At 42.1% G+C, this 60,948-nt stretch overlaps 1 protein-coding gene and 1 pseudogene across 1 annotated transcript; one reads left to right on the forward strand and one right to left on the reverse strand.

Moving 5' to 3' along the window:
- Nucleotides 1–41,385: 41,385 nt before the first annotated feature.
- LOC115679852 (uncharacterized) lies at nucleotides 41,386–45,388 on the reverse strand. The gene is made up of 2 exons (XM_030603565.2): nucleotides 44,856–45,388; nucleotides 41,386–42,380 (listed from the first exon to the last, which is right to left on the reverse strand). The coding sequence occupies exons 1-2, from the start codon at nucleotides 45,279–45,281 to the stop codon at nucleotides 41,853–41,855; spliced, it is 954 nt and encodes a 317-aa protein (XP_030459425.1). The 5' UTR covers nucleotides 45,282–45,388; the 3' UTR covers nucleotides 41,386–41,852.
- Nucleotides 45,389–56,283: 10,895 nt separating this feature from the next.
- On the forward strand, nucleotides 56,284–60,592 carry LOC115679818 (uncharacterized; annotated as a pseudogene).
- The last annotated feature ends 356 nt before the right edge of the window (nucleotides 60,593–60,948 follow it).

A 60,948-nucleotide genomic window follows, 5' to 3' on the forward strand; every position in this document is an offset into this window, starting at 1 on the left:
TTGCCATGTGTGATTGGTTGGGCCATGTGGTGGCTGATTTGGGTATTGAATTATGCTTGAATATGCAATGCCATGTTGAGTGCTAGTGTGATCGAGAATTGAAGGGCATGGCGGGCCATGAGTGTGCTCAATTATATTGATTAATCGTATGAATTCGGGTGCCAAATATGTGTTGTGGCTATTTTGAATTCATTGATTCATTGGGTGCGCTAAGAGGTGAATTAAGCATGTCGTGGCATAAATTGAGCTTGTGGTTAATTTAAATTGAGTGCCCGAGTGTGATTGTTATGGCCATGAGTGTGCATATTGAGCATTGGCATAACATGTGCATTATGTAAGTATGCACGATTGGCATGAGCATGTGATCGCCTAAATCGCCCTGAGGCGTCATTTACGCGGGGTTCAGATAATAATTAGTAGATTGTGCTCGTGTGATCACATAAACCCTGATGCATCGTTTACGTGGGGTAATGAACCAGTCCGAGGCGTTTAATGCGGGACGATGCCCTGATTACCGGAAGATGGCCAACCTGAGGCATCCCACACGCGGGTTGTGTCATGAGCCTGATGCTTTTAATGCGAGCCGGAGATTGATCAAAAAGTGATAGACCTGATGCGTGTTACGCGGGTCGGACCTGATGCGTTTAACGCGGGTCGGTGAATAAATGGAAAGTTGGCACGTGTGCAAGTGTGCAAGTGTGCATTGAATTGTGCAAGCATAAGCATGACATTGGCAAGTGTGCGAAGAGTGCATAAACGAGTGCAAACATGTGTGCGGCATGTAACAGTGACCAATTGACATGTGTATGTGCATTGCTGGGCATAGTATTATTATTATTATGTGTCTAATCTGCAGGGTCACTATATGCTTTATTTGGGCCCGAGGGCCTAAGTCGTGTGATTGAACAACTGTGTATTTAGTTGATGCTTGTCCGGAAGGTGCATGTTAGCCTTGTTTCGGTTTAGGGGGCCTACTCGCTGAGATTTATTCTCATTGTTGTTTAAACCCCACTTTTCAGACCCCCGACCTTGGGATGGTGGATGCGCCAATCCGTTTTGGGATCCCGTATAGCATAGAGCGGTTGGTGACGGTACACCACGTAGGGAACGGGGAGTCTTATATTAGATATTTCATTGTAGTTTGGGTCGACGAGGGCGGGCCGCATTTCCGGGCCCATCCTTACTTCGCTTGGTGTTTCCGGGACCAGTTTGGTACTCATGGGCCTCTTAGGACCTTCGACATCCCGTTCGACATATATGACCAGCCGGATCCGCAGGCCGCTGATGGAGAAGTCGTGAGTCCCGCTGCCACGTCCGAGGAGGATTCTGGCGCCTGACCAGTCATCATCGAGATGGATACCGAGTCTGAGGGAGAGGAGCCGATGGACTCGGAGTCCGACATCGAGCCGGAGCTGGAGCCTATGGAGCAGGAGCTAGAGCCGGAGGATGATTCCGGGGGAGAGTCAGTGGACGTCGAGTCTGAGCCGGATTCGATGGATTCTGAGCCTGAGTCGTCTGATGACTCGACTGAGTCCTCAGGATCCGACTCGGACTGGTTGCCCTAGGATTTATCCTCGACCAGAGTAGGGTAGGGCCGACACTTTTTGGATAGGTGCCCTTCTTAGGTTTAGTACCCTGACTTCGAGCCACATACCCCTTTTTGATGTTAGTGGCTGTTGGCCCATTTTGGTTTATATGTGTAGTTCTTTTGTAATGAATATTGTAAATCCCTGTTGTTAATGCAAGTATGTATTTATGATGGCTGTTGTTCGATGGCTATCCTTGGTCATGTGTTTTATTGTTCGGGTGATATGTTGCTTCCGCTTGTGCATTGTTCTCTGTTTGGGTTTTGGGTCGGCGACGCATCCTGGGACAAGGCGCCAAGGGTGAATTCGACCCACTTTCGTGATCAATGAAATAGATGTTTATTTCTCATTTCATTTTAGTAAGTCTCGCCTGGAACGGATCCCTCTCGGGATACTGACCATTATGGAATGGCTAACTAAGAAAACGGTACGTGGACCTAAGAACTCGATCGCGAATCGAGGCCCGATTCTGAGAAACGACGAGGGAATATTTTGTGCCAATGTGGGCCGATCCAAGGAGGGTGACGGATTTGGTTTAGCCAACGACGTACGATCGGAACGCGGGTGATTCCGCACGACAGAGAGTGCGTGTGGCAAACAATCCCGAACTTATTCCGAACGATCGCGACCCCTCGGAACTAGCGATAATCCTCGCGTTTTCTTGGAAATCGAGACCGTCACGACTCGAGTGATCCTAAGTCGATACGCATAAATCCTAAACGGCCGCCCGTTAGTGAGAGACGCTAAAATCGCATTTGAGCGAAATTGATCGTGGAATTGAGTCCGAACTTGAGTGTCGAATTTCATGGACGTACGCGACTATTTTGCAAGGACAACGTTGTATTTAGGTGGCCAATTATATTTGGGATCGGTATAGTCGAAAAATGGAATTTCGGATCAAGAATGGAAAATTACCGTTTTGCCCCTAAGCCTATGAATGGGTTCCGAATTTTAGAGGTTTTCATTGGTTTTATTTAGTTCTTTAGTGGCCAAAAATATTGGACATTGATGCCCCCATCATTCTTGCTTAATTCCCTAAGTGCCCGTAGATATTTTGTGTAAGAATGAATTGTGGCCCTTGGATCTAGCTTGCCCAACAAGACCAATTGTGAGCCCTTGATTACACTTGATTGATATGTTGATTTTGGTCTCTCTCTCTCTCTCTCTCTCTCTCTCTCTCTCTCTCTTCTCCTCCTCCCCCACGTCGCCGCTGCCCACGCCGCTGACTTCCTCCTCTTTCCCCGCCGATCACCCCACGTTTGTTGACCTTCACGTGCTGCTTCCCTCCCTGCTGTTTCTGCTGCTGCTGACTTCTGCTTTCTTCTGCGTTGCTGACTACTTCTGCTTCTGGTTGACTGTTGCCCGTGCCTTTGCTGCTGCTGCTGCCCATAACGTTGATGACCAGTCCCACCAACTCCACCAGCCATCATCATTGACTCCCCCATGCTACTGATTTTTCCTTCCACGTTGGCTGATAAACCCTCCACCAACTTCACCCTTTTCTTCTTCTTTTCCTATGCTTCGCTGCTTCTGTTTTGCTGCATTTTCCTCGCTGGTTCTTGCTTCTTGTTGCTGCACGCCCAACCAGCAGCTTCGCCCGCCTCTACCAGCCAACCACCTCAGCCATCCGGCAACCGCTCGCCGTCGTCTAGGTCGCTGGAAATCACCGAGCCACCCATCCGACCAGCTCACCTCACCACCATCCTGACCGCCTCTCTCTCTCTCTCTCTCTCTCTCTCTCTCTCTCTTCCTCCTCATTTCGGCACCATCACCACCACCATCATCCCCCTTTGCCGCCCAGCTCAGCCGGAGCACCACCTTCCGCCGTTCACCGCCGAGTGCCGCCGTGAGGACGCCGGAGCACCGCCGCTGAACCGAATTAATCCAGCTGCTGGTCGGCCCGTTTCTCTCCTTGTTCAGCCCACTTTTAAAGCCTTAAACCTTGTGAGTGGAAACTCTAACCCTTAATTAGGCTTATGTGCACTTTAGACAAGTTTTAGGGGTTATTAGGGTATTTTAGGGGTTAATTAGTGTGGGCTGATTAGGGCTGATTTTGTGGCTGTTTTGATGGATTAGTGTGATGATTTAAATGTAGTTTGGTGGCCTAGAAAGGGCTGGTTGATGGCTGTCCAATGTGGACTTGATTTGGGTTAATATGTGGATTAATTTGGATTCAAAGTGTGGGCTGAGCATTAGCTGTTTTGTGGTGATTTTAATAGCCTAAGGTGATGATTGGGAAGTGGTTTAGTGGCCAAGGGTGGACTGATTAAGTGGCTGTCCATTGAGGATTTAATCGGGCCTTGTACGGCTAATATGTGGTTTGTTCATAAATTGCCATGTGTGATTGGTTGGGCCATGTGGTGGCTGATTTGGGTATTGAATTATGCTTGAATATGCAATGCCATGTTGAGTGCTAGTGTGATCGAGAATTGAGGGGCATGGCGGGCCATGAGTGTGCTCAATTATATTGATTAATCGTATGAATTCGGGTGCCAAATATGTGTTGTGGCTATTTTGAATTCATTGATTCATTGGGTGCGCTAAGAGGTGAATTAAGCATGTCGTGGCATAAATTGAGCTTGTGGCTAATTTAAATTGAGTGCCCGAGTGTGATTGTTATGGCCATGAGTGTGTATATTGAGCATTAGCATAACATGTGCATTATGTGAGTATGCACGATTGGCATGAGCATGTGATCGCCTAAATCGCCCTGAGGCGTCGTTTACGTGGGGTTCAGATAATAATTGGTGGATTGCGCTCGTGTGATCACATAAACCCTAAGGCGTCGTTTACGTGGGGTAATGAACCCGTCCTGAGGCGTTTAACGCGGGACGATGCCCGGATTACCGGAAGATGGCCAACCTGAGGCGTCCCACACGTGGGTTGTGTCATGAGCCTGATGCGTTTAACGCGGGCCGGAGATCGATCGAAAAGTGATAGACCTAATGCGTGTTATGCGGGTCGGACCTGATGCGTTTTACGCGGGTCGGTGAATAAATGGAAAGTTGGCACGTGTGCAAGTGTGCAAGTGTGCATTGAATTGTGCAAGCATAAGCATAAGCATGACATTGGCAAGTGTGCGAAGAGTGCATAAACGAGTGCAAACATGTGTGCGGCATGTGACAGTGACCAATTGACATGCGTATGTGCATTGCTGGGCATAGTATTATTATTATTATGTGCCTAACCTGTAGGGTCACTATATGCTTGATTTGAGCCCGAGGGCCTAAGTCGTGTGATTGAACAACTGTATGTTTAGTTGATGCCTGTCCGGGAGGTGCATGTTAGCCTAGTTTCGGTTTAGGGGGCCTACTCGCTGAGATTTATTCTCATTGTTGTTTAAACCCCACTTTTCAGACCCCCGACCTTGAGATGGTGGATGCGCCACTCCGTTTTGGGATCCCGTATCGCATAGAAGGATCGGTGACGGTACACTCCGTAGGGAACGGGGAGTCTTATATTAGGTATTTCATTGTAGTTTGGGTCGACGAGGGCGGGCCGCATTTCCGGGCCCATCCTTACCTTGCTTGGTGTTTCCGGGACCAGTTCGGTACTCATGGGCCTCTTAGGACCTTCGACATCCCGTTCGACATATATGGCCAGCCGGATCCGCAGGCCGCTGATGGAGAAGTCGTGAGTCCTGCTGCCACGTCCGAGGAGGATTTCGGCGCTCGACTAATCATTATCGAGATGGATACTGAGTCCGAGGGAGCGGAGCAGATGGACTGAGAATCCGACATCGAACCGGTGCCGGAGCCCATGGAGCAGGAGCTAGAGCCGGAGGATGATTCCGGGGGAGAGTCAGTGGACGCCGAGTCTGAGCCGGATTCGATGGATTCTGAGCCTGAGTCGTCTGATGACTCGACTGAGTCCTTAGGATGCGACTCGGACTGGTTGCCCTAGGATTTATCCTCGACGAAAGTAGGGTAGGGCTGACACTTTTTGGATAGGTGCCCTTCTTAGGTTTAGTACCCTGACTCCGAGCCACATACCCCTTTTTGATGTTAGTGGCTGTTGACTCATTTTGGTTTATATGTGTAGTTCTTTTGCAATGGATATTGTAAATCTCTGTTGTTAATGCAAGTATGTATTTATGATGGTTGTTGTTCGATGGCTATCCTTGGTCATGTGTTTTATTGTTCGGGTGATATGTTGTTTCTACTTGTGCATTGTTCTCTGTTTGGGTTTTGGGTCAGCGACGCGTCCTTGGACGTCGCACTGAATAGACCTCGGTTGGATTGTCGCGCGCTCGTAGGGTTCGGGGCGTGACATCTACTCTTCATTGAAATGATCAATATGCCATTCACATTGCTAGCAATCAGGTGTTTCGTGAGTGAATGAAGTATATAGAAGTAGATTGTCATTTTGTTCGGGAAAAGGAGAATTATGGTGATATACCGTTGTTGAGGAGCAGCTAGCAGACATTTTCATGAAGCCTTTTCGACGTGGACAAGTTTCATACATTTACCACAAGTTAGGCCTTTTTGATATATACACCCCAATTTGAGGGGGAGTGTCGGGTTTATTACTTATTATTCTATAGTTTAGCAAGTTGGGGTTATTTATATAATTGTACAAGGCTTAACCCTAAGCCTATTTCGTCCAAAAAAAAAACCTTAAGCTTATAAATACTTATTTTAATCTATATATATAACCCTATTCTAATTTGAATAATAGAAAAGCATTTCTTTAACCATGAATATGAGCATAAAAGGGGTACTAATGGAGAAGGGAATTGCAGTTGACAGTGGAGTTGGAAATGCTATGAACAGAAGAGTTTGTGCTGAATTATCCGCTTCTGGAAGAGACGTACACTTTGATCAAAGTGCACACTCCTGCTCATCTAGTCATGCTTAGTTCCAGTGGGATAACAATAACGGCCCTCCATCCAGCGGACGATAGTAAATGAAGATAGGAAGATTGAATCTGCAGCCCCTGACTGTGAGAACAGTAAGATGTCGAATTTGGACACTGAGAGGCATTCATGTTCTTAAAAGATCATGATAAGCTGGAACAAAGGCATTGACATGAAGTTTAAAAAGCGTACTACGCAGTGGTGATCTAAGCGTCTCCACCCAAAATTCATGAGGAATTCCACAATCAGATACAAAAATTCTGTCCAGTCCAGCACAGAGCTCATCCCAGGACCATACTTTTCAAGGTGTGTTAAGGTAACAAAAAGTCATCTAATGCCATTGTTAGTCATATTGATTTTCAACTTAACCATGCCGCATCAACCACCACAGTATATCTGAAATATTCGAAAGTACGCTACAAGACCTAGTGGGAGTATTGCATCGCCTGACGAACTGAATTCACAAGAAGTTCAGTTGCGTAAAAGTAGTCGTAAAAGTATTCCCCGTTATCGTTTTGAGATTGAAGGGGAAGCTTTTATGATTGCTCCACAAGACGATGCGGAGCCTAAGACAGTTCAAGAGGCTCTCTCATCCCTTGACAAGGAAGAATGGAAAAAAGCTTTGGAAGACGAAATGGAGTCTACGAGGACAAACCCCGTCTGGGACTTGGTTGATTTGCCACCCGATCGCAAGGCTATTGGAAACAAATGGATTTTCAAGATTAAGCGAAGGGTGGATGGATCCATTGAAAAGTATAAGGCTCGCCTTGTGGCAAAAGGCTATACTCAACAAGAGGGTGTAGACTATGAGGAAACTTTTTCACCAGTTGTAAGGTTTGCCTCCATACGCCTTATCCTAGCCATTGTTGCACATTTGGACCTAGAATTACATCAAATGGATGTAAAGACAGCATTTCTCAATGGAGAACTAGATGAAGAAATCTATATGAAGCAATCGATAGGTTTCATTGCTGAAGGTCAAGAGCGTAAAGTTTGCAAACTTCATCGCTCAATTTATGGCCTTAAGCAATCGTCTAGACAGTGGTATTTTCGTTTTTATCGAGCCATAACTTCTTTTGGGCTCACGATGATCAAAGAGGATCACTGTATGTATATCAAACGGTCCGAGGATAAATTTATGATTTTATCTCTTTATGTGGACGGTATTCTGTTAGCTGGGAATAACAAGGGTTTGGTTATAACCATAAAAGAATGGTTGTCTTCTAATTTTGAAATGAAGGACATAAGAGAAGCTGTATATATATTGGGAGTTAAGATTGAAAAAGATCGATCAAAGAAACTCCTTGCTATGTCACAAGAGTCTTATATAACGAAGATTCTTGGACGCTTCAATATGCAGCACTGTAATCCCATTGATACCCCTATCATGCAAGGCGAAGGCCTGAGTACTAAAATATGTCCTGAGACTTCAGAAGAAAAGAAAGAAATGGTAACTGTTCCTTACGCTAGTGCTGTCGGAAGTTTGATGTATGCTATGATGTGTACTCGACCTAACATATGTCATGTTGTGGGGTTAGTGAGCCGATATCAATCAAATCCTGGTCCAGCACACTGGAAAGCAGTTAAAAGAATCCTGAGATACTTGAAAGGCACTATGGACTATCGACTTTGCTATCAAGGGAGTGATATACGCTTATTAAGATACTCTGATGCTGATTGGGGATGAGACCTAGATGAGCGTAAATCGACGTCTGGATATGCATTCTTGCTTAATGATGGTGTAATTTCTTGGAATAGCAAGAAACAGACATGCATAGCTTTATCTACGATGGAGGCAGAATTTATTGCATGTTCTGCTGCAGTGCAAGAAGCAGTATGGCTAAAACGTTTCTTGGAAAATTTAGCCATTGTCACTGATGTCCCAAGACTAGCGACAGTATATTGCAATAGTCAAGCAGCCATTGCCTATGTGAAAGATCCCAAGTACCATGGTAGGATGAAGCACGTTGACATAAAGAATAACTTCATCAGAGATATAATAGCGTAGAAGGAAGTAGTCCTGCAATATATTTCAACCAACCGGATGGTTGCTAATCCATTTACGAAAGTTGTTCCAAGAGACGTGTTCTTGACCCACACGATGTCTCTAGGATTACGTAGAATGTGATTATGATATGTAATATTGTTGAGGATCACTTGATTATGTGTATATATGTATTGTACTTGTTTGTTAATGAATTGATGTTTTATCAATTAGTACAATGTTATGAGACTAGCACAAACACACATATATTGTTGAAAGGTATGTCACTAGGCAATGATTGGCTCACTCACACGAGCAATCACCTCAAACGCTATAGTAAGCGGGTTGAGATGAGACGATATGTACTATAAATGCTGGAAGAGCAGTTTAGTACATAAAACGATTTAATGTCGCCTTGATCGGAATCAAGATGAGGTCTGTTATTCGTATGTGATAAGACCGAACATGATAGTCCCACATTCATGTATGCTTAAAGGTAGCCAGATGTGAGTACTAAATTGGGCGCTGTGAAAAGCGAGCTGATATAGCGCTCGGGCTAAACATGAGTACGTGAGAAACATGTGACTATGTTTAGGCTAAGATTTGTATAGTGGATATGATTAATAAATGACATACGCTCTTATAGAAAGAGAAATCCACTATAGCATGTAATTCATACTACATGTGCTTTATTTGACCAATAAGGGAGATTAGTACAATTATCCCTATTTATTCATCGTGTGAGTCCTTAAGGTAATTTATAATTTACCTTACTTTGTGCCCTATGTTACTTCTGACTATGTTCTCAAAATAGAAGATCAATGTTGCTACTTTAGCATGTTACCGGCGGTCATGAATAGATATGGCTTTATGGGACGTGTCTAGGAAAGCAGTTGTTCCGAAATGGAGAGAGACATGAGTGCGAAGGAAGACTATTGTTGTTTTACATCGATCACATGTGTTTACTGGTCGACCAATTATTTCGCCTTCAATGACTTTCGGAAATAATTGTAAATACATGGTGTTTTTGAGAAAAGTCAAGTATAGCCTTTAAGGGATAGGTATACTTGGACTTATGTAACAAAATATGTCTGGGGCACTATGAGACATCAATTGTTTATTTATTTTTGGGGTTGTAGTCATTATGTTGTCCCTAACAGGTGCATAATTAGAGCTCCCAAGTGCAGGTGTACTCACTGGTCGCACGGCTTTCTTGCCAGTATGAATTTTTTCTAAGGTAGATGAATGTTGAATGCCTCATGTTCTTGATAGAGCATCATCAAGCCCATCATGTGCGAGTGGGAGATGTTATATTTCGTCTGTCCGTCCATGATGTGTGTGTCCAAGGGACACCATTTGCTCTAATAAGAGGTGTGTCTAAGAGACACATTTTGAAGAGGTGCGAGGAGAGTTTCTTAATGGAAGTTAAGATAACTTCTTCGGTAGATGAATAATTTACAAGAGAAAATTCAGAACTGTCTCTCGACGAATTAGGATTCCGTATCTACTTTGAGAAGGCAATCGGCATTAACGCTGTGGAATGAGAATACTTTCCTTGTGATTGTATTCGGACCAACGTGTAGTAAATTCGTTTATCGTTTGCTGGTAATTCAATGTACGATCCTGGAAATTTTGTTTGGAGTGCATCGAACAGGTTAGTCGATTCTCCCAACAATCGCTTTCAACATCCCGCAACAACCAAACCGCCGGTGGTTCCTACGACTCCAGCAACAACCGCACTACCGGCATCCACAACGTCTACAACTTCCGCGACTCTTGCGACACCATTCTGGTGTCAATTCACCAAATCAACACCTCGTTACCGTCGCCCAATGTCACTTAGCCTTGTTAACCAAACCCAGCATCGTATAGCCCTTTTTTACGTTGCCCAGCCTTGCCTAGCTCAAGTCCGGCATCACTGGGCCTTGCCGAACTCAGATTTAGCGATGTTCCACCAAGTTATGAAGCTGTGAGTTTGAGTTCGAAGCCAATGATGAACCTCAGAGCACGAGGTGAGTGGAGCCACGAGGTGAGTGAGAGGAGAGTGAAGGGAGCTCGTCCTCAAAGGCCAATGAGCATCGCTGGTTTAGCGGGTAGAAGGAAATATAGAGAATGAGATTGTTGATTTTTGGTGATTCATACTATTGCTCACTGATAGATGCCTTGTCATTATATGTTATGGCATTACATATCAATTAAATGATTTTATGAAGTTTCGGTGAACTGCTGCGATTTGTGATGATTAGATTGAGCCCTATTCTCTTCAGGAATTACCATGTGGTTGATTGAATTATTGGATTTAAGTGTTGGTTACCGTGGCGATCATTTTTTGAGCTTGATCACATTCTTTATTCACTTATGGTGTCTAGATCAACTTCTGGGTCTTCATTTTGTCATTTTAAATTAATCTCTGTCAAGTTGGATGGAACTAATTATCCGTCTTGGTCTAAAACGGTTAATGTATGCTTTACTACTACCAAGCAACTTGACTATCTTACATCTACTGTACCATCTTACTAGAATAAAGATGCCGATTAGATTGCAAGAGACGTGATGATTCGGACTCTTTTATGGAATAGTAAGGACCCTAAGGTCAGTCCCCACTTTATTCAATGTGACTCTGCTAAGACAGTTTGGGAGAAACGTGTATTGCTATATTCTAGGTAGAATAATATGACGTGGGTGTGTGACACGTGGGAAGCGTTATTTGATATTCAGCATAGAGATCAATCATTATCTGATCATTATGTTCGGTTCACGAGCCTATGCTAGTGATTAGATACTTATCTTCCTGCTTTGGATGATCTAGCTGTTTTGGCCAAACGCCAAGAAGATTTGTAGGTGATATTATATCTTAAATCATTGGGGCCTGAGTATTCACCTCTTTGTCAACATATTACATCTCATAGCTCCATTCCTACCGTGGATGAAGTCTTCTCTCAGGCTCGCCGTATTACAATCACTGAGAAGATTTCTTCCACACCGGCTTTGGAGATGAGCGCTATGCTTTCCCATGGTCCTAGTGGACATGGAGGTCGAGGTCGTGGTTATCGAGGCCGTCGACGCAGTTTTGTTCATAGTGGAGGCCATGATGGAAGGGTTGGTACTTGTGGTGCCATTAGTTCTTGGTATGCTTGTGGCTCACATTATTGCCATAATTGTGAAAGAGCCGGACATACAGAAGCCTATTGCTATGCTCTTCACCTAGAACTCAGACAGACTCTTGCTGCCTATGCAGAAGTTGAGAATTCTCTTGCTCCTCCCTCACCGGTTCCACCAAGTTCGACTACTGTGCAGAATACAGGCGATTTAGTTTCATCGACACGTGCCGAGTATGATACATTGGTTCACTCTCAACATGTGATAGAATCTTCAACTCCAACTACAACTTTGGCACAAACCTCGAAAAGTAGTTCATCTTGTTTGTTTTCTACAACATCTGACTCTTGGGTTATAGACTAAAGAGCTACCAATCACATGACCAGTAACTCTAACCTCCTATCTTCGTTTCACTCTCCATCTCTTTTATTGCCAAACTTAGTCACATTAGCGACTGGCTCACAATCTCAGGTTACTAGTACATGAGTTGCTCATTTGAGTCATTCTCTTTCTTTGTCATATTTCCTTCACCTGTCTAAATCTCCCTATAATTTAGCTCGTTAAATAAAGAAATGAATTGTCCTGTAACCTTTTCCTCTTTTCGCTGTGCCTTTTAGGATTTGAGGACTGGATAGATGATTGGCGAGGAACATGAATCAAATGGCCTGTACTATCTTGACAAAAAGGTGTTAGCTGCTACAGCTATGAAACATACATCCACCGATGTATAACGGATGCATTGTCGTGCTGATCACCTACCACCGAACATACTTCAGCGTTTATTTCTTGAGTCTGAGTTTGTGAGTTCCTTTCAGGGTAAAGCTTGTCATTTTGGTAAACATCATAGAGCCTTTTTTACTTCCGACATTCAGGGTCGTGTCTCTAGTCCATTTGAGCTGGTTCACTCATATGTATGAGGTCCGTGTCAAGTCTAATGTCTCTAGATTCAGATATTTTGTTACATTCGTGGATGATTTTTCCCGAATGACTTGGTTATTCTTAATAAAAGACCATACAGAGATTTTTCATTGCTTTCAATTGTTCTATTTTGAAGTGTTGAATTAATATAATATCTCTGTCAAATATTAACGGTTCGATAATTTTAGAGAATATCTTGCTACAACTTCTGGTTTCCAGCCATTTCTTGATTATCATGGTATTATTCATCAAACTTCCTGCTCATACACTCCACAGCAAAATGGCATAGCAGAATATAAAAATCAGCATCTTCATGATATTGCCCGTCGCCTCATGTTTCACATGCATCTACCTAAAAAAATTTGGGGTCATGCTATTCTTACAGCATGTTATTTAATTAATAAGTTTCCAACTTTTGTTCTTCAGGGGGAGACACCGTTTTATATTTTACATCCAAATCGTCTTCTCTTTTCCTTACCTTTTCGAGTCTTGGGGTGTGTCTATTTCGTATATTGTCTTACTCCAGGTCATGATAAATTGGATCCTCGTGCTGAAAAATGTGTCTTTGTTATTGGGTGCTCTTGGCTTAGAAGGGATATAAATACTACAGTCCTACTCACCATTGTATGTTCATGTCCTCAAATGTGACGTTCTTTAAAGACCGGCCATATTTTACTTCTTTGGTGGTTCCAACGGTGTCTGGTGATGGTTATGGTGATGGCTGTGTTATATCGATGCTTCCACTTCCTTCACCTTCTCCAGCTACGATTGCAGGATTTTAGTTTGCTTACCGCACTTATCATCGACGTAGTAGAGTCCCTACTATGACAGTACCGTCTTTACCAGCACCTGATTCCTCTATTCCCCCATCAGTTATAGTACCAGGGTTGGATCCTGATATGTCCATGGCTTCTCGAAAAGGTACACACTCCTGTGCTGGTTGTCTTGTTGGTCATTGTGCTCCTTATTCCATTCTTTCTGATTGTGTTTATACGCGTCATTCTATTTCTAACTTTTTATCATATGATCATTTATCCCCTACCTTCTCTGTCTTTGTCTCATCGTTGTCTTTTGTCTTTGTGCCTAGCAATATTACTGAGGCTCTTGCTCATCCGGGATGGCGTTGTGCCATGGAGGATGAAATGCAGGCACTAATTGAGAATCGAACTTGCTAGCTTACATACTTACCTACTAGTAAGAAACATGTTGGTCGTTGGATTTTCAATATTAAGGTTCACCCAGATGGCACTCTTGACCGGTTGAAAGCACGGTTGGTTGCTAAGGGATATACTCAGACTTATGATGTTGACTATGATGACACCTTCTCTTTGGTGGCCAAAATTCCATATGTTCGTGTATTTATTTCATTGGTTGCACGCTTTGGCTGACTACTTCACTAGCTAGATGTGAAAAATCCCTTTTTACATGGTGATCTAGCTGATGAAGTTTATATGGAGCAACCACTTGTTGCTTATGAGGAGAATATGGTATGTCATTTACATAAGATTTTGTATACACTTAAATAATCTCCTCGTGCTTGGTTTGGTAGATTTAGTTATGCAATTACTACATATAGAATTTAGGACTAAAGATCTAGGACGTCTTCGATATTCTCTTGGTATGGAAGTAGCCTACTCACATGCCGGTACCACTTTGTAGCAACGGAAGTATGTACTTGACATTCTTGATGAGGTTGGATTTCTTGGAGTAAAGCCAGTCGATACTCCTATAGATCCCAATGTAAAACTTGATGTAAAATATGGAAAATTATTACATCATCCAGCGAAGTATCGGAGATTAGTTGGTAAGTTAAACTATCTTATAGTCACAAGACCTAATATATCTTTTGCCATTAGTGTAATAAGCCACTTCATGAGTTTTCCTCATACTACTCATTGGGATGCTTTACTTCAAATCGTCAAATATTTGAAGGGAGTACCAGGTAAAGAACTACTGCTTAAGATTTATAGTCATCTAAACACTACAGGCTCCTCTAATGATGATTGGGCTAGATGCCATATGGATAGGAGATCCATTTCAGGCTATTGTGTGTATCTTGGAGGTAATTTAGTTGCATGAAAGAGCAAGAAACAACATGTTGTTTTCCAATCAAGCGCTAAAGCTGAATATCGAGCATGGCACATGTGACAGGTGAATTACTATGGTCGAGGACGTTACTATCTGAGATTGGAATGTCACCATCAGATCCATCAGTGTTATCTTGTGATAATCAGCACTCTATTCATCCCAAATTGAGGGGAGTGTTAGCAAGTATTGTTAGTAACAAGTTATAGAGTGAGTTTTTTATGTAACATATTGGGATTATTTAATATTTACATCCCAAATTGAGGGGAGTGTTAGCAAGTATTGTTAGTAATAAGGGTCGAATAGATGTTTCTAGCAAGGTTAAACGAGCGCATGCACACACATATATTATCGGGTTTATTAGTTATTATTCTATAGTTTAGCATATTGGGGTTATTTATGTAATGGGATAAGTGCATTAGAAGTCCTAAAACTTGTCACGAAAGTGCAATTGAGTCCTAAAACTTCCAAAAAGTGCAATCAAGTCCTAAAACTTGTCATCAAAATACAATCAAGTTTTAAATCTTTCAAAAAATGCAATCGAATCCTAAAACTTTTAAAAAGTGCAATTAAAAGGAGAACTTAATTGGACTAACTTGACAAGTTTTAGGATTTCATTGCACTTTTTGAAAGTTTTAGGACTCAATTGCACTTTGTGACGAGTTTTAGGACTTAATTGCACTTTTTGAAAGTTTTAGGACTCAATTGCACTTTGATGATAAGTTTTAGGACTTTCAATGCACTTATCCCTTTATGTAATTGTACAAATTTTAACCCTAAGCCTATAAATACTTCTTGTAATCTCAATAAAAAAAAAATTCTCTCTTTTACCAACAATATGGTATTAGAGCTTAACATTCCTATGTGAGAGAAGACAACAAGCTTCGGTTTTCCTAGTCAGCCGCCCCAAGGCATCGTTTCTGCTACTTGCTATCCAAGGCATTGTTTTGCTTCTACTGCTAATCCGACAATGCCTCCAGTTAAGCAGCCTTGCTTCTACTGTTGCACCACAACAACTTGCTTATCTGCCTTTGTTCCACCATTGGCAATGTTACGGCTAGTGCTATCACTTAGAGGAGGGTGAATAGGTGATTTTATAAAATTGTATGATTTAAACGTGCGGAATAAATATATTTAAGGTCAACAACTCGTATCATCAATATCTAATGGATGCGTATGACAAACTTATATATAAGTTGTCGTCAGATGATTCTGTCTAATGACTAAGATGATATTCTAACGAACTTGTTTGACAGATATGTATGCAGTATAATGTCAGCAATAATAAATAAAAGTTTAGGGATAAAGAATATTGCATACAGATCTTTATAGTGATTCGGCTTTATCAAGCCTACGTCTACTTTCCACATTGGCAGCCTGTTGGCTGTGTTTCACTATTGAATCATCAAGAGATTACAAGAGCAGTGCTTCTCAGATGATAGATTGTACTATCACGTACACTCTTCACTCAAGTAATTTTTTTTCTAGAGTCACAATGTGGAATACAGTAATCACAAGTGTATAAGATCGAAATTTTATTCAGACTTTGGAATTCTTAATTCTGGTTTCCTCTTTGTACGACGTTTGCACTCCTTTCATACTCATCCATTTCCAATCTATCCATTGGATAATCTTCAGAGGACTGATCTCCAAATCAAACCGTTGGAGAAAACTTCCCAAAAGAAATGCATAGCCCTTAGAAGAAGAACCATTTATCTCCAGGTGATTTGATCGCCCATACAATCAAATCAAGGCTTCAATAAGGGCAAAAGGACACCAAAAGTGCCATCAGTTCTGTACGGAGGTCACTTTGGTGCCATAACTTTTTTTCGGATCACTTTGGTGCCAAAATCGGAGGAAAATAGATCACTTTAGTGACTCCGGCCAAAAAGCTGATGTGGCATTTATATTTTTAAAAAAATTGTCTGACTTGTACACGTGGAAATTATATGGTTTTTTTTTAAATTTTTTAATCTTTTTTTTTCCTAACTTTTTCCTGGTCACCGGTCCGGCGACCGGCGACCGGCCAAAGGGGAGGGCCGGCGAGGCCGACCTCACTAGCCTTTGGCGAAGCTCGCCCTACCGGCCACCGGCAAGGGCAAGCCTCGCCGGCCCCTGGCTGGGGGAGGCGAGACCTCGCCGTCGCGACCCAGGTGACTGCGAGGTCGGCCTTGCTAGATCTGGCGAAGCTTGCCTCGCCGGCCACCGGCGAGCTTCGCCAGATCCGACGAGGCCGACCTCGCCGTCGCGACCCAAGCGACGGCGAGGTCGACCTCGCCTTTGCTGGGTGACGCGACCTCGCCCAGCCAGGGGCCGACGAGGCTTACCCTCGTCGGTGGCCGGCAGGGCGAGCTTCGCTAGAGGCCGGCGAGGTCGGCCTCGCCGGCCCTTCCCTTTGGCCGGTCGTCGGACCGGTGACCGGGAAAAAGTTAGGAAAAAAAAAGATTAAAAAGATTAAAAAATTCGAAAAAAATAATTTCCACGTGTACAAGTCAGACCATTTTTTTAAATATAAATGCCACATCATCTTTTTGGCCGGAATTTTGGCCGGAGTCACTAAAGTGATCTACTTTCCTCCGATTTGGCACCAAAGTGATTCGAAAAAAAGTTATGACACCAAAGTGACCTCCGTACACAACTTATGGCACTTCTGGTGTCCTTTTGCCCTTCCATAAGTGTAGTTCTTCGTGTTAAGGAACGATCTTGTGATTGCCAGTTAGAATATCTTGGGATATCAATTTGATTATCCTGCATAAACTTGCCAAAAATAACACTTATTGAATCTAACGAGTAATTTTGAGTCTGATGACAAAGTCCTTTCATCAACTAAGTCTGATGACTCAGTATTTACCTACATCAAATAACTTAAGTATAATTCTGATCAGTAAAAGATTGTTTTGTCATTCTTCAAAACTAATTAGGGATTTTTCTCAACATTCTCCCCCTTTTTGATGATGACAAAACTATCCATATTCGTTAGAAATATTCATGTAAACAAAATATTCTATTCAGAGGATACAACATTTAAGGCATATAAAACATTGTTAAGTTCTGAAATCAAATTATATCAATTCTCATTCTGCCGCTCCCATACTTGTATTCACATCAATTATAATACTTCTCCCCTTTTTTGACATCATCGAAAAAGATTAGCAGCAATAGCATAATTAATAAGAATATAATAAGAGTTCAATATAAGATTTTAACAACCAGTGGCGAATCATAAGTCAATATCCAGAGTTCACACCAAGTCAAACACATAACAAAAACCAATATTGCAAGCTAAAACGAATAACACAGAAACTAATATATGATCAGATTGGCGGATTTGCTGGAGGAGCTGAGGGTTCATAAGAAGAAGTTCCAAAAGATGCAGATAGGAAAGGCACTTGGACAAGATTGAAGCTAAAAAGTTGGTTCGATCGTTGCTCAATATGTGAGGAGAGCTGATGAATATGTCCTTAAATATTTACAGTGTGAATTGCTGCAATTTGTACATCAGTTCTGACTTGTATTTTCATATTGTTGATTCTTGCTTCCATCAAGTCCTTGATCTCCTGGATTCCTTCTCTAAGTTCAATGCGAAGTTCCCTGACTTCATTCCAAACTGCAGCTTGTCTCCATTTTAGATAAGTAATAGCTGTATGATCTAACATAGATGAGAAAATATTGTATCCAGAATGAGTGTGTGTGGTTTGAATGTCAACAGATTCTGCTTCCCTCTCTTTTCCTCTCTGTTGAGCTTCGGATGGAACATTTTCATGATCATCTGCTTCAAGAGGAAAATCTGCAGACGTTGCTTCTGAAGGAGCTGCCTCTTGTGTATTCTGATTTTGTTCCTCCTGTATGTCAGCCAGATCAAAGCTATTGTTCTCAACATCTTGAGCATTATCTTGCTCATATTCCTTCTGCATTTCAGCTTCTATGACATGTTCATGCTCAGGCTCCCCCCGTCTCCTAGATGGTCCTTCCTCAGTTTCTTTCTATGCAGTAGCCATGTGTTCTTGCTGATTCTCCATCACTATTTTGTTGATGAGGTCACTAAGGGATTGTAGCAAGCTTTCATCCTCGTCTCTAAGTCTTTGAATTTCGAGCTGAGTTGCAGCATGCCTGTCTACATGAGCTTTATGCTTGGCTTCTTGATGAAGTAGCCACTGCACAAACCTTGTTTCCTCAAGGCTTTTGTCATCAGCATGAGATTGTTCATCAGATTGTTCATCGGATATCTCCATCTCATTAGAATCACTGGCCACAGCTAGTTTTCTTTTGGCTGGTCTGTCTATTCTTGAGGCTGTCATCTGCACTTTTTGCTTTCTCACTAAAGGTTCGATTGATTCCTCTTCATCAGATTCATGAAGTATATTAACAGAGCCTTTGTTCTGTTCACTCATCAGCTCGACTAGAATAATCTTACCCTTCTTATCCTTCCAATTTTCTCCATCAACCTATATCCTATCTTAGTCATCATAAGTTCCCTTACCGTCATGGTTTGAAGAGGTTTACCTTTGAGTTTCTCAGGAATAGGAATTTTTAAGAACTCAAGAATGGCAGTGATCAGAGCTTCATAAGGAAGTTGACCTTTACTCTTCTTGACAGATTTGTACATTTGTAGTAGGATCAAATGGGATAAAGAAATAGGAAAGGTATTTTGAATTGCCCAAATCAGCTTTGCCTCATATCTTGAAACATCAGTTTTGGAAGATCCTTTGGGTCTGAGACAGTTTATGATGATTTTGTGCAAGACAATGGAGTTGAGAGGAAAAAGAGTGTGAGCTACATGAGATGTGGAACCTCTGACGAATGATGAGTTACCAGACAAAGATCGGTATGCCGAATCAGAAGTGGTAGGAATGAAAGAAAATTCAGTATGCTTCACTTCTAGAATTGTAAAGAGATTAAAGGCTGATAACTTGTAATCTTATTAAAACACAGAGAATTCAATCTCAGCAGGAGAATTGAAAGACATATTGGAATAAAAGTATACTGTGAGTTTAGGGTAAATCTTGTGAGAGATTCTGAATCAGATTCTGAATCTTGATATTGAAGTTCTCAAAGAAATTGAAGTCTACAACTCTATTATTCATGATTCCTCTGGCTAGGAGAGAGTTGTAAACAACCTGATGAGTTTTGTTTCTAAACAAACTGTCGCTTTTCTTGTCATCAGGGGGAATTCCAGAAATGGGCACAAACTCAGTATATAGTTTCTGATCATTATCCTCCTTCCCAGAGTCAATGTTCTTGCTTTTCTTTACAATATGAGGTTCCTCCTCACCAACAGATTTATCTCCATCAACATTCGACTGTTTCCCTACTTTCTCTTTTCCTTTTCAAGAAATCCCTTTCTTCTTTGTCATAAGGGTTTCCTTAATATTAGATGTCTCTTTAAGAATTATGCCTTTTCAACACAGGTGTTCTTCCCATCCTCATACCCCTTTCATATTCCTCCACAACTTCTCGTTCAGATAGAAAACCTAATGTCTTACACACCGCATTTATAGTACTCTAATCACTCCGATTTTCTCGAAGTACTTTGATGGTTTATATCAGTTGTCTTGCCATAACAAAACGATCACGTTCATGGACAGGGATTCTTTGAGATTTATTACCTTCAGATGACTCCTTGTTAGAGCCCATGTCAGAAATATCGATATTCTCTAGTTCTCCACCTTTTTCTGCCCTGGTGAACATTCTCGCAATACGGTTGGATCTTCTGGAGCCCTTGATTCCTTTCTTTGATTCAGTGGTTGATTTAGGCGCCATTGAAGAAATTTTTGGGTTTCGGAAGAGAAAGATGAGATCTTTAGAGTAAATCGTGTGTTCGGAGAACTTTAGGGTTTTGGAGAGTAGATTGTGTGTTCGGAGAGAGTGATAGCGAGAGAGAAGAAGAAAAAGAGTTTGAACCAAGAACTGCAATATATCAGTTTTTACAAAACTCTTTTTGAAAACTGTCAATTGACAGTTAAGGAAAGTTTCGGAAATTATATTCCGAAAAATTTGGGATTTTAATTTCCAAATGGTATCAATTAAGACAACTTATTTCAAACAAACATATCATACAAAATATATGAGATATACATACCTTTTATAAGATGAGTTGCGTGCCAAAACTAGACACTTTAAATATGTGCTTCATCAAATAAGTCATCAGATGCAATGTCAGTTCATACTTCACAACTTAATGAAGTGGGTTAATAATGTTTAGTTTGTCTCTAATAAGCTCAAAATTTTTCTTTTCTAGAGGTTTTGTAAAAATGTCAGCTAATTGCAGTTTAGTGTCTATAAATTGAACATTAACATCTCCTTTTAAAACAAGATCATGGATAAAATGATGCTTAATATCAATATGCTTAGCTCTTGAATGCAGAATAGGATTTTTGGTCAGATTGATGGCGCTGGTATTGTCACACTTGATCTCCACAGTTGAGTATTTGACGTTGAAGTCTCTCAATTGTTGTTTCATCCAAAGGATTTGAGCACATCAACTACCAAGTGAGACAAATTCTGCTTTTGTCGTTGAAAGAGCTACAGTTTGTTGCTTCTTTGAATACCATGAAATAAGCATGTGTCCTAACAATTGACACGTTCCTGAAGTGCTCTTCCTGTCTATCTTGCAACCAACATAATCAGAGCATCAGAATAGTTAATGAGAGTAAAATTTGATCCCTTTGGATACCATAACCCAAGCGTAGGATTGGTGCCAACATATTTAATAATTCATTTGACTGCAGTAAGATGAGATTCCTTTGGTTCTGACTGAAATCTTGCACACAAATAAACACTAAACAGAATATCTGGTCTTGAAGCAGTTAAATATAAAAGCGAGCCAATCATGCTTCTATATAATTTTTTATCTACTGGTTTTCCTTTTTCATCCTTGTCTAGTTTAATAGAATATGACATTGAAGTTTCTATCTTTTTGCAATTTACCAAACCAAACTTTTTGGTAATTTCCCTGGCATACTTTTCTTGACAAAGAAATGTGTCATTTTTGGTTTGTTTAACCTATAATCCAAGGAAGAAAATTAATTCACCCATCATGCTCATTTCGAATTCACTTTGCATTATTTTAGAAAAATTCTTACATAATTTTTCATCTATAGAACCAAAAATAATATCATCTACATAGATTTGAACAATTAAAATATCTTTACCTTTTCTTTTGTTGAATAGGGTAGTGTCTACATTACCTTTTGTGAATTTACTTTGTTCCAGAAAGCTGCTCAGTCTTTCGTACCAAGCACGTAGTGCTTGTTTGAGACTGTATAGTGCTTTCTTGAGAGTATATACCTGATCAGGCTTGTGAGGATCTTCAAAACTTGGAGGTTGTTCTACATATACTTCCTCTTTGATGTAGCCATTCAAGAATGCGCTTTTGACGTCCATCTAAAACAGTTTAAAATCACAGAAACAAGCATAAGCCAGTAAAATTCTTATTGCTGCTAACCTAGCCACCGGAGCATACGTTTCATCGTAATCTATTCATTCCTCTCGTAAATATCCTTTGGCCACAAATCTTGTTTTGTTTCTGACGACTTTTCCTTGATCATCCAGTTTATTTCGAAATACCCATTTTTTTCCAATAACTGAATGATTTTTGGGTCTAGGAACGAGTTCCCATACTTGATTGATCTAGAATTGTAAAAGTTCCTCTTGCATGGCTTCAATCCAGCTTTCATCTTTCAAGGCATCTTCGACATTCTTTGGTTCAACTTCATAAATGAAAGCCAGCGTATTTATGACTTCTTTTGCCTTTACTCTGGTTTTGATTCCTTCATCTAAATTTCCAATGATGAGGTCATTGGGATGACTGGATTGTTGCTTCCAGTTTTTGTTGAATCTTTCATTGTTTTCATCATTGAGATTTGATGAGTCTTCATTGTCTTGTTGGTTTGATGATTCCCAAGCTTCATCAGAGCTTTGATTCTAATCATTTTCACTTGCCATCAATTCATCAAATGCTATGTCAGATTCTTCAAATGCTTGATTTCAGTGTCAGAATCATCTTGTTGAGTCTGAATTGAGTCTTCAAACTTGACATTTAATGATTCTTTCACTGTTTGAGTATTTTTATTGTATATTCTGTAAGCCTTGCTTGTTGTTGAGTATCCAAGAAAGATTCCTTCATCTGACTTTTCATCAAAGTTACCAACACAATCATTAGGATTTTTTAGAATAAAACATTTACATCTAAATATCCGAAAATACGAGACATTATGAATTTTACCTTTGAACAGTTCATAAGTGGTCTTTTCAAGAATTTATCTTGGAAAAATTCTATTTGAAATATAACAAGCCGTTGATACAGCTTCAGCCCAAAAATGTGCTGGAGTTTTGTTTTCAAATAGAAAAGTTCTAGCCATTTTTTGCAAAGTTATATCCTTTCTTTCAACTACTCCATTTTGTTCAGGAGTATAAGGTGAGGAAAAAGTATGTTGAATACCATTTTCATCATAGAAATTATAAAAATTTTGATTTTCAAATTCTCTTCCATGATCAGATTTAATGCTCGAAATAGTGTAACCCTTTTCATTTTGTACCTTTTTGGCAAATTTTGAAAAATATTCAAATGTATCACTTTTATGAGCCAAAAAGAACACCCAAGTAAATCTTGAATAATCGTCTACAATAACTAAACAATATTTCTTACTTCCAAGACTTAGAGTTTGAGTAGGTCCAAAAATATCCATATGAAGCAACTGCAAAGCTCGGTTAGTGCTGACATAGTTTATTGATTTAAATGAACTTCTTACCTATTTAGCTTTAGAGCAAGCTGAACATAGCTCAGTGCTCTTGAATTTTCGTTCTGGCAATCATTTGACAAGTTTCTTTGAAGCTATTTTGGAAATTAACTTGACACTAACGTGTCCGAGCTTCCTATGCCACTGATCAGATTTTTTTTTTATGGAAACGAGACATTGCAAGTCGTTAGACTTCGTGTCTAGTAGGTAGATATTTCCATGTCTTTGACCCGTGAATGATTGCTTGTTGTCTTTACTTATCCCAGAGCATTTGTCTTCTTGGAAAGTGATTCTGTAACCAATATCACATAATTGACTAATGCTAATTAAATTGAAATTCAAACCTTCAACTAGTGAGACTTCATTGATGATGAGATTTTCAATTCTGACACTTCCCTTGCCAACTATTTTTCATTTGTTGTTGCCTCCAAAGGATAAACTTCCTCCTTTAATTCTTTCTAAATGGATGAATTTCAGAGGATCTCCGGTCATGTGTCTTGAGCAACCACTGTTAAGGTACCACTTGTTCTTTCTTTTCTTTGGTACCTGCAAAAGATAAGTAACTCACTTTTTCTTTGGTACCCATATTTTCTTGGGTCCATTTTGGTTAGGATCAATCATTCTCAAAATGTCTCTCTGAATAGGTCTCCACACTTTAGGACAATCACTCTTAAAGTGATTTGAATCAAAGCAATTTGAGCACTTATAGGAAGTTTAACCATTGAATTTCACAAATTGCTTTTGAAAGTGATTTTGATACACAAATTTGGGGGGTCTTTTCTTTAGTCTTTCTTTAACATTGGGAAAAGCATTTTTCAATTCAGTATTTTTCTCAAAATCCAGACCTGATTTATTATAATAAGAAACTTGAATTGACAAAATATGTTGAAGATTTTTCGAACCCATTGAGAATTTCTTGATTATATTAGAAATTTCATTTTTCAAAAGTTCTTTTTCATTAGAAATGCGATCAAAACTTTCCTTTTTTAAGATCAGAAATTTCCTTTTTCAGTGAATCATTTTCCTTTTCAAGAAAATCTTTATTCTTCTTGATAAGATTAAACTCTTTTGCAAGAAATCAATCTTATCTTTTTGCGAAATATCTTGCTGTTTTAAAAGATTGTTTTACTTTTTTAAACATTCAATTGACTCATCAATTTTCTTATTTTGAGTTGCACTTCTTAGAGACACAATCTCCTTCTTCAATACAGAAATCTTTTTGAAGGTAGTTTTATTAACAGAGACTAACTCATCAATATAATTTGCAACTACTTCAGGAATATTTGAATTACTTACCTCATCTTCTTCATCAGAACTTGATTATGAGTCTGATTTTGCCATCAAACAAATATTGGCAAACTCTTGTTCGCTTTCATCATCCTCTGAATCACCCCATATTTCAGCTTTGAAAGCCTTCTTATATCGTTCATACTTTCCCTTGTTCTTTTTGAGAAGATGACATTTGGGCTTTATGTGTCCATTCTTTTTGCAGTGAAAACATATCACGTCCTTGTTTTCTTCATCTTCGACACTTGATTTCTTCTGAAGGTTTAGCTTCTTGGCTTTTGATGGCTCAGAATTCTTGAATTGCTTCTTTGACTTATTCATCTTCACCTTCTTTGCCACCTTTCTCAGTTTCTTGACCATTTCAGCCAACTCTTCATCTGAATCTGAATCTGTGTCATCAGAATCAATGTTAGTTTTTAAAGCTATGGATTTTTTACCTTTGAGTTCTTCAGTTTTTAAGAACTTTTCAATTTCATAGAATTGAAGAGTTCCGATAAGTTCGTCCACTGTGAGTCGTCTGATCCCCTGACTTTCTCGAATAGAAACTTTGATGTTGTTCCACTCTTTTGAAAGAGCTCTCAGCAACTTGTTCACCTTCATAGGTTCTGAGATGGAATTATTCTGGAATTTAAGTCCATTTACGATCTCAATGAATCTGCTCTGCATCTCAGAAATTATTTCATTTGGTTTCTAAGCGAAGGACTCGTACTGCCCAAGAAGAATGTTGAGATTTGTCTTCTTGACCCTCTATGTTCCTTCATGAACAAGCTTAAGACGATCCTAAATTTCTTTTGCAGTTTTGAGATTTGCAATTCATTTGTATTCAATACTTGCTACACTATTGTATATGGCCGTTCTGATCTTTGCATCCAGATAGATTCTTTTGGAAATTTCTTTGGCCGAGAGTAGTAGAACTTGAGGTCTGATTTGCTCTCTAGTTCTTTCAATAGAAGGCATCTCATTTTGCCCTTTTGAAGTTTCTGGGGATTTTGTTTCGGTTGAAATGATTCCATATTCAACAATGTCCCATATATCCTGAACTATTCCCAAGATGAATGTCTTCATCTTGTTTTTCCAAACACTGTAGTCAGTTCCATTGAAATAAGGTGGTCTCTTGTTGTGACCTGACTCAGCATTACTAGCCATCAAGAATCGTTAGCTCATAAGTAAAATAACACTTCAAAGAAAAATAAGCACTAGGCTCTGATACCAATTGTTACAGCTAGTGCTATCACCTAGAGGGGGTGAATAGGTGATTTTATAAAATTGTATGATTTAAATGTGCGGAATAAATATAGTTAAGGTCAACAACTCGTATGATCAATATCTGATGGATGCATATAACAAACTTGTATATAAGTTGTCGACAGATGATTCCATCTGATGACTAAGATGATATTCTGACGAACTTGTTTGATAGATATGTATGCAGTATAATGTCAACAATAATAAATAAAAGTTTAGGGATAGAGAATATTGTATACAGATCTTTATAGTGATTCGGCTTTATCAAGCCTACATCCACTCTCCACACTGGCAACCTGTTGGCTGTGTTTCACTATTGAATCACCAAGAGATTACAAGAGCAGTACTTCTTAGATGATAGATTGCACTATCACGTACACTCTTCACTCAAGTAATTTTCTTTCTAAAGTCACAACGTGGAATACAGTAATCACAAGTGTATAAGATCGAAGCTCTATTCAAACTTTGGAATTCTTGATTCTGGTTTCCTCTTTGTACGACGTTTGCACTCCTTTTATACTCCTCCATTTCCAATCTATCCGTTGGATAATTTTCAGAGGATTGATCTCCAAATCAAACGGTTGGAGAAAACTTCCCAAAAGAAAATGCATAGCAGTTAGAAGAAAAACCATTATCTCCAAGTAATTTGATCGTCCATACAATCAAATCAAAGTTTCCATAAGTGTAGTTCTTCGTGTTAAGGAACGATCTTGTGATTGCCAATTAGAAAATGCATATCTTTGATTGCCAATCAAACCGTTGGTGATGCCGAGTTGGCAGAGTATTATGCTGGTTTTTCAACTTTGTATTAGCGTCTCGAATCCTACTTTCCACTGGCTACTATGATTACTTAGATGTAGCAGCAAGAAGCAGACATGGTGGTAGTCCTCTTCCTCTGAGATCTTGGTCCATATTATAGTGCTCATCGATAACAAATTACTTCTCTTGGCTCTCTACCTTCTATAGAAGAAGTGTACTATCGAGCTACTCGTTACACTCCTAGTCCCAAAACTTCAGCCTTATCAAAAGAAAGTGCTATGGTGGCTTGTGGTGGTCAAGGAGCTTGTGATCATGGAATTGGAACTCAGATAGTTTTAACTGTGGTCATGGCTGAGGTGTTTATGGTCAAGGTGCCCCTCGTGGTAGTGGTAATAGTGGTTCTAGAGGGGCTCGTGGGGGTCGCTTTTGGTACTCATTGCTAGCTTACATGACATACTATTAATTATTGTTATGACCTCAATCCCGAGCTGCGGGGTCTACATGCTTCTATTGATACTGAGCCATGGTCTCCTTCATCTAGATCTCTTTCCAGATAAAGTTTGGTGAATTTAACTCATGCATAATATGATGAGCTGATTATGGCACAACTGATTGGTGTTCCTTTGAGTCTCGTTGCTACTTTGGCACAGCATAATGATCTTACATGTCTCTTGTCCACTATAGTTACTCCTCGTCCTTGGATTATTGATTCGCGTGCCACTCATCACATGACTGGAGATCCATCTCGTCCGTTCCATCCACTTCAGTCACTTTGGCATATGGTTCTCAGTCCAAGGTGACAGGTTCAGGTTGTTTATCATTGAGTTCTTGTGTGTCCTTACCAATTGTTTACCATATTCCACGCTTCCCTCATAATCTATTATCTGTCAATTCTATTACTCGTGATCTTGACTGTGATATTATGTTTTCTTTCTCTTCATGTGTTTTTCAGGATCGGAAGACTAGACGTTGAATAGGTGGTGGGCGTGAGGCTGGTGGATTGTACCTTATGGACCCTGAGACTATTGTTGCACCAACTACTGTTCAAAAGAAAGCTGTGGAAGACTCTTATCGATTACATTGTCGCCTCGGTCACCCCTCAGTAAACATGCTCAAACATTTTCATTTTATGTCTAGTTCTAGTCTTTAGTTTGACTGTGGAACATGTCAGTTAGGTAAGCACCATCGTGTGTCTTGTACCCCTTGTGTTTTGAGTCGTGCATCTCGACCATTCGAGTTAGTCCACTCAGATGTTTAGAATCCTAGTCGAGAGTTTTCATTTGGTTTTCGCTATTTTGTCACTTTTATTGATGATTGTAGTCGTACAACTTGATTACATTTAATAAAAGATTGTATTTAAGTTTTTCATTATTTTCGCTATTTTTATAATAAAGTTCATACTCAATATGACTATCATGTTAAGTGCTTGCATACAGACAATGTTAGCGAATATTTTTCTTCTTCTACTCTTATTCCATTTCTTGCCTCTACAACAAAATGGGTTGCTGAATGAAAGAATCGTCACTTGTTGGATGTTGCTTGTTGTCTACTTCTCTACACCCATATGCCTAAGTCATTCTAGAATCAGGCTATTTTTATATCATGTTATTTTATTAAGGGAAAATACCATTAAAAACACCAAACTATGCCACTTGTGACAAATTTACCCCGAACTTTTTTTATGACACAAAAAATCTCAAACTACGCCACTAGTGATAAATTTACCTTGAATTTTTTTTTGTGATACGAAAAACCTCAAACTATGTCACTTGTGACATATTTACTCCACAATACTTTTGCCCATGGGCATTTTGTCTTTTTCCTTTTTCTATTTTTTTTTCTTTTCTCTTACCTCCGTCGGCCATGGCGGAGGGAAGTCGGCGAGGGCGACCCTTGCCGGTGTCTGGCGAGGGCGGCCCTCGCCCGTCCAGGCGAAGGCAGCCCTTGCCCGACGCCGGCGAGGGTCACCCTCGCCAGATCCGGTAAGGGCAGCCCTCACCTGAGTCGGGCGAAATCGCCCTTGCCAAATCCAACGTCGGGCGAGGGCGTCCCTCGCCAGACGCCGACGAGGGTCGCCCTCGCCCGACGCCGGCGAGAGTCGCCCTCGCCTGGGCAAGCGAGGGCCACCTTCATCGGATCCGGCGAGGGCGACCCTCGCCGGCGTCAGGCGAGGGCGACCCTCGCCGGCGTCAGGCGAGGGCCGCAAGCGAGGGTGGCTCTCGACGGCGTCGGGCAAGGCTGCCCTCACCCACCCAGGCGAGGGCGACCCTTGCCCGCCCAGGCGAGAGCGACCCTCGTTCGACGCCTGGGTGGGCGAGGGCAGCCCTTTCCCGACGCCAGCGAAGGCAGCCCTCGCCGACTTCTCTCCACCATGGCTGGCGGAGGGAAGAGAGAGAAGAAAAAAAGAAGAAAAAAGACAAAAATGCCCATGGGCCAAAGTATTGTGGAGTAAATATGTCACAAGTGGCATAGTTTGAGATTTTTCGTGTCACAAAAAAAAGTTCAGGGTAAATTTGTCACAAATGGCATAGTTTGGAGTTTTCGTGTCACAAAAAAAAGTTGAGGATAAATTTATCATAAGTGACATAGTTTGAGATTTTTTATGGTATTTTCCCTTTTATTAATCGTTTTCCATCCTCCATATTGAAGGCAGTTGTCCGTTATGCTCTTTTTCATCTTGATTGTCCTTTGTGGTTTGTTCGTCCTCATATTTTGGGGTGTGTCTGTTTCGTCCATTATTTATCTCCTTGATTGGACAAATCATCATCTCGTGCCGAAAAATGTGTATCGTCGGTTACTTACATACTCAAAAGGGCTATGTCTATTATAGTCATACTCTTCGTCAGGAGTAGATTTCTACTGATGTGATTTTTTTTTAGGATCAGACAGATTTAGGCAATATTTCTTCTCAGGCATTATCAGCAATAGATCTTCTGCCACCTTTCGTACCTTATCAGTCATTGCCGCTAACTTTGACAGTATCTCCTATTGCTTTTCAGCTGGAGCCACTGCCTGTTCCTTCTACTGACGCTTCATCCAATTTAGGACACCTACATCAACTTCTCTTCAGGTTTATACACGTGGTCCCTGCCCTGTTTGGGGTAACGCCTTTCCACCAGCGGACATCCCACCACCACCCACGGCCTTGGCTTTTGATCCTCTTTCGCCAGCTCTTGTCGATTTATTACTCCTCGTACTTGATCTTGGTATCCTCTTTTTAATTTTGTGTATTATCATAACTTAATGTGATGTCCTAGTATGCCACTTACTAAGGCGATCCTTTAGCTTCCTACACAAGCGAAAGATAATGATTATTTACAAGCATTTATAACATGAACTAGGTACAAACAAACACATTGTTTCTAATTGAAGGGGAACATCACATATCCATTTCAGTAGTCTTATTTACATACATTGGGTGATCGGATGATATCAGCAAAAGGAACTAAGTCTAGGAGAATAAAAAAGATGCATTACTCCCTAACCACCACTATGTGACGCCCTACGGCCATCACTAACCACCATTGTGACATTTTGAAATTCGACTCATTTTTCAGGATTTATGAAATGATTGTATCTTCGATACACTTTAGTCAAATCTCACTCGGAATTGATCACTCTTGAGAAAACTAACCATTAGGGAATGGCTAACTAGGAATTAAGTATGTGGACCTAAGAACTTGGCAGTGAATCGACACTTCAATCATAAGGATTGACAATGAGATATTTTGGGCTATTATAGACCAATCCAAGGATGGTTATGGAACGATTCGCGAATGTTGTATAATTGGATCGTGGGTGAATCCGCTTGACCATTGTATGAATTTCGAACAATCCTGAACCTAATCCAAATGATCGCGTCGATTGGAACTAGTGATTGACCCTCGCAACTATATGACAACTGAGGTCGCCACGACTAGAGTAAACTTAGATGTGGCCCAATATCGAATCGTCCATGAGTCAATACACGTAACTCCTAAAAGCCGCCGGAACAGCCACCAGCCATCGATTCGCTGCAACACCACCACCGCTCTCTTTTTCCCTCTCTTTCCTTGCCGTTTTTCGGCCTCACCAGCCATCACCGAAGCCAACACCACCCCTCACCGTGACCACCAGTTTGTGCTCGCCTTAGCCGTGGACCGCCATGACCGGAGCCGCCGCCGCAGTCCTTCCCGTCCGGCCACTGGAACAGCAGCTGCTTGTTGGGCTAATCTTGCTTGTCTCAAGCTTAGGCTCTTAGTAAGTGGCTTCCTAACCCTTGACTAGGCTAAGGGGTTACTAATTGACATGTTAGAGGCTAATTCATGGCTGTGGATAGTTGCTTTAGTAGTTAGATGAGCTTTAGTAGTTGCTATGCGTCCGTGTTTTACCATTTTTGTGGAGATCGATGTGGACCGAATTTGAGGAAGTGTTCTTCATGGAATTTGACCCTAACATCTTGAAGTATGTCATATATTAAATCTGAAATTTTTGGAGACCTTTTTGGGGTATTCGGAAGTCCATTTTCGGACCGTCACCATTCTACCGGATTTATTGTTCACCCAACCGGCTGTCTTTTTGAATTTTTATAAAATTTTCCATACCTCTTTTCAACAAACTTTCTTCATAAAAGTTGTCAACGACACTTGTTTCTATGACATATAAAAATTTCAAGGTTTTCCAAGGAGATTTGGGTACTGATTGAAATGGATTTCTAAGGCCAAACGGTCTGCCCTGGTGGGCTAATTTTCGATCTGACTTTGAGTGACAAAAAGAGTTATTTGCAGTCAGAATTGGATTTCGTGTCCTCATGAAAAATATTTATCAAGATGTTTTCAATGACAAATCCAAAATTCAAAATTTTTGGAGTTGAATTACTATTTATTTCAAAAGAGTTTCGGTTACTGTGCAATTGCCAATTTTAAGCCCGATTCTATGCAAATTTGGTTTCTCTCTCTCGGGAACCTTTCGCCGTGGTTGTTGCACATGAGGGAGTGACTAATTGTGGATGTGTGTTCATGGCTTTAATTGGTGGAACCATGGCTAATTTGGTGGGCGTGTAAACTGATTTGTATTGCTGGTGATTGAGCACATTCGAGTGATGTTCGAGCGCGTGAATGACATGGAATTGAATGGGTCATGTGGCGTGTGTGATCACTTAAGTGCCATGATGCGTCTTTACGCGAGGAAAAGATAATAAATTATGTGACAGAGTGTACGTGTGATCACTTAAGCCCTGATGCATCTTTACGCGGGGATTTAACCTATCCTGAGGCGTGTTACGCGGGACGATACCTGATTAAGCCGGAAGACCGCCAGCCTGATGCGTTTTACGCAAATTGTATCACGGGCCTGTGCGTGTTACGCGGATCGTGAATAATCTGAATGGAAAAGCGGGTGTGTGTTGTGCATTGGTGTATGCAGTGTATCGAGATTGAGATGTGATCATGTTCGAATTATTGCTGGTACATGTGCATGAGTAAGTCATATCTGGAATTGTACGTGTCCTTGAGTTATTGCTGCATTATTGCGATTTGACTAACATGCAGGACTTGTGCATGTTTCGAGATGAGGTAGGAATGTCTGTGTTTGTCACGACATGTTGATAGTTTGAATCTTGTGCTTAGACTTGTCCGGAAGTACATGTTGGCCTATGCGGGACTTAGGTTGTTCGTTTATTGAGACTCGTTCTCATAGTTGATTGTGAACCATTTCAGACCCCCGACCATGATTCTGCCACCTCAACGTTTTGGGGTCCCCATGCATACAGATCATGTGGAGACCGAGTATTCAGTGGGTGTAGATATGGTATACATTAGGCATTTTACTATGGTATGGGTAGATGAGGGCTTAGAATTCTGGAGGCCCCACCATTTCCTAGCCTATTATTACCGGGTGGCGACGGAGATCATTGGCCCAATCCGTGGCTTTGAAGGTCCCCTCCACGGCGGTGCGGACGCTATGGATTAGGATCCCTCAAAGACTTTTGCCCTGGATGGCGAAGTCATCGACCCTGAAGACCCTCTTGAAGACCCTATCCCTAAGTCGAAACCCATGGAACCTGATCCCGAGTCAGAGCCTGAGGAGTCCGAGCCGGAGGAGGAGCCCGTGGAGGACGATGACATGGCTGAACCTGAGATGCCGCCGGGGTTTCGTGAAGACGAATGATCGGTGTAGTGGCCCATCTTTTGAGGAACCCTCTTTTGGTATAGGGAAGTTAGGCTACCCAACCACCGCCCCTTTTTGATAAACGTGGTTTGATGTTAGTGGCCTAGTGTAAGGTTGTGTAAATAAATATTGTAAGTATGCCAAGTGTATGAACATGTTTGTTGTTATGTGTTCATGCGAGTTCCCTACTATCTTGTATAATTGAATTGTTGTTTGGGATGTTTGATTTTGTTTCCGCTGGTGCATGATCGTTAGTGTTCCTCTGGGTCGGCGACGAGTTCCTGGGACGTCGCACTATTATCGACCTAAGCAAGATGTTGCACGCACACCGGGTTCGGGGCATGACAACCATCACCCGACCTCATAGTCCAAGCCAAAAAGTTACGACTGTGGCATTCAAAAGTCGTTTCCCCCATACATACTACACCATCCCCTAGCAACTACTCCTCTCCATCACCTCCCTCATCGCTACTACTGTCGTCCGGATACGGGATCAGCCCCACAAGTCATCCACCCACTAGAACGTGTATCGAGACAAAACGATATGGTACATTGCCATCCGATGAACCTATGTCCACCCAAAGTGGAGCGGTGTATCTCACGAATACCACAGAAGGGAAGGCCGGATCTGTAAACTCATGCAAATTCGCCCACGAAGTCTACGGGCACGCCATAACGAGAGATAGGAGACACGGGAATAGGAGGCATGACTAAGGATTTGTAAAAATAACAGGAGTGAGCTAATGCTCAACAAGAGAAATGACTAGTTTATAAACCAATCGATCCATCTAACACTCGATTCCTAGAACACTTCCAGCATAAAAACATCAAGCATACTAGGATGAGCACAAACCACAATTCAAAATGCAACATTCCATGGCTATATATTCAATGCCGGTAAGCAACTCTTATAATGCCACATTCATGTTCACATGTGCAACACCACACATTTCATTTCTCAATCTTGTCATGTCATCGTGTCCACCCCCATCTCACGGTTCAACTGGTTTGCTAGCTGGCCCATGCAGGTCACTTCCGGTTTATTGGCCGGACTTTCACGATTTGCTAGCTGCAGGCATCCCTACTTCAGGGCATCTTGGTTGTTAGCCAAGGCATTCACTTCCGATCCACTAACCGAACTTCTCGACACCCTACTTGGCATCATCGAGGTCACTTCCGGTTTGCTAGCCAGACTTCCACGGTTTGCTAGCCACAGGCTTCCCTACTCCGAGGCATCTTGGTTGTTAGCCAAGGCATTCACTTCCGGTCCACTAGCCGGACTTCTCGACACCCTGCCTGGCATCATCGAGGTTCTTGGTTTGCTAGCCAAGACTTCCAAGGTTTGCTAACCTTGGGCACCAAATAACAATTTCCTTTTCCACACATTTCAAGCATATCAAACGTATGCAATGACATGACATTCATAGATCATGGGACTCGTCTCATTCTGCATAACTTCCACATGAAATGATACCATGTCGCACCAAGCTATTAGGTGACTCATTAACACTCCCAAACTGAGCACCATTAGAATTTCCAGAATTTAATCTCACAAAGATGACCCAATTTACAGGCATTTGATATCGAATCAAAGCCAAACAAGCATCCTTGGAAAGTGTAATGAGTATGGTTACTATCACTAGCAGACAAGGAACCAAGATTCAATCATCTTCAAATAGTAACTCATGAATTTCTAACAATAGGTAAAACAAAACAGTTTTGAGTAATGTTAAAAATCAAGACCATTACCTGAGTAAAAGAATTTGAAAAATTATAAAAATTTAATATGTTATAGAAAAGTCCATAAATAACATTTTTCATTAAGGGCACTAAGTCCAAATCGATTCACATAAATGACAATAAGTCATTCAAAGTGAGGCAAAACAGACCCGCTGGAACAGAATTTGTGCCTTTCAAGAAATACCCATTTCACAACCCAAACTTACTCAAAACATTTTGAAAGTTTTATACGTTCTAAACATGGATGTCCTTTACAACTTTTGTGAGAAGGAATGTCTAAATTCGAACTAGAAAATTTTATAAAAATTCAAGAAGATACAAAGGTCACGGTTTTACTGCACTGGACAGGTACAAACACAGTAAGAAATCAGGCCTTCATGCAACCTATTTCAACTCAGAAAAATGTTAAATTAAAGTATGTTGTAGACCAAGATGTCTTGTACAACTTTCATGAAGGGAGTTCTGTAACATTCAAACCGCAAAAGCTCTATAAAATTGGAAAACAACAACGGTCCAGCAGTCCCGAATCTGTAGAATAAAGCAACAGTTCAAGAAACGACCCAAACCTCAAACCACACGAAATTTTGTTCAAGAAACACCCAAACCATAAGCTAACATCCACATGCACCACCCATCTCCATCAAGATTCAGCAAAATAAACTCACTATAACCAACTAAATCCACAAATCTCACATGCAACACCATACAAGCTCTAGAATCCTACATGCAAGGATCTATTCCACAAAACTCAGCTCCACAACTCACAATAGCCACCATTCACAACTTCTTCTCAAGCCCGAGCCAACCAAAGGGACATGCAACCAAGAAAAACCGAACCACAGCTCGCAACAACATAAAGCCGAGGGTCTAGAGGATCAAGGGGAGTAGAATCTAGTCACCTCTCCTTGCCTTGAGCTTGCTAGAACCGGCTTTCTTCTCCTTTGAGTGCTGGCCGAGAGTGCTTGAGGAAAGAAAATGCAGAAATGAAGATGAGGAGGAAGTGAGGGGGTCGGCCGAGAGAGTAGCAAGAGAGAGGGATAGAGTTTCTTGAGTGGTTCTTGAAAAATGAGGGGGAATGAATGAGAGAGAGAGTGTCTCGAGAGTTTAAGGGGGAGAGGGAGAGAGAAAAATGATGATGAGCTATCATCATGAGCCTAAGAAGTGTGTTTGGCAAGCTAGTCATCCATGCATGAAAGATCAATGGCTAGAGGGCGCGGCATGCATCATTAGAAGGCTTTAAATTAATTAAATTGCATGCAAAAATAGACTTAGGTGGCCGGCCATGCATGTACATATTAGGGTTCCAATTGTGTCGTATGCTACTTATATTAGGTACTTATAATACCGGCACAAAGTATAGGTTAAATGCCATCGTCTCTAAATTCCTCAAATGATCATTAGGAATGCGTTACTTAAATACCGTCGCCATATAAATTTCCTTGACTTATTAATCGATTAGACGAAATTTAGGATGTCACACTTAGCTCCTCGGATGTCTCTCTTTCCATCGTCCCTTGCATTTGTATCTATGCCCGATAGTGTGCAGAAGGCTTTGACCTATTTAGGTTGGGCCCGTGTTATGAAGGAGGAGATGATTGCATTATATCATAATAAGACTTGGGAGCAACCCTTTGCCTCTTGATAAACAATTGGTGAGCTGTCATTGGGTTTTTGTCGTCAAACACCGTCTTGAAGGTTCAATTGAGCACTTAAAGGCGCATCTTGTTGCGAAGGGCTACACTTAGACTTATGATTTCGACTATGATGAGACTTTTTCTTCGGTGGCCAAAATTCCTTCCGTTTGTATCGTTATCACTTTGGCTGCTCGGTTTAAATGGACTCTTCATCAGCTTGATGTAAAAAAATGCATTCCTACATAGTGATCTTCACGAGGATGTCTATATAGAGCAACCACCCGGGTTTATTGCTTAGGGGGAGAAGGTGTGCCAACTGTGAAAAGCCCTTTATGGACTTAAACAGTCTCCTCATACTTGGTTTGGCAACTTTAGTGATGTGGTTGTTACTTTTGGAAATGCATCGGTGTAATATGGATCACTCCCTATTTAGTATGTCCTCTTCAAAGGGGTGTGTTATTCTTGTTGTTTATGTCGATGTATTACTATTACTGGGAGTGATGTTGAAGATATACAACGACTGAAGCAGTTTCTACATAAAGAGTTTAACGCTAAAGACTTGGGTCGTCTACGATATTTTCTTGGCATAGAGGTTGCCTATGCCGATGGCAATATAGCTCACTCTCAGCGAAAGTATACTCTTGACATTCTTATAGAGGTGGGCTTGCATGACGCTAGACCTGGTGACACACCTATGGACCCTAGGGTGAGGCTTGATAATAAACACGAAGAGCTTCTTCATGATCCAAAGAAGTATCGCCCGTTAGTAGGTAAGTTAAATTATCTCACTATTACTCGTCCAGATATTTCATTTGTTGTTATTGTTGTGAGTCAATTCATTAGCTCTCCCCATAGAACTCACTGGCAGGCTGTCCTATAAATTGCTCGCTATTTGAAGGGAGCTCCGGGTCAAGGACTTGTGTTCCACAATCGGGGTCATCTTCATATAGCTGATAATTCTAATCCTGAGTCTTGGGAGGTGACAACATATTCTGATGCAAATTGGGCTGATTGCCCTATGGATCGCCAATCTACTTTTGGATACCGTGTCTTTCTTGGTGGTAATCTTGTGTCATGGAAAAGTTTCGATCTAGTGCAGAGGCCGAGTATTGTGCTATAACTAATGTTACAAGTGAACTTCAATGGGTTCATATGTTGTTAGCTGAGATTGGACTGCCTATGACTAAATCATCTACTCTTCAATGTGATAATCAATCTACTGTTCATATTGCTAGCAATCTAGTGTTTCATGAGCGAACGAAGCATATAGAAGTGAGTTGTCATTTTGTTCGAGAAAAGGTGAATTGTGGTGATATACGGTTGGTGAACACACATTCTGAGGAGCAGCTAGCAGACATTTTCACGAAGCCTCTTCGACGTGGACAAGTTTCATACATTTGACACAAGTTAGGCTTTTTTGATATGTACGCCCTAAGTTGAGGGGAAGTGTTTGTGACTCCCCAGGCACGCCACCTCCTAACCCATACTTCTTTGATCTTCTTTACAATCTTAATTAGTGCATGCGGAAGTTATTACAAGGTACAAAACCGATATATCAAAGGTGAATACGCAAACTCCATACCATAAACAGACCATCCTCTTTGATAACCACATGTAAGAGTTACTTAGGCATATGTACACCTTGTAACCCAGCGTCATGCACACCAAAAGACTACATTACGTACATCATGAGACCACACCACTTACGCCTGGGTGGGAGGTCCAAAAAGTTGCCTAACCCTTCTACGTGCCGGCACACCATAACCAAAAGCGTGTCTAACTACATATAGACACTATATACATATATATGCATCAACACGGCCATGCCATCTACTCCTCCTTATCACTATACTCCTCTAGATCGCTATCATCAATACTAGTGTTGCCACCGTCGTCCATGAAACGAAGAGGCCCAAGTAACTGGCCATTCCTGTTTAGGTACCATGCTACAAAATGGTACGGTATCCACTCCGTACGCCTATCGTCGCTACGTAACTCGTAAAACCAAGGTGAGATCCCGGAAAAGTTACGTCCTCTAAGGGGCCCTCAAAGCTAATAGGCGCTCCACATCGTGTAAGCAGGGGAACATCCATGCTAAGTGTTTGAAAAATAGTGGAATGAGCATACGCCCAGCAAGAGAAACATCTAAAATCTGCATTACACGGTCCACTCACGTCTTGATAAAAAGATACGTTCAAGACAAGCAACTTCTAATAACGGTTCTAACAACGCAATCACATTTATATACCTAACACATAAGTAAAGACTATCACATATAAGTCAAGCATTTAAAAGATATGAATGTAACTTGCAAACAAGGTATGCCATGAAATCACATCGTTGTCATGCAAACTTATAAGCCTTGTTTCATTAGTTATTCTCAATCTTTTCCACCCTCGACATCGCGATATCCGCCAGTTCTCTGCACAGCCCACATGGGTCACTTCCGGTCCACTAACCAGACTTCCAAGATTTACTCACTTGGGCATCTCAACTCCTGAGGCATCTCGGTTCTCTGACCAAGGCATCCCATGACCACACAGCGGGGGCATCCCAAACACCTGGGGCATCATCAATCCACTGACTGATGGACATCTTTGCACATCTCTTAATTTCACACACTTGCAGGCATGTTCTTATGCAATATGTCACATGACATCAAAATCTCAACATTTCAGTGGACTACAATCACTTCTAATTTAATCAATCACGACCTTTTCCAACATATTACGTAGCGTCTCGACATGCCATTATACGATTTCCATACACGACAGCAATTACTGCAAGCTATTTCAATATTTTCACCACTTTACGGTCATTTCCAGCATGTAATTTACGCCTAAACCAAGTTTCAAGCAAGCATACACTTCATCGCACATGTTTCAATCAAAATTAACTCACTAACCACTAGATACAGCATAGAACCAAAAATTCCAGCATGCTATCTTACTAAAAACCGTAATTCCAGCGAGCATTCGACCAGAACCAAAAATTCCAGCATGTTTTCTTGCTAAAAACCGCAATTCCAGCAATCATTTGACGAGAATCGAAAATTCCAGCATGTTTTCTTACTAAACCAAAATTTCCAGCAACCATTTAACTAGAACTGAAAATTCCAGCATGCTATCACAAGTTCAAGCCGAAAACTACACTAGCATGGGCCACGCTTACTCAAATCACAAGTTCAAGCCGAAAACTACACAAGTCACAAGCCTAGAACCATCTCTAAACCAAGCTATGAGAAGATCACATAGAGTAGCTTTTAGAGATTTCACTTGCCTTGGCTTGAAAATGAAGCAAGAAGCTTCAATCTTGCTTGAGCTTGAGAGGAAAAATGGAAAGAAAACTTGAGGGAGAGAGAGTAGTGTGTTCGGCCGAGAGTGAGGGAGAGAGGGAGAGAATGAGAGTTTTGCTTCTCAAATTGCTTTTCTATCACCTTGCATGCACTTTGACAAGTGTACTTAGTCTCATAACACTTGTCTCATGCCAAGTGACACTTTCCATGCATGCATGAGGGGTAAAAATGGAAGAAAAGTAGGGAAATGAAGGTGATGGGTAGTGATGGTGGTGGCCGGCCATAGAAAGAGAGAAAGGAAAATGATTGTCTCTCACTTACACATATATATCTTGCTACGTTGAAGAATTATAGACACATCCAATTTCATGGAGTTTACCCTATAATTTTCAAGAATTATAAGAATTAGGGCATTAAATCTGGCTCTAAAATTTCGATCACGGTGAGAACTAGGCGTCGAGTTCCACAACATCACATATGTGATCATAACAATTCGTAACTTTAATAGCACAAATCACTTCAATTCCATTTCAATCAATGCTCAACCATGTTCATTAACGGGTAATGGGAATTCAGGATATCACAATCGGGTTTATTACTTAATATTCTATAGTTTTGCAAGTTGGGGTTATTTATGTAATTGTACAAGGCTTAACCCTAAGCCTATAAATACTTCTTTTAATCTCAATAAAAAAAATATATTCTCTCTTTTACCAACAATATATTGTGTAACCCTATTTTGATTTGAATAATAGAAAAGCATAATCTCTTTAACGATGAATATGAGCATAAAAGCAGGACTAATGGAGAAGGGAATTGCAGTTGACAGGGCTCCATTTGTTTTACGGAAAATAAACTAGTCATGGAAAATATTTTCCCTCAATGGACAAAACACCTTCAAAAGTGAGAAAATGTTTTCCACTTTTTGAAAAGAGGAAAACATTTCCCCCCTCCTTCTTTCATCATTCATTATAATTATTTTTATTTTCTTTTTTTAAAATTCTAATTTTTATTATTTTTAATAATCTTTTTTCTTTTTCTTTTTTCTTTTTTCTTTTTTTTCCTTCTTCTTCTTCCTTGGCTGCCGGCGGCGGCAGCCGTCAACCGGCCATAGGTGAGCTCAAGCCTCGCCGGCCTATGGCGAGGCGGTGGCAAGGCCGAGCTGCCCAAGGAAGAAGAAGAAGGAAAAAAAAGAAAAAAAAATAAAAAGAAGAAAAAGAAAAAAATTAAAAATTAAAAAATGATTAAAAGTATTACAAAGAGAAAATTGTTTTCCACAACAAACAGAAAATATTTTCCGAAACTTTTTTAGATTACAGCAGAACACCTAAAAATTGTGCCATTTTCCAGGAAAGTAGCTTTCTAGAAAACATTTTCCAGAAACATAATATTTTTCACGAAACGAACGGAGCCTAAAGTTGGAAATGCCATGAACGGAAGAGTTTGTGCTGAATTATCCGCATCTGGAAGAGAAATACACTTTGATCAAAGTGCACACTCCTGCTCATCTGGTCATGCTTAGTACCAGTGGGATAATAATAACGGCCCTCCACCCAGAGGACGATAGTAAATGAAGACAGGAAGATCAAATCTGCAACCCGACTGTGAGAACAGTAAGATGTCGAATTTGGACACCGAGAGGCATTCATGTTTTTAAAAGATCATGATAAGCTGAAACAAAGACATTGACATGAAGTTTAAAAAGTGTACTACGCAGCAGTGATCTAAGCGTCGCCACCCAAAATTCATGAGGAATTCCACTGTCAACTACAAAAGTTCTGTCCGCTCCAGCACAGAGCTCATCCCAGGACCACACTTTTCAAGGTGTGTTAGGGTAACAAAAAGTCATCTAATGCCATCGTTAGTCAGATTGATTTTCAACTTAACCATGCCGCATCAACCACCACAGTATATCTGAAATATTCGAAAGTATGCCAATATTAAGAAATCTACCGGTCCCTACGTTGAAATTTTCGATCGTGACTACTGAAACGCTCAAATGCTTCAACATACTCAAGCAAAACAGGACATTGAAAGTTTTCTCCGCAATCTGCATTTGTTAATACTGTAAATCATTTGCGTGCTCAGTCGCCACATTATTCCTCAAACCTATAACAGACAAGTGACCAAAAGACACTGCCGACAACATGTAGAGCATGGAAGACAAGTTCCAGGAGAGAATGAATCTGAAGATGCCATATAGAGGCTAAAGAATAGAAAAGAAAAGGGGACTTAGCTTCTATTTGGAGCTCTAAGTCTAATGAATGAGATGCATATTGGCATCTTGAATATGGCAGTTCCTTCTTCTTTGTCACACCTTAAACAAATGATCCTCAACATGAAAAATCATCAACAATCGAAGTTTCTGATTTACCAGCAAGCAAATACTTCCCCGATCTCAGGCAGCAACTTGTTCCAAGTTCCCAACCAAGCAAGACCAAACAAAACTGCTCGTAAACTCAAGCTTTCGCTTTAGCAAATCACCAGAACATTTTAGTCCAGGAGCCCAGGAATGGGAACATTGCAATCAAAAGTCTCATCAGCAATGGAACATCGTCTCTGCTCGCTTTTCTACTATACTTGCCAATATCCATCTGTGGTCTTTGCGGTCTCTCTGAAACCGGGTACGACTTCCCTGTGAATTGCTTCCCCTCCAGCTCATCCCATCCACCAAAACTATTTGTATCTCCCTCATACTCGGGGGCCGAAAAATCTCCCTCACCCTGCTGAGATTCATATTCTATCTTATCCTTCCTGTTCCATCTCCTCCAATCTCGTTCTTCCTTTGTTCTGATATTGTTCGTGCGGTAAGGATATCTTTTCCTTCTCCTTCTCCCGGCTTTACCTTTTGATTTGTTCTTTTTTCCAGGCCACAACTTCTTAATCACTAAAGCAAGAGCCGATTGTCCAAAAAAAAGAGCCAGAGTAATGAGAAAAGCTTTTGGACCCGTAGCTACCAGCAATGAGATGAGGATGATAGGAAGCATCCAACCATAGGATCTGAATACCTACACTGGCCAGAAATCACCATTGAAACACTAAACTTATTGAAACTGACAAGGAGAAAATATTGCAGGAATCATTTTTGGCAAAGTAATGGGAAAGAACCCTCTTGCTTTCTTCCCAAAAATATTACTTGATTGAATTGAGAAACTTCTTATAAATCGTGTATTGCCTAGAAGACCAAATTCACCTCCAGAAGTTCTCATGGTCAAACATCCAAAGAGGCAAGTCTCCATACATGCCTCATATCCAATATTTATTTAAGCATTTTCTTCTTCAAATGAGGAAAATTTAGACGATACAATGTTATTATCAAGCAATATTGAGAAAAAAGAAAAAGAAAAATACTTTCTATATAACATTGCCAAAACTTGAGGCTAGAACACCATAACCTTTGAAGCTAGATGAGAAGTTATTACATAAGTTTTGTAAGAATAATAGTTGATGACAAACTTGACATATAGCAAGCACACAACAATATGCACATTGCAGGGTATATGCTTTTTGATTTATGCGTTGTCTACATACTAAGAATTTTCACATGCTATCGGTGTGCTTGTTTCTAGTTACATACTGTGAAAAAGTTCGCACAACTTGATAACATTAGATGTTGCTATTCATATGTTCTTATAAACACGAACTATTCAGGACTAGAAAAAAATCAAATTTCAAAATTTGAAATCAAAATTGTAACCGAATGGTTAAAAGCAAAAATCTTTCAAAGAAAACCCAACTTGATACGTGCATGGACAAATACACATTTAAATAATTAGATAATAGCAACCGCATGGGAATAGTTACCAAGTGTAGTTATCAGTGGGTCGTACAAGTATCATTCCTCCCTCTTCTTGGTTAGTTAATTGAGAATCTCAAACCACATCCATATGACAGCCCATGCAATGCCAAAGTTAATCTAAAGTACCAGGCCAATTTAGGTAGGATTGAGGCTCAAACCTAGCACCATGAGGGAATTGCCAGGCCAACTCATCATGAAATATGATGGAGATTAAGTACCAACAGCGGGAAACCACAGAAACAGATCCCATGCATGCGAAAACACAGACTTGATTTTTCTGAAATAGCTACACGGGAATTACCCGACTTAAGAGAAATCCGAATCTTACAAAAAAAAAATAGAGAAATGGACCATTGGCGCCATTTGGAACTCATCAACTTCCACAATTTGTTCTCGACCAAAAAAAAAATCCACAATTTGTAGCAATTAAAAGAGAAGAACATTGTAGTTTGACCAGCAGATGCTGAATTTTGGCTTACCAGGGTAAGGGGTCATTTGGTGATAGTATTCATTTCCTGAAGTTGGATTAATTGATGATTAGTCATGTAACAGGAACCAAGCCATCGATTTTTTCATGAGGATGAAATTTTGGTATGGTTCTCACTTGATAAGGAAGGATAGATGCACCAAGGCGCTATCCAAGCCAAGCAAAAGTAGAAGAGATAGCAAAATGGGCTACTAGCTTAGTTTGTTGGACTAGTTGATGAATAGGAGCATAAAAGCGGATTAATGGAGAAGGGAATTGCAGTTGACAGTGGAGTTGGAAATGCTATGAGCTGAAGAGTTTGTGCTGAATTATCCGCATCTGGAAGAGAAGAAAACTTTGATTAAAGTGCACACTCCAGCTCATCTAATCATGCTTAGTACCAGTGGGATAACAATAACGACCCTCCACCCAGAGGACGATAGTAAATGAAGGCAGGAAGATCGAATCTGCAACCCCTGACTGTGAGAACAGTAACACATCGAATTTGGACACCGAGAGGCATTCATGTTCTTAAAAGATCATGATAAGGTGGAGCAAAGGCATTGACATGAAGTTTAAAAAGTGTACTACGCAGCGGTGATCTAAGCGTCGCCACCCAAAATTCATGAGGAATTCCACTGTCAGCTACAAAAGTTCTGTCCGCTACAGCACAGAGCTCATCCTAGGACCACATTTTTCAAGGTGTGTTCGGAACAAAAAGTCATCTAATGCCATCGTTAGTCAGATTGATTTTCAACTTAACCATGCCACATCAACCACCACAGTATATCATGAAATATTCGTAAGTACGCTAACATTAAGAAATCTACCGGTCCCTACGTTGAAATCTTCAATCGTGACTACTGAAATGTGCACATGCCTCAACATACTCAAGCAAAACAGGACATCGAAACTTTTCTCTGCAATGTGCATTTGTCATTATTGCCTGAATTCTTAAGCATGAAAATAACAGCAAATAATCACCATTTGCCCAGGAGGAGAACCGAATTTCACGCTTTGTTCATTAGTCGACTTTTGATACAAGATTACATAAGAGCGTGACGAATTTAAACAGAAGCAGACATTTTTATGCAGCACAGCATCAGAACGCACACGACCCGGTTCATCGAATTCAAGAAAATTATGAAATATTCGCTAAATCGAAAGAAATGGATCGGCCAATAAAATAGAACTCGAAAGAAATCATCGGGAACATACCTTGAGGATCCAAAAGGTGTCAATCACCTCCTCCCAAATCCCAACAGGCTCTTCCTCCTCGTCCTCGTCTTCATCTCCGTCATCGTCGGACCACCAACGCCTCTTCGAGTAACCATAACACCGCCACCAACCCTTCTTCCTCCCCTTCTCCTTCCTCCTGACCCACTTGCCAAATCCTCCGACGCCGTCGCCACCGCCTCGAGGGCCGTACCCGAATCCGCCCGGTCCCCGGTTCTCGGCATTGAAGTCCCACCCGCCGCACCTGGCGACGAGGGTCGGGCTGGTTCTCCTTCGGCGATGGAAGAAGAGGAGGGTCGGGTTCGGGGGGAGACGGGAAGCGAGGTTTCTCGACTCGCGTGGCGAGAGTGGCGAAGGCGAGGGTCTCCACTGCGAAGGCGCGAGGACCTGCCAGTGCAACAGCTCCATCTGGCGCTCGCGCCTTCGTTATCTGCTGCTGCTGCTTCCCTCCAGCTCTCTGCCATTTTCTTGATTTCCAGATTTTCCGGAGCCTTTGTGTGGCGCATGATACGACGTGTAGTGATATAATCCATCTCCCCTTTCGTGGTTTTTAAGGACGTTTGTTCTAATACCCTCTCCAAAACCTCGTTTAGTCCTCACAATTTTGTTTCTTGTTTCTTTTCGCAATTTTTAATTTAGAATAATACTGACATAACATGTTTTTTCGAAACTAATTTTGAATTCACAAAAAAATTCAAACCAATAATGTCATTATACATTCACCACAAACTAAATATCATCTTGCGAGAAATCCCAAACCGCTATTCTAAGGGCCTATTTAGTAATATTTCCGTTTCTCTCTTTTTATGTACTTTTATTTACGGGACAGAAAAAGAATAAAAATATGTTTGTGTACGTCAGTTAATTTTTTTATATCTCAGAATAAATCAGTGGCCAGAGAATAGATTTGAAATAAAAATAAAAGGTTAAAAAAATCTGGAAAAGTGTCAGAAAAGTCCTAAACATTTTGTATTTGTGCAAATTTAGTCCTAAACTTTTTTTTGTGCCAATTGAGTCATAAACATTTTGTCTTTGTACCAATTTAGTCCTTCGGATTAATTTTGGCCCGATATTTCTGACATTAACGATGCTTGGCCTATGTGACGCCATCGGCATTGACAAAGATAATTTTTAATAACATTTGAATATTTTTTCAATTTTTAAAAAAAAATCTGATTTTTTTCTTTTTTTTCCTTCTTTTTTTTTCCCTTTCTTCTATCTTTGGCCAGTTGTTGACACCTAAATTTTTTGCCCAAAAATCATGTTCGAAAAATTGGAACTTGTTTTTCCACAAAAATATTTTGGAATTATTCTACTAAAAAAAACGGAAGAGCAAGGGCCAAGGATTCGAGTGTAGCTAGCCGAGACCTGAAGGATCAAATTGCAAATGAACCAGCAAGTTGGGGCCAAAATGCAATTTCCAAAAGTTGGGGGACCAAATCGCAAAATTTGTAAAATTCGCCCCCAAGCCCTTAAATCATCATCTTTACCCCTAATCAAGCTTGAAATTGAAAACGGCCAAGGTAAAATTGATCAAATCAAGCCAAAAGGACTAAATTAGCTCAAATCGAGCATTCTCGGGCAAGAAAATGGCTAATTTTGAGGGACTTTCCTGCAAAATTGGGCATGGAAAATTACAAATTCTGATTATCATCTTAAACTAATATACTTCAAATTTCAAACTGATCAAAAATTCCGACTAGATTAATGGATTAAAGCACTTAAATCAGCTTCCAAAAATCGGTCCACGATTTGGTCTCAATTCGAGGCTGCTGAGTAGCCAACTTCGTGGCCCCACCATATCCTACTCAGCCAGCCGATCAGCATGAACTATGGCCGAGGTGTGAGACCATCATTAGGAGTGCAAATGGACAAAAATTTGCCGGGGATAAGCTGCTAAAGGCACGTGATAATCTCGGTCAATCCTGCCCACTCAACAGCTGCAAATTATGATGATTTTGGAGTCAGAAAGTTGGTGAAGAGACTCAGTTTGCAGGCTTGGTAAGTGGGCAATCACGGGCTAAAAATCTGGTTGGATTTGATGGATAGGATCTCTGAAGCACGTTCTTTTGGGGGATAAAAAGAAAGGGATGAGACAAGAGGAAGAGAGTTCACGGTCGTTCCAAAAACTCACCCTCAGACGCAACTCAAACAGAACATGAACCCAGAAAAGTTCCAGACTGACTTTTGGAGAGGAAAGTGAGATTTTCGTGAACTTCGAGCCAAAATTAGCCAAAACCTTCAACTAGAGAGTGGAACTACATTCAAAGATATTTCCAACCATATGTCGCACGTCCCAAATGGATGTCGGGAAGCCACCCAAAATCCCCTCGAAAAGCAGCCCATTCTCGGGTCAAGAGAGAAACCCAGAAATCTTCAGTGTTGAAGTCCGACGGTTACTGGTGAGGGAAAGTGGGAGGTTTTGAGAGACATGAGGAATATATGAGGATACCTGTGACTTGAAAATTAAACTATAATACATATAGTTTGGTTTGGTGTCAAATTAGTCAGAAAAAGAGGTCGTTGATTCTGGTTTTGGAGACCAACAAAAACCTTCGTTGTCAGTTCTTTCTTTGCAGATCTCATTTTCCAGTTTGAAGAAGCCTAGTTCCCCGCGCCCTTCGAAGACAAGTTTTTGGTTCCCTCGGCCAAGGGATACTTCAAAGAGAAACTAGGAAGCAAGGTGAGTATCCTACATGTATTTTTGTTCAATTTTGAACATGTTTTAGTCATGAAAAATCAAGAGAAAACCAGCCCAGAGAACTGACTTCTGAGGCCGGAATTTTTGTAGGTGTTGGAGCCCCTTCATGAGCCCTATATGTTTGACTTGCTAGTCCCCTTTGCATGCGTTTTCTACCTTCATGAGCTTGATGAACGTTATATGGGTGTACAAATTATGCTGAGATCCACTTGATTTGGTCTTTGAAGCCCCGTGTGAACCATGAGATGGCTTGAAACTTGAGTAAAAAGCCAAGCTAACCCACATTGATTCATGGCTAGTCACTATGAACCATGTGTGTATGCTTCTTGGAGGGGTTGTTTCGACGCGTTCACTTGATCATTCTCCATGATGTTTGTTTCATTTAAAAGTAGATGTTACGTATATTCTTTTGGATGAAGTGATGTTTCCCATAGATCTTGCACGAGATGAGTGTCGGGGCTTAAACCTGGGCATGCAACAGGTTTGCTTGACCTGGGTTTAAACCCAGATTTGCAAAAGCAGTCCGAACCCACATATTGGAGGCCGATTCCAACTTGGTTCTTGTGCGTTTTAGGATGTGATTTACAGCTAATATTGTTCTTTACATGTGATAATATAACCTTGATACTTTGGTTCCACTTGATATCAGACACGGAGTGAGATTGAAGGCCACGAATATGGCTCGAGGAAGCCATTTGGGGCAGTTTAATGCACACCAAATGCTCGACGAAATGCCCAAACCAAGCTTCGAGCTTGAAACGGTTGATTTGAGCCCGGTTCTTGCAATATTCATATTCTGAGTTGTTTCATGTTCGCGTAAACCGAGCATAGACCGATTTAGGGAATTATTACTTTTTTAAAAAAATGAAAAAAAAATCAGAAAATTTCAAAAAAAATGAAAAATGTTGGATAGTATCAAATTATGCAAAAAATGACATTTATGAGATTTTCCTAATTTTATAAAGTCATTTGCCTAATTTAATGCTATTTTGGTATTTTATTACCATTTTTACGGCCAAAAAAAAATCCATTTTGCATAGACTAAAATTACTTAGAATAGTTTTGTGTAGCTAGAGTAATTTCATGCATATTTAAATTCTCATTTTGCTCATGGGGGCCCTGTCCCGGGGCATGATAACGAGGCCATGTAATATTATTTGCCCGACTTGTATCGGGTTTTCTCTTTCCGCGTTTACTTTCAAGTCATTTCAATTTCTTGGATGTTTACTTACTGCTCTGCTTTTTTTCAATAATTTGAGTGTTAATTTCTTTCCTAAATTAGGTTAGTATTAATCTAGACATTGAAGAAAACAATCCCACAAAAACACTTGCAAGGACACTTAGCGGCTTTGATATCATAGGATTATAATTGGTGATCAAGATCGCGTGACCACTTAGATAATGCACTCTCAAGTTAGGTACCGAAAGGGCGCTAATAGAAATGTTAGTGTAAACAAGTCCCCGGCCCTAGAAGCTCTGGTTGCGTAGGAATCGAGGCGACACTCCCGCGCCTTGATTGGTTTCTAGCCGACCCCAATAGGCTAGTGGCGACTCCTAGAAGTACCTAAGTTATCGAGAATTCAAAATGAAATCCAACGTTGCGCGGGGTATGAACTTGGGGAGAGTTCGCGTCTAGATTGATGGGCCATCGATACGCCTTTTTGGGCAATACCACCTAAACCCGTTCCTTTTTTCCATGACGGAAAAAGAAGGGTTGCGACAGCTTGGCTACTCCGCTGGGGAAATGAGGACTTAGGCCTAATATAACTTAATTGTTGGTTAACTAACGTGGTCTTGTGACAGTGCTTCGTGAAGGCTAAGGTAAGTCCGCTAACGTCGTGTTAAATGTTTTTGTAGGTTGGGAGTTATAAGGGGCGGAGTGATTGCTGACATGTTTGTTTTGCAGGTTGGTGTAAGGGTGTATGTGTATGTGAATGAAAATAGAAGTGTTGTTTTGATATCAACTGTTGTGCATGTTTCTACCTGCTTTAGCACTACACTTTGCACACACAACCTGCGATCTAAAACCCCGATCGCCTTAAGAAACCCATAGGAGGTGCCAAAAGTGTGGAAACCGTGCGGGGAAAGACCCATGGCTATCCCCTTTTGGTTCCGCTCATTTTCAAATAGTGATAAAGAGGACTGTCCGATGCAAGTGCGGAATGGGGAAAACTCTTTTGATCTATTTGGGATGGGGACCTTTAGCCCTTAGAATCGCTACCTTTAGTGAGCCTCACGAGTCGGCATACGACTTGTCTTTGTGTTTGACCTATCCACCATTTTGGGTAAAGGTTTGTATCTTATTCGTGTTCAATGATCGCACTTTTTATTATATGAATTTAAATTTACTTCGTAATAAATAGGGGTTGATTTAAATGCCCCATAGGCTTAGATATCATGGGCCTCGATGAGCTTCGGATCCTCCCGATTCCGAAGCGAGCATTGTTGGACATGTGGGATGTTCTCGACGCGAGCAAGAAGAATTACGTGGAAAAGAAGATCGGTCACCTCATTTCTCTTCTACGTATCAAGCCCCAAGTGGCATTGATCAAGGCCTTGGCCCACTTTTGGAACCCCAAAAGCTCAACCTTTGTGTTTGATCGTCACGAATTAACCCCGACTTTAGAAGAAATTCAAATCATCATTGGCAATGTCCATTCCCGGCAAAAGTACACCACAAGTGCCATAACTTGTGTACGGCGATCACTTTGGTGCCATAACTTTTTTTCGGATCACTTTGGTGCCAAGTCGGAGCAAAAGAGATCACTTTAGTGCCAATTTGGCCGGAAATCCGACGTGGCATTTTTTATTAATTTTTTACGCCGACGTGGCTCGCCGGAGGCTGAGTCAGCGTGTACAGTCAGCATTTTTAATTTTAAATAATTTTTTTTAGCGTGTACAGTCAGCATTTTTAATTTTAAATATTTTTTTCCTTTTTTTTTCTTCTTTCCTTTTTCTTTTCTTTTCTTTTTTTTCTTTTCTCCCCTCGCCGGCTGGTTGCCGGTGGCCGACCGGCCACCGGCGAAGCTCGGGAAGGGCTGGGCGAGGGCGGCCTTGCCCATGGCCGGCGAGGGGCAGCCGACCCTCGCCGGAGACAGGCGAGGCCGCCCCTCGCCGGCCCAGCGAGGGCTGCCCTCGCCGGCGTCGGGCAAAGGAAGCCCTCGCACGGGCGGGCAAGGGTCGCCCTCGTTGGATTTGGCGAGGGCAACCCCTGCTGTGTCGGGCGAGGGTCGCCCACGCCCGAGCTCGGGCGAGGGCGACCCTCGCCCGCCCAGCGAAGGCTGCCCTCGCTTGAGTCGGGCGAGGGCAGCCCTCGCTTGTGTCGGGCGAGGGTCGCCCACGCCCGACTTAGGCGAGGCGACCTCGCCCGCCCGGGCGAGGGCCGCCTCGCCCAACTCCGCCGAGGGTCGCCCTCGCCACCCTCGCCTGCGTCGGGCGAGGAAGCCCTCGCCCGGGCGGGCGAGGGTCGCCCTCGCCCGAGTCGGGCGTGGGCGACCTCGCCGACGCCGGCGAGGGTCGCCCTGCCGGATCCGACGAGTGCGACCTCGCCGCGTCGGGCGGGAAGCCCTCGCTCGGGCGGGCGAGGGTCGCCCGACGCCGGTGGAGGGTCGCCCTCGCGGATCCGGCGAGGGCGACCCTCGCCCGCCTGTGCGAGGGCTTCCTTCGCCCGACGCCGGCGAGGGTCGCCTCGCCATCCGGCGAGGGCGACCCTCGCCGGCGTCGGCGAGGCAGCCCTCGCTGGGGCGCCGAGGGCCGGCCTCGCCTGCTCGTCGCCGGCGAGGGTCGGCCGCCCCTCGCCGGCCATGGGCAAGGCCGCCCTTGCCCAGTCCTTACCGGGCTTCGCCGGTGGCCGCCGGCCACCGGCAACCGGCCGGCGAAGGGAGAAAAGAAAAAAAAGAAAAGAAAAGAAAAAGGAAAGAAGAAAAAAAAAAGGAAAAAAAATATTTAAAATTAAAAATGCTGACTGTATACGCTAAAAAAAATTATTTAAAATTAAAAATGCTGACTGTACACGCTGACTCGGTCTCCGGCGAGCCACGTCAGCGTAAAAAATTAATAAAAAATGTCACGTCGGATTTCCGGTCAAATTGGCACTAAAGTGATCTCTTTTGCTCCGACTTGGCACCAAAGTGATCCGAAAAAAAGTTATGGCACCAAAGTGATCGCCGTACACAAGTTATGGCACTTGTAGTGTACTTTTGCCGTCCATTCCCTTAGTGTAGTTGATCCTTCCTTAGGTATGGATCCGGTCCCTCGTTTGAGTCAACTTTTAGGGGTCCCGCTGCCTGAGATTAGGACACTCCTCGATAGGAACTCCAAGGGCCTCCCACTAGTTTTCCTCGAGCAACGATTCCATAGCTTCCTTTCGAGTCCTAGGGCCGAATCCGCCAAAGTCTTCCTATTAGCCTTCTTCGGGTTTGTCATCTTTCCCTTCACTCAAAAAACAATAGACCCCGCTGTCATTTATGTTATCGATGGGATCCTTGTCCTCAAAGGGTTTACCAACATGATCCTCGCCAAAATGTTCATCTCTCTCAATCGTTTCAAGAAGGACAAGCGTATAGCCCTTAGAGCCTCCTTAGGTATTCTCCAAGTTTGGTTTGTGTCTCACTTGAAGCAATTCGGGGGAAACTTAGCCATTCCTCATGTCAGCAATGACATAAATCCCCTTACCCAATTTAGAGAGATAGAAAAATTCCTTCGTTCTTGGACCTTTCGTAATTGGGTAGACTTCCTCGCGAATCTTACACCTAAACAAATTCTTTGGCAAGCCCTTTGGGTTCATTTTCCTAAAGTATGTCTTACAAGCGGCCATAACGATCCAATTCCACTCTTAGGTTTGACAGGGTCAACTTCTTATTACCCTTTAAGAGTCGCCCGTCAATTTTATATACTTCAGGAAATCCCTCCTCCTCTAAAGTCGGGTTTATTTCGTTTCAATTTTCGCAATAGGGTCGTCAATGGAGATCAACTCGAAGAATTGAAAAGTAAGGTGAAAAAGATCATCGATTTGCTCTACCATTGCCAACCGAAGGATGTAAAGTGGGCTACAGAATTAGAAGGGTCCATGAAGGAACACCATGCATCAAAGGAGTATATAGCTCGATGCGTCAAGCCCAAGCTCGCCGTTACCATCCCAAGATTCCCCGTGATTCCGACCCCAAGGGAAACCCAAATGGGGCGGATCATAAGGGAGAGAGACGATGCCCTGGCCGAGGCAAAACATTGGCGTGAAGCCTACAAGCGCGTCCGCAACATGCTTTGAAGAGACCCGATATCTAAGACTAGTCATGTTCCATTAGTTTTTCTTTATGGACTTTTAGTGCAAATGTTTAAGCGTGCTTTTAGTTATTTAGCGGATGAATAGGAATTTCCTTTTACAAATTTTGATGTAATTAGTGAAATTCCCTCTTTTGTATGTCAAAATGGAACGTGACATGGGTATTTTAATCAATCACTATGTGTTACTCCCTTTTAATTGCATAATTTCTTACAATGTAATTTTTAGTAGAAACTGCTTACACAAGGTGCGGCTTGTACAAAAGGTTTCTTATTTAAGTTTCATCATAAGAAAATATAAAGTTAAAAGGTGCGCAATTTCCGTTCTGTCACTTCACCGCGTACTGATTTCGACCCTCTTGTTTTATTTTACAAAAAACCAGGTCCCGAAACTACGGCTTCGAGGTAATCGCCGATTCGGACTCGATCAAGGGCTACACAAATGAATATCGAGGAGCAAAACGCCCGTTTCGCCGCTCTTGACGACAAGATCAATGGTCTTGCAGCCCAGCTCGCTCAATTCGCCAACGATATGAGGGCCGCATTAGCAGCGCCAAATGCTGATCAAGTCTCACCTCCAGCTATTCCCGAACCCGTAGAGGGACCCGCGAGAAGGAATGTTACTGAAGAGGCATTAGGTTCTACACCCGTAGTGGTTGAATTAGACCCTATTTCGGAAGCCGTCACTGCTCGTTTGGAGGAAGAACACAACAAAACGTTCGCGAAGATAGAAGAAAAGCTCCGTGCGCTACGAGGATATGAAGAGCACATGATCGAGGATTTATCTCGATATGCACAGATGAGCTTTCCCGAGAAGTTCAAGATTCCCGACTTCACTAAGTATGATGGGATTGGAGATCCAAAGATTCACCTGAAGTACTATTTGAACAGAATGGCGAGGTATGCTCAGAATGTCCTGTTGATGGTTCAGACTTTCCAAGAGAGCCTGACAGGGCCTGCGTTGCAATGGTACGTGTTGTCGGAGCCCGAGAAATTTGAAAAATGGGAGGATTTAGCTGAGGCATTCGTCCTGCAATACAAGTATAATACCGAGATAGCCCCCACGCGCGAAGTGTTGACTCGAACTGAAAAGAGAAGAAGTGAGTCCTTCAGAGCTTTCGCTCAAAGATGGCGTACTCTCACCGCTCAAGTTCGACCCCCACTTAGTGAAAAGGAGCTACTGGATCTCTTTCTCAAAGCTTTGCCTAACGATTTCTATCTAAAGTTGGTGGGTTCTGGGTGCTTGACCTTCTCTCAGTTGGTCGATGTCAGGTAGAGGATAGAGGGGGCTATCCATGATGGTAGATTGAACGAAGGGGCTAGTCGGAGGGTCCCGAATAGAAGAGAAAAGGATATGGAGATCGCGTATGTACAAGCGCCAGTTGCAACGAAACCCCTTGCCTCTCAAGGCCCCCTTACGTTTCGAGAGAACGCACATCAGAATCAGGAATTCAAAAGGAGAGCACCGAGGCAGTTCACTCCCCTGCCTAGGCCGCTATCCAAGTTGTTGCCTATGCTGTTGAGAAGAGGGATGATAGCTAAAGAAGTGCCCCGGGATAATCGTCCAAGATTCCCCGGGTTCGATTTATCAAAATCCTGTGAATTCCATAGAGGCGAAAAAGGGCATGATGTAGACAACTGCCTCATTCTTAAGATCAAGGTGCAGAATCTGCTCGACAAAGGCATTTTATCCTTCAAGGAGCCGACCCCCAATGTTTAGCAAAATCCGTTGCCTAATCATGCTGACAATGTCAACGTGGTTATTGAGAAGGGTGGCGAGAGTAAGCACACATTTAATGTGGATGTTCACAGACTCTATAAAATACTAGTGTCAGCTGGACACTTCGAGAATGGGGAGGATATTCCGATGGGAGAAAAGTTGAAATGTATTGCTCGGATGGTGGACATGGGGGTAATATATAGTATGAAGGAAGGTAATGTGATGACCATCATGGCTGAGGAGAAGTCAAAGGACATGCCCGTTGAGCGTGTAGAAACTAACGAGCCGACCGACGAGGGTGTGTCGGAGAGTCTAATCGTGACCGCCGGTGAAGAAGAGAACTCGCGTGCTGACCTTGGGCTTCAAGTTAGCAGTGTGCATCATGAGTTCATAAAACTCACTCGTAAGAAAGGGGAAGTGGTTGACACACTGGGTCAGCCTAGCGGCAAATTAGACTATCTTGTGAAGTATTCACCGCCACCCAGTTTCTTCATCGATCCCAAGGACGTCGTTCCCGATGGGTGGGGAGGTATGGACGACCCGCTCGAGCCTAACGAAGAAATGGTTGGCACGATTACCCCTGTGGTAATTGATTTATCTGTCGAGGAGGATTTATGGATGCCGGACGAGGGAGATGTCGAGCATCTAGTCGTCGACCTTATGGCCGAGGAGTTCGCTACCCTAGAGATCGGTGATGGTGTCATGGAGCCAATCGTGATTGAGCTCCCGCCTGAGGATGAAGAGGACTTGATAATAGAGAAAACCCCGAGTTACAACCCCAAGGCAGTCCCTTGGAGTTATAAGACGGACGAGATTGACGCCATCACACGTTCAGGCCGTTGCTATGCACCTGCTGGGGTAGTCGAGAAGAAAGCCATCTCGGACGAGGAAGCGAAGCAATTCCTGGCAATTGTCAAGACGAGCGAATTTAATGTCGTGAACCAATTGAGAAAGATACCTGCCCAGATCTCTCTTTTGGATCTTTTTAAAACATCCGAGAAGCACAAAAAATGCACTACTGAAAGTCCTTAATGAAGTGCATGTGCCAGAAGATATCGATGATAGTCAGCTAGAGGAGTTCGTAGGGTCCATTTTATTGAAAGATCAAATCTCATTTGCCGATGAAGACTTCCCCGTTGAAGGTCGCAACCATACCAAGGCGCTACTTATCTCGGTAAAGTGTCGTGATAGGATGGTGGCAAGAGTATTGATTGACAATGGATCGGCATTAAATATTTGTCCACTTGCTACCCTTCGTCGTCTGGGGGTAAATGAAGAAAAAATGCTAGTATCCAAATCTACCGTTCGTGCTTTTGACGGTATGAAAAAGGAAGTAATTGGTGAGGTTGAGCTTGAACTACTGATTGGTCCAGTCCTTTTCCTGGTCAGCTTCCAAGTCCTAGATATTTCTAGTGCCTTCAATTTTCTACTGGGACGACCGTGAATACATACCGCCGGAGCTGTACCCTCGAGCCTACACCAAAAGGTTAAATTCATTGTGGATGGGAAGCTGGTAACTGTTCACGGGGAAACTGACTTTAAGGTTTTTCACGACACGGCAATCCCATATGTAGAACCCGAGGACAAGGCTGAATCGAGTTATCAAACTCTGGAGTTGGTCTCGATGGTCCATGTGCCCGTTGGGACCATCATGCGAGACCTAGACGTGGCTAAGCCGTCGCTCATGTCGAGCAAGGTATTGCTCGAAAATGGTCATATCCCCGGAACCGGCCCGGGATTATATGTACAAGGTATCAAAGAACCCCTCCGGGTCTCCAAGTGGCGCAGGAAGACAGGCCTGGGTTATCATGGGAGCAATTCTGGTGACCGAGATAACCATGGAGGACGAAGCTGTGTCGGAGGACGAGGTCAATAGGGAGGCCGTAGTGTTCATGGTGGCCATACTAATTATAGCGGCCAGGCAAGCAACAAAGACCATGGTGATTACGGAGGCCTAGCTAATCAGGGAAGTTGCGGAGGTCGAGGAAGTTTATTTGGATTAGGGGAAGGTCAGAAGGGCCTACTTCTGCCAGAGTTGAAGGAAATCTTCCGGGGGCCACCCAAGCTGCTACAGGAAGAGGAGGCCATTCTTAGTCTCGTCGATCTTTTCGAGGGGGAGTGCATTTGTACCATCACAGAAAATGAAGAGGCCGAGCCTTCTGTTGCCACCGCCAACCCTTTTGAGTAGGGATGCTGCTTTTGTTTCCCGTTTAGTCTTGTTTGAGTCCGTGTTCGTCCTTTCCATGGGAAGTTCATTTAGGTCTAGGTGTTGTTTCTCCTTGTAATCAAAGTCCTGGACTGCGAGCCGTCGGTCCAGGACCTCGAGTCATGTAAACGGCCCTATCTTATTAATGAAGTCATGATCATGTTTTATTAGGAACGTGTAGAAGTACCCAAACCAGACTGATGATAATGCTTTGAGGCCTGGACTTCCACATGCTTCCTCGTTTCCAAAACCATTTGCGGATAGGGACATCCAAGGATATGAGGACGGATCCCTCATTTTCAAAAATTCTTTCAAAATGATTTCAAAACGCATGCACATCATTGTTACAATAACATTTTCTAATTCAGTTACTAACCTTCTTTGTGGCATCCCAGGCATGACATTTCACATAATCATGATAGGTGCATATGTGAGTCGAATTTGCTGGACGAAAATCCCTCTGGGTCCGACGATGACAAGGATGACTATGATCAGAGAAGCATCGAACAAGACTGGATTCGGTATGAGGAATCTAAGCCATTAACCGCAGTGCCTACAGTTATAATAAATCTGGGCGATTCAGAGACTGTCAAGGAAATCAAGATTGGAGCTAGCCTTTCTGAAATCAAGGCTAGAAGGATGATCGGCCTTTTAAAGGAATTCCAAGATGTGTTCGCATGGTCATATGCGGATATGCCGGGGTTAGATAGGGAAATTGTAGAGCATGCTCTACCAACTGATCCGAGTGTCCCGCCAAAGAAACAAAGACTCAGAAGAACAAAGCCCGAATTATCCAAGAAAATCGAAGAAGAAGTCATGAAGTTGTTGAAAGTGGGCTTCACAGAAGTGTCGCACTATTCAGATTGGATCGTCAATGTGGTCCCTGTTATGAAGAAGGATGGTCGGGTCAGGGTTTGTATTGACTACCGCGATCTGAATCGAGCGAGCCCAAAGGATGACTTCCCGCTGCCTCACATTGACGTGTTGGTCGACTGCACCGCAGGATTCGAATTATTCTCTTTCATGGATGGGTTTTCTGGCTATAATCAAATTCGGATGAAAGAAGAAGATAAAAATAAGACCTCCTTCATTACCCCATGGGGGACCTTTTGTTACAAAGTAATGCCGTTCGGCTTGAAGAACGCCGGGGCAACGTACCAAAGAGCAATGGTCACCCTGTTCCACGATATGATGCATAAGGAAGTGGAGGTCTACGTAGATGACTTGATTGCCAAATCCAAACATGGAGAGGACCACATTGAGGTATTGCGGAAATTATTTGACCGACTCCAAAAGTTCAAGTTAAGACTTAACCCAGCCAAATGTGTGTTTGGGGCAAAGTCTGGAAAACTACTGGGGTTCATGGTCAGTAGTCGAGGCATTGAAATCGACCCGTCGAAGGTTAAGGCCATCTGTGATTTGAAACCTCCTTCAACTGTCAAAGAGGTTCGTAGTTTGCTAGGGAGACTAAATTATGTGGCGAGATTTATTTCTCAATTGTTTGAGACGGCTAAACCTTTTTTCAAGCTCCTGAAGAAGAACGCCAAAGTTAAGTGGGACGCTGATTGTCAAAAGGCATTTGAGAAAATAAAACAATACCTCTCTCATCCGCCGGTTCTGGTGCCACCTGTCCCTAAAGTGCCATTGACACTCTACTTAACTATTCATGATGAATCGTTGGGAGCATTACTAGCTCGAAAGAGACCAAGTGATGACAAAGAATGTGCGATATACTATCTCAGTAAGAAGTTTACTTTATCCGAAATAAATTACTCTGGAGTGGAGAAGACGTGTGTGGCTTTGGTGTGGGTGCTACACCGCTTACGTCAATACACACTCCATCATCGGATTTTGCTTGTAACTGAGAATGACCCCATTAAATACTTGCTGGAAAAACCTGCGCTGGTCGGGAAGTTAGCAAAATGGCAAGTTCTGGTGTCTGAGTTCGATGTCCACAGCCGGACGCAGAAATCCGTCAAGGGAAGAGCTATAGCTGACATGTTGGCAGAGAACTTTGAAAGGTCGGAAGACCATGATCAGTTAGATCCTATAGAGGAGCGTATTTTAGAGATAGTGGACGATAAGTGGACTATGTACTTCGACGGTGCCGTTAACCTGGCTGGTTCTGGGACTGGGGCAGTTCTTATCTCCCCGACGGGTCAACATCACCCTGTGGCCGCCAAGTTGGTATTCCCTTGTACCAACAATATCTCATAATACGAGGCTTGCATACTTGGACTGCTGCTGGCCGTCGACATGAAAGTTAGGAAGCTGCAAGTCTACGGCGATTCCGCCCTCATCATTCTTCAGACAGAGGGTCGATGGCGGACTCGTGACCCCAAGTTGATCCCTTACCATGAATTCCTTGAGGAGTTAATAAAAGAATTTGAGGAGATTTCTTTTGAGTATTTACCACGATCACAGAATCAGTTTGTCGACGCCTTGGCCACACTGTCATCAATGCTACAAGTCATGGAAGGGTTAGACATCGAGCCACTGAAAATCGAAATACTGACACGTCCGGCTTACTGTTCGGTAGTCGCGGATGAGCCTGACGAGAAGCCGTGGTATCACGACATCATGAACTATTTTCGAAAGGGTGAATACCCTCATGGAAGCGAACTAGCGGATCAGAAATACATAAGAAAGCTAGCGTCGAAATTCTTCATCAGTGGCAACGCTCTTTACAAGAGGTCCTTTGGCTCAATTTTGCTGAAATGCGTCGATGCCAAAGAAGCTAACCAGTTGATGAGAGAAATTCATGAAGGAGGATGCGGTCTGCACATGAACGGTCATCTTTTGGCCAGAAAAATCATGAGGCTGGGTTACTTCTGGATGGCTATGGAGGCTGACTGTATTCGGCATGTTCGCTATTGCCATCGGTGCCAAATCTATGCAGATAAAATCAACGTACCGCCAAATGAATTGCGTCAAATGTCTGAACCATGGCCCTTCTCAATGTGGGGGATCGATATGATTGGGCCAATTAATCCTAAGGCTTCTAATGGACATCGCTTCATCTTGGTAGCCATCGATTACTTCACCAAGTGGATCGAGGTAAACTCATATGCCAATGTCACTGCTAAGAATGTAGCCAAATTTATTGGCCGTGATATCATCGCTCGCTATGGAGTCCCGGAGGCGATCATTACTGACAACGGCTCAAATCTAAACAACAAGGTTGTAGATGGCTTACTTGACGAGTTTCATATTCGTCACTTGAATTCCTCACCTTACCGCCCGCAAATGAACGGAGCTGTGGAGGCAGCCAATAAGAACATAAAGAAGATCCTATCGAAGACTGCGATAATTATAGAGATTGGCATGAACGGCTGCCTTATGCATTGATGGCATATCGAACTTCGATCTGCACTTCGACAGGGGTAACTCCTTTCTCGCTCGTTTATGGTATGGAGGCTGTCTTGCCCGTAGAAGTCGAAATCCCTTCATTGAGGATTCTCTCACAAGCTGAGCTCTCTGAGGAAGAGTGGACCCAACAAAGATGGGATCAGTTGAATATGATCGATGAGAAGAGATTAGAGGCTTTATGCCATGGTCAATGCTACCGAAAGCGAGTTGCAAAGTCCTTCAATCGCAAAGTCCGGCCTCGGCATTTTGAAGTTGGAGATCTCGTGCTAAAGAAAGTGCTATCCATCACACCCGTATTAGGTGGGAAGTTCGCCCCAAATTATGACGGTCTGTATGTCGTTAGAAAGGTTCTACCCGGGGGTGCTTTAATTCTTGTAGAAATGGATGGCCAAGAGTTGCCAAAGCCTGTAAACGCCGATTCGGTGAAAAAGTATTTTCCTTGAATGAAATCCAAGGCCCGAGAGTCATTTTCGATGCAATCCGAATCACTGTAGGATATTCACATCATGCATATCATGCATACATGCACACATGTTTACTTTGTAGGTCTCAAACAATCCGCCGATCGATCCACGAACGACTGAGCTGTCTTGGCAAGCATCCAACAAGCCAAATGCGAAGGAGAGGGTTACCAAGTCATTAGGCCGCAGGTAAGTACCCATTTTCTTAATGCCAAAGAAGGTCGGCGGGAAAATTTGCTTTGGAAAAAAAAAAAAGGGGATTTATGGCAGGTTTGAGAAAAACAAGCATAAAAGTAGAAATTGTGAAAATATTCTTCTCACAAAAATTTTGAATACCA

This window comes from Syzygium oleosum, unplaced genomic scaffold, assembly GCF_021117445.2.
Source record: "Syzygium oleosum isolate NSW1041296 unplaced genomic scaffold, Sole_v2.1 Sole_v2.01, whole genome shotgun sequence".
Taxonomy (NCBI): Eukaryota; Viridiplantae; Streptophyta; class Magnoliopsida; order Myrtales; family Myrtaceae; genus Syzygium; species Syzygium oleosum.

Excerpts from the sequence above, each read along its gene's own strand:
- LOC115679852 (XM_030603565.2), bottom strand. The coding sequence starts at position 45,281 with ATGGAGCTGTTGCACTGGCAGGTCCTCGCGCCTTCGCAGTGGAGACCC. Across the intron at positions 42,381-44,855 it reads ACACCTTTTGGATCCTCAAG|GTATTCAGATCCTATGGTTG; the intron begins GTATGTTCCCGA and ends TGGCCAGTGTAG.